This window comes from Mytilus californianus, unplaced genomic scaffold, assembly GCF_021869535.1.
Source record: "Mytilus californianus isolate M0D057914Y unplaced genomic scaffold, xbMytCali1.0.p SCAF_23, whole genome shotgun sequence".
NCBI classification, from domain to species: domain Eukaryota; kingdom Metazoa; phylum Mollusca; class Bivalvia; order Mytilida; family Mytilidae; genus Mytilus; species Mytilus californianus.
The window spans coordinates 925,612-997,700 of NW_026262672.1; the positions used below are offsets into that span (position 1 = coordinate 925,612).

The following is a 72,089-nucleotide window of genomic DNA, read 5'->3' on the forward strand; positions in this document are numbered from 1 at the left end:
CTCGTATAAAGAGACCCCCAAGGGTGACTGGGGAATAGAAGTATGGTCACCATTAGTCTTTCTACGACCGGCGGTAAAACCCTCGTCAAAGTGGGGCGTCTGTTTGGCTTTGCAGAATGTACAAATTTGCAGCCACGTCCGGTCAGAATGGGGACGTTAAATCCGACGCCATGCTCTTTGCACGTTAAGAACCCTTGCTACAACTCTTTGAGGGGTCCGTAGGTGACCTGTTGCAAGGCTAAATTTCTGTCCCTATCCAATATACCCTCATTTCCCGATCCCCAAGGGTGACTGGGGAATAGAAGTATGGTCACCATTGGTCTTCCTCCGACCGGCAGTAAAACCCGTGCTAAAGTGGGGCGTCCGTTTGGCTGTGCGGGATGTACAAATTTGCAGCCACGTCCGGTCAGAATGGGGACGTTAAATCCGATGCCTCGTGTAAAGAGAGTGCCATGCTCTTTGCACGTTAAGAACCCTTGCAACAACTCTTTGAGGGGTCCGTAGGTGACCTGTTGCAAGGCTAAATTTCTGTCCCTATCCAATATACCCTCATTTCCCGTGGCAGTCTAAATTTCTCCGACCTTAATCCCGGAAGCCCCTACTACAGAACCTACCTATTGTATTTATTGTGAACTTGTTCTCGTCCTGAATATGCATGAAATATTTGCCACTGGACGTTAAGCAACCAACAATCAATCAATCAATCCTCATTTCCCGTGGCAGTCTAAATTTCTCCGACCTTAATCCCGGACGCCCCCTTTACAGAACCTACCTATTGTATTAATTGGTAATTTGTTCTCGTCGTGAATATGCATGAAATATTTTCCACTGGACGTTAAGCAACCAACAATCAATCAATCAATCCGAACTCGAAAGTGGTACCTTAAAATGTCATATTGGACAAATTTTAGTCTTTTGTAAAACTCATACACAACTCTTATTTCCTCATTAAAATCGGGCTCAAAAGCTACCCCATGAGCCATCTTATCGGACACAGATACTGTAACCTCATCCAATTTGTCGATGTTGTGCCCATCATCAGTTGTTAGATCGTAAAGCACGTCGCTCCACGTGCACCTTTGAGAAAAGCTGTACAGACAATTAACCACGATCGGCAATACTTTTGAGGTGTCTTTGTACTTGATCCGCACAGTAGACGACAATGCGATCTTGTCGCCCATCTTTCAAGCAGACAATTTATTCTGAATGAGGTACGCACTGGCTTGCAGCTTTTGTTTCTTTCAGCCTTTCTGAGTTGGTTTTTCAATATTGTTAATAATTATTATTCACTTTTTTTATGCATATATACAGCTTTCTTTGGCTGTTTTCTGTTTTTTGGTCAGAATTGTTGTCTCTTTAACACATTCCTCTGTTCCTTTCTATTTTCTATACCAAATGATCTCCTGTCTCATGTCTTCGTTCCCTCTATTTTTCACATTTACGTTGAAAATAAGGTACTCTCAATAGTTGTCCCTAAGATTGCTCATTCGATTTATAACAGTAAGTTTTAAACGGATACAAACATTTTGATACGTCCGATGATTTCACATCCTTAAGAAGAAGTTCTCCACGTGGTCTTCGTCTCCCTATCTGATTAAGATTTGGAAATGCTATATTAGTACATGTCGCCGATTGCTTTTCGTCTTCAATGATTTTTACGCAGTCCTCATATTCATAGAGAGCGAAATATTTTCTACAAATGACATGTTTTGAAAAGTTATCTTTTTCAGTCATAGGTTTTTGTAGTCACGTCAGAAGGAAAACTACTGGTATAAGCAATCTGTGTCATCGATATCACATGACCATTCAGGTAAATGTAGAAGTGAGCACCATTGGTACTGGCGTAGATTGAAATTGATAGCATGTAAAGTCCCTCCTTCTTAACCACAAATTTCCCGGTACTTTTATACGCTGACAGATTATTGATTCCAACACTGAACTTGACGTCGTCAAACTTTATTATGCCTCTCTTCGTTCCATTCAATGAAGGATGAGCTGTCATTGGCACTGAAAAATATATTTGAATAGTATATATACAATTTTATTTCATCTTATAAAACTAATGATAAAAAAATAGTGTACAATATAGGTCGCATGTTTTTTTTTTCTTCATGAAAACCCAGTTAAACTTATCTACAACAGTAACTATTCGTACCAACTGACTATGTTTCTTTTGTCACTTAAGTAATTGCATTCAACAACAACAACTATTGTTTTTGTTTTGAGGACCGATAATGGTGCATCTTCTTCAGATGAGAAATCCAACTCTATTGCTGCCAAAGTAGAATAAGAATCATCTTTATACATTTTATTAGTGGTTGGTTTCTGTTGGAGATACTTTAGTTTGAGAAATTGTCTGTTTATTTCTGTTTAAGACGTGCATTCTCGCTGGTTCAGGGGTACCGATTCTCTCAAAAGTTTTGTAATTTGCTGTTTTAACATTTATTTGTTGTTCTACAAACTCTCTGTAGCGCTGGAGAATCTGTACTGGGTTTCACATCTGTAATTTACAGATATATGGTTATATGTTTGGAATAGCTAGAATGAAAAAAATGAATACAACGTGGAATTTTAAATGTCATACCAAAAATTATCAATGCATTCGGTTAAATTGTCAGTTAGAAACCAATGGTTATAAAACCTTGATTCGTCCAGTGAGAATAATGAATAAGGTATTCTTTTATACGTATTATACCTGATCAGATTCATGTGATGAAGAATTTCTTCAATAAACGTGGAGCTCAGGTAAAATACTGCGTTGATCATAGTGTATACACAGTCACTTGTTAAAGAAGCAATACTACATATTTGGTAAAATGCTGCTGTACAAAAGGTTTCCAGATCTTTTAAATTTTGTAGTGTATTTATGACAACGCACATATTATGACATAAATAAGTGGTGGGTCTTTTACAAACGTGTAAAATTCAGTAGATTGTGGCGGATGGTGAATAGCACAAATTCAATGAGCATCATATTCAACATGTAGGGTTTACACGTCATCAGAATGGGAAACAACTTTGACTACAAAGTTAGAGTTTTTTTTTTCTTTTTTGGAACACGAAATCTAGGCTCTTCTTAAGAAAACTGTTGTCAAGATAAAGATTATCATTCATACAAGTTCCAATAAAAATCAAATCCTTATTTCTACTGTTTTGTTTGCTGAGCCAAACACTTGGACACTGTTCCAGTCTGCTTTTCACAGGCTGAAACAATTCTGATTCTGTTTAGTGTTTTATTAATATGAATCAAATACATATAACTATTCCCCCCGGTGGATCGCTATCCTTGCCGTGGTCGAGGGGCTTGCGTGTCTCAGTGACCCCAAGAGCTATGCCAGCTGGAGCTTCGTCTCCTGGTAGGGTTACCCATGCTGGACAGGTCGAAGGGTAGAGACCAGACTAAAGTGATCCGAACTTCGTACGAGTTGCCCGATGTTTTGAATAAAATAGGCTCTCCAACCCGTTGGCCGTGGGTTGCTACCCGTGTCGGTGGTTGACGAGATCCTTGCGGATGAGGGTTGTAGCCAGACTCCTTACGATCTGAAAATACCCGGACGGACGAGACTATTGTTCAATAAGCTGCTTTGGCTCCAATATCACCTAAACGGGAGGTCGGATGGACCCGGTTCGATCAATCGGCTGGTCATGTCGAGCCCTTCAGTTAATCCTCAACAATAAGCTTTCTTGTAACAATTTTCATTATATACACATGTGTTTTAAATTAAGCTATATATATTTCGGAAAACTGAAGAAGGCGATGGCTCATGGGTCAATCAAGTGGTACGCTTTCTATTTCGCTTGATGGATACGCTCTGCTTGAGTAAAGTATTCTTGGAACATCTGGTGCTTTCCGCAGTGGATCTTGGGTGCTAATTTTGGGGACCAGCTACGTTATACATGTTATACTTGGAGCTCGTTTTCAGCATTAGCACGTGACCCCGGCTCGCCACGGAAACACAGCATCGCCCGTGTAGGCACTCCGAGGTGGGTGGATGACAAGAATGGTGAATCTTTCTCATTTCCTATGGCACAACAAAACCAACCCTCTAAATCAGCTTCAATACATAAAAAAAGAAAATGTGATGATTCAGTGCCCTGTCAGGAAGATGACAGTTGGCCCAGATTTATTGTAATAAAAGGAACAGATGAAAAACCAATTTCCAAAATATCTACCTTTGTGATTCACAAACAAATTCAAAGCGTTGCTGGTACTGTAAAAAAAGTTTCAAAAATGAGATCAGGCAATTTGTTGGTTGAATGTTCCAACAAAAGTCAATCAACAAATTTGCTTACAATGACAACAATTACAAACTTTCCTGTTTCTGCCTCTCCTCACAACAGTTTGAACAGCTGTAAGGGGATCATTCGAGAGAGAAGTCAATACCTTGGTGACCTTACCGTGGAAGAAATCTGTGAGGAACTTTCAAGCCAAGGTGTAACTGATGTTGTTAGATTTCAAATAAAAAAGAATGGAAATATAATCAAATTAAATACATATCTTTTGACCTTTAGAACTCCAACTCCTCCTCCATCTATTACTTTAGGTTGCTTCGAAATCAGAGTTGACAGGTTTATCCCTAACCCAATTCGATGCTTCACTTGTCAAAAGTTTGGTCATGGAAGCAAACAATGTCGTGGTACGCAGAGATGCTTCAAGTGTTCTGACGAAGGACACGAGGGAACAACCTGTCACTCTGAATCTTCTTAATGCGTAAACTGTGGTGAATCCCATTTTTCATCATCTAAGGACTGCCCTGTTTACCTTAAAGAAAAAAATATGATCAAAATTAAAACAGAAACAAACATCAGTTACCCAGAAGCTAAACAGATAGCTTCTGTTTCGAATGATCTCCTCGTTTCGAACAGACCATCGTACGCCAGCAAAGTTGTCCGTTCATTCAGTCACGAGCATACACAAACTCGCATGACCTGGCCAATTGATGCTGAGACATTTACAATGCTGCCTGTTGAAACAGAACCTAACGATAAAATATTAATTCCAAGAAAACCAACACCTTCTAAAACCAGTACTCAGTTAACTCAATCTTCCTTACAGAGCTCAATGTCATCATCTAAAAAAAATGAAAAAAAGAAATCAAATAAAAAAGATGCAGTTAAATCAGACAGTTGGGGCGGTGAATCTGTCTTAGATCTTCCCAGTGACATAGATGATTCTTCCATCTCCAATAGTCTTCCTTCATCTGCATCTAAAAAGTTATCTTCTACATCCAGTACAAAGTCTACTAGAGCCCCGTCTCCTCTTCGTTCTCCAGAAAAGAAGGATGTCCAAAAGATTGATTGATTGTTGGTTGCTTAACGTCCAGTGGCAAATAATTCATGCATATTCAGGACGAGAACAAGTTAACAATAAATATAATAGGTAGGTTCTGTAATAGGGGCTTCCGGGATTAAGGTCGGAGAAATTTAGACTGCCACGGAAAATGAGGGTATAATGGATAGGGACAGAAATTTAGCAATGCAACTGGTCACCTACGGACCCCTCAAAGAGTTGTTGCAAGGGTTCTTAGCGTAAAAAGAGCGTGGCATTCTTTTTTACACGAGGCATCGGATTTAACGTCCCTATTCTGACCGGACGTGGCTGCAAATTTGTACATCCCGCACAGCCAAACGGACGCCCCACTTTAGCAAGGGTTTTACTGCCGGTCGGAGGAAGACCAATGGTGACCATACTTCTATTCCCCAGTCACCCTTGGGGAAATGTCCAAAAGAAGCCAGTAAATACATCCTCTCAGAAGTCTTCTGATTCGAGGTCGCGGGGTAGGGGTCGAGGCGGAGTAAAAGCAGCCGCGTGTGGTCCTGGTGATCGACGACTCTCCTCACACAACAGATTTTCAACTTATCGACGAAACTGAAATGGAAATCGAAAGTGTTTCGCCACCCGAAAGAACACAATCGCAGGGTGAGCGAAATAATAATGCTGGCAAACTCGACAGCATTCGCCTTTCTATTATCAAATCATGACTAATATCATCCAATGGAATTGCCGCGGTCTTAAAATAAATCTTCTCGAGTTAACGCTTCTAGTTCAGTCATTTTTACCTACTGCATTTTGTCTTCAAGAAACTCATTTAAAAGAAAGTGACAATGTATCTTTAAAAGGATACAACATGTATAGCACATTTTCTAAGGTAGATGAACGTGCTGCAGTCGGATCATCCATTTTTGTGAAGGACAACGTCATTCATAGCACAGTCCAACTCACCACGGATCTGCAGGCAGTTGCAATTCGTTTATCATTAGATAAAACAATTACATTATGTTCTATATATATTCCACCCAATTCAATTATAGATAAAGCTAAACTAAAAAACCTCACTGATCAATTACCCTCACCATTTATACTTATGGGCGACTTCAATGCCCACAACCCCTTGTGGGGAAGCAAGTCTCATAATATCAAAGGTAAGATCATTGAGGACTTTGTCTCTCAAGAAGGATTATGCATTTTTAATGATGGATTTAATACTTATCTTCATCCTGGAAACAGGTCTTATTCTGCTATTGATATCACTATTTGCGATCCCTCTCTTCTTCTGGATTATTCATGGCGTGTTCATGATGATATATGTGGAAGTGATCACTTTCCAATAGTACTTGAACATCTTTTTACTTCTGCCCAACAGAGAGTACCACGTTGGAAACTTGACAAGGCGGACTGGTCCTTGTTTGAGAATCTCTGTCTAGCGGAACTTCAGTCAAAGATGTTTGAGACTGTACAAGATCCAATTTTAACTTTTAATACAGTTTTAACGTCAGTTGCTGACAGAACTATTCCTAAGACCTCGGCAAATCCGAAACATCCCAGCAAACCAAGGTTTGATGATGCTTGTGATCAAGCAATAGGTGACCGTAAAAAATCTGAAAGACGGTTCAATCAACAACCAACGACGGAAAACTTGAGTAATTTCCGTGTTTTTCGCTCTAAGGCACGGCGGACTTGCAGGCAAGCACGACGAACGTCTTGGAAGTAATTTGTCTCGGAGATAACATCTCGCACTCCGATGACAAAAGTATGGAACATGATACAAAAGATAAAAGGTAAAAATTCTAAAGCCACAGTTAAACATTTAAAAAATGGCAATGATTTATTAACATCTGAAAAGGATATTGCCAACAAGCTTGGTGAAACTTTTGCGAAATCTTCTTCTTCTAACAACTACAGGGAAAATTTTTAAAAAGTTAAAAAACAAATAGAGAAAAAATTAAATTAAACTTTAAATCAAAAAATGGTGAAAATTATAATAAACTCTTTTCTCTTGAAGAACTTAAAACATCTCTGTCAAAAGCCCATGATACAGCTTGTGGGCCTGATAATATTCACTAACAACTGTTAAAACACTTGCCAGATTCCTCGCTGGAAGTTCTTTTGCAGCTTATGAATAACATCTGGGAATCTGGTGATTTACCATCAATCTGGAAGCTTGCAACCGTCGTGCCTATTCCAAAACCAAGTAAAGATCACACGGATCCTATTAATTATCGGCCAATTGCTCTTACCAGTTGTGTCTGTAAAACACTAGAACGGATGGTCAATGATCGCCTTGTTTGGTTCCTGGAATCCAATGGGCTTTTAGCCAATATTCAGTGTGGATTCCGCCAAGGTCGCAGTACTCTTGACCATCTTGTTCGATTCGAATCATTTGTCCGTAATGGTTTTGCGAAAAATGAACATGTAGTGTCGGTCTTGTTCGATCTAGAAAAAGCCTATGATACTACATGGAAGTATGGTATTTTAAAAGATCTGTTTGATATGGGGTTGAAAGGCAATATGGCAAATTTTATTTCGAATTTTCTATCTAACAGACAATTTAATGTTAGAGTAAATTCAACCATGTCTGATCTGTATGATCAAGAGATGGGTGTCCCTCAGGGCAGTATTTTATCTGTTACATTATTTAGTCTTAAAATCAACAGCCTTGTTGAAGTTTTAAAAAGTAATATTGAAGGTTCATTGTATGTTGATGACTTTTTAATATGTTATAGAGTTTATGGTTTAAATTCACTGTACCCTCAAGGGTGACTGGGGAATAGAAGTATGGTCACCATTGGTCTTCCTCCGACCGGCAGTAAAACCCGTGCTAAAGTGGGGCGTCCGTTTGGCTGTGCGGGATGTACAAATTTGCAGCCACGTCCGGTCAGAATGGGGACGTTAAATCCGATGCCTCGTGTAAAGAGAGTGCCACGCTCTTTGCACGTTAAGAACCCTTGCAACAACTCTTTGAGGGGTCCGTAGGTGACCTGTTGCAAGGCTAAATTTCTGTCCTTATCCAATATACCCTCATTTCCCGTGGCAGTCTAAATTTCTCCGACCTTAATCCCTTAATTTATTACAGAACCTACCTATTGTATTTATTGTGAACTTGTTCTCGTCCTGAATATGCATGAAATATTTGCCACTGGACGTTAAGCAACCAACAATCAATCAATCAATCAGGGCAGTATTTTATCTGTTACATTATTTAGTCTTAAAATCAACAGCCTTGTTGAAGTTTTAAAAAGTAATATTGAAGGTTCCTTGTATGTTGATGACTTTTTAATATATTATAGAGGCAAAAATATGAATAACATAGAAAGACAATTATAGTTATGTCTTGGAAGAATTGAAAAATGGGCCTCGGAAAATGGGTTTAAATTTTCCACTTCAAAAACGGTCGGGATGCATTTTTGTAACAAAAGGAAATTGCATCTTGATCCAAAACTCACTTTGTACGGCAACCCAATTACAATGGTTGATGAAACCAAATTTCTTGGGTTAATTTTCGATAAAAAGTTAACCTTTCTACCCCATATCAAAATGTTAAAATCGAAATGTTTAAAAGCATTAGATATTTTAAAAGTTATCGGCAGCACCGACTGGTGTGCTGATCGCAACATTTTACTTAATTTATATAGATCTCTAGTTAGATCTAAACTAGATTATGGCTCTGCAAGGAAGTCCTACATACAGATTATCGATGCTGTGCATCATCAGGGTTTGCGTCTCTGTCTTGGCGCATTTAAAACCTCACCAGTTGAGAGTCTGTATGTAGAGGCTGATGAGCACTCACTCTCTAACAGACGTTTGAAGCTTGGACTTCAATATGCTGTCAAACTAAAAGCCTACTCAGATAATCCTGCCTACAGCTGTGTTTTTAATCCAATTTATGAAGACATTTTTGCCAAAACATGAAAATAAAATTCCTCCGTTAGGTATACGTTTAAAACCACATTTAGCTTCTTGTGATTTAAAATCTGTTGCTCAAGTTGAAACTTGCAAATGTCCTCCATGGGAACTTCCCAAACCAAAAATGATATTTGATCTCCGTGAACACAATAAAAATAAAACAAATCCTCTTTTAATTCAGCAACACCATGCTGAAATTAAAACCAATTATTTAGATTTTTCAACTGTCTATACTGATGGATCAAAAGATGGTGACATAGTTGCATCTGCTGCTGTCTTCAAGGACAGAGCTGCAACTCTCCGTTTGCCATCTGATGCATCGATCTTTACTGCTGAAGCAGAAGCAATAATTTTGGCTTTGAAATTTATTGCTTCTTCAGATAAATCCAACTTTATTATATGTTCTGATTCACTTTCATGCTTACAAGCTATACAAAATACTAAAATTAAAAACCCAACAATTCTCAAAATTTTATATGTAATGAGGAATTTAAAAATTCTTCTTAAAGAAATATTATTTCTATGAGTCATGTTGGAATCCTTGGAAACACAGCTGTAGACCTTGAGGCAAAGAATGCCCTGGGTGACCCTTTATCTAACTGTGATATACCGTATACCGATTTTAAATCTAATATTAGAGAATTTGTTTTTAATATATTGAAAAATGAATGGAGTAAAAAAGATGATAATAAATTACCTGATATTATACCTAATTTAGGTAAACCTTTCAATAATTTTATGTGCAGAAAAGATCAGTGTGTTATTTCTAGATGAATATCTTTTAAAAAATGAAGTAGAACCACAATGTATACCTTGTAACTGCAAGTATACTATTAAACATGTTTCAATCAATTGTATTGACTTTGCCGATATTCGTAAGAAGCATTTCAATGTCAATTAAAAACCAATTGTTCAAAGAACAATTGAAGGTCTTTCCACATCAATTTTCTAAATAATTGATAGGAAGCTACTTCTGGTTTACTCAGTTATAAATAGCGTCAAAGTATAGATTTCTTCATACTGATTCAATGTATAAATGGTTTCTATATACTTTTGCCTGAAATAAGGGAGATAATTGCCAACTTCCGGTTTAGAAAATGTCACTTCCGGTCTCATGTGATAGCTTTATTCACACTAATTCCAAAAATATATAGTTTGTATATACTTATACCTGTAATAAGGTAGATAATATGCTACTTCCGGTTTATAAAATGTCACTTCCGGTCTCAAATGATAGTTTAACCTATGATCATTCAAAAAATATATGGTTTCTAGGTACTTTTCCATGAAATAAGTGCAAAAAATACTACTTCCGGTTCACTCAAGGTCACTTCCGGTTTACTTTTTTCAAGGTCATATGTCAACCAACAGTTTGCAAAAGACCCTATGGCTTTATCATGTACCAAGTTGTAGTAATAATCAATTAACCTTAAATTGAATCATTTCAGGGACAATAACTCCTATAAGAAATCATTGGATTGTGTCAGACCAAATGTATAATATCTTAATCACAATTAAGCAAACATTTTGCACTAGTTCTTTAATTTGTAATTTTAAAAGTGACAGAGGAGATCAAATAACAAGGAAAAGTCAAAATTTAGAATATGACCTTGACATATGACCTTGGCCTCAATTTCATTTAAATGAACCAAGGAACTCAAATCAATATACCTTAGGTCTCTATCACTTACCATTCATGCTATACATTTATATATCCCTTATGTCAATTTCAAAGGCGCATAAACTGTTCGATATCATATACGAAACATCTAAGCGACATCTTGCGAAACAAAAATTTATCGCAAGAACAAAAATTGGCGGAAGAAAAAAAAAATTAAAAACAAATTGTTCAAAGAACAATTGAAGGTATTATCACATCAATTTTCTAAATAATTGATGAGAAGCTAATTCTGGTTTACTCAAAGCTACTATTGGCGTCCAATCATAGGTTTCTTCATACTGATTCAATAAACATATGGTTTCTATAGACTTTTACCTGAAATAAGGGAGATAATTGTCAACTTCCGGTTTAGACAATGTCACTTCCGGTCTCATATGATAGCTTCATTTACACTGATTTCAAAAATATATGGTTTATATATACTTTTGCCTGTAAAAAGGGAGATAATTGGCTACTTCCGGTTTAGAAAATGTCACTTCTGGTCTCATATGATAGATTTATTCACACTGATTCCAAAAATATATGGTTTATATATACTTTTGCCTGTAAAAAGGGAGATAATTGGCTACTTCCGGTTTAGAAAATGTCACTTTCAGTCTCATATGATAGCTTTATTTACACTGATTCCAAAAATATATGGTTTATATATACTTATGCCTGTAATAAGGGAGATAATATGCTACTTCCGGTTAATAAAATATCACTTCCAGTCTCAAATGATAGATTAATGTATGACCATTCAAAAAATATATGGTTTCTATGTACTTCTACATGAAATAAGTGCAAAAATGACTACTTCAAGTTCTCTCAAGGTCACTACCGGTTGACATTTATCAAGGTCATATGTCACCCAACATTTTGCAAAAGATCTTACCGCTTTATCATGTACCAAGTTGGAGTAATAATCAATTAACCTTAAATTGAATCATTTCAGGGACAATAACTCATATAAGATATCATTGGATTATTTCAGACCAAATGTATCATATCTTAATCACAATTAAGCAAACATTTTGCACTAGTTCTTTAATTTGTAATTTTAAAAGTGACAGAGATCAAATAACAAGGAAAAGTCAAAATTTTGAATATGACCTTGAAACTTTGACCTTGGCCTCAATTTCATTTAAATAAACCAAGGAACTCAAATCAATATACCTAAGGTCTCTATCACTTACCATTCATGCTATACATTTATATATCCCTTATGTCAAATACAGAAGGGGAAATAACTCTCATATGGAGTTTACGTATCGCTTCGGTCAAAATTTGACAAAACATCCTGAGGATATAACAAGCAATTTGGTAAAATAAATTTGTCGCTTTCTTTTACGGTTACGGAGGAGATGTGTGCACAAGGAAAACAGTGTTCGGGGAGATAACTCCTACAAAGAAAATTATTTAGTTTCGCAGGGTAAATTTCAAAGGCGCATAAACTGTTCGATATCATATACCAAATATCTAAGCGACATATTGCGAAACAAATATTTATCGCAAGAACAAAATTAGGCGGAAGAAAAAAAAAAAAAAAATCAGAAGAAAACAGAAAAGTGGAAAGACCTAATAATATGTATGATTTATTTAATAATGTTCCATTTACAAATATTGTTTCATTCTTAAAAGAAGTTGGAATATATTCTAAAATATAAAAATGTTATTATATTTAAAACGATTTTAAATTTTATCACGTTATCTTAATGTTCATTTTTATTTGTAAATAATCAATTTGCTTTAATCTAGAGTTTTAGTTTATTGAAGGGCCTTTTGTCTGATTTTAAGAATATGCTTTAAATTGTAAAAAATATTCGAATTAGCTCTCGCGGCGATATAGCTTTGTTGTGCTAATGCGGCGTAAAGCAACCAACAATCAATCAATCATATAACTATTTTTTACGACCGGCAGTAGAACCCTCTATAAAATGGATCGTCCGTTGGGCTGAGCGAGATATACAAGATTGCAGTCACGTCCTGTCAGAATAAGGATGTCAATCATATGTCTCGCTTAAATAGAGTGACACGCTCTTCGCACGTTAAGAACCATTCCAAGAACTCTTTGAGGGGTGCGTAGATGGCCTATTTCAAGGCTAAATTTATGTTCCTATCAAATATATCCTCATTTTGCCAGTGGCAATTTCCCCGACCTTCATCCGTGAGATGTTGAGGTAACTGTCATGAATGTAACACACTCCTGTCTCTAGCATAGAGAAAATAACATATAACATAAATCACATTGACACAGGATGAAAAGGGGTTTGGCCTCAACTTTGGTGGTTTGTTACACATTTACGAATTATGAACGTTAAACAACTGCACAACAAATTGAATAAACTCGGTTATTATTAAAAATAATGGAGAATAAAACAGCATCACCTGCACTTGATACAGAAGGCAATTTAGTATGCACCCAGGTGAATAAGACCACAAAAATGGAAGAATATGACACAGATTTCGCTTTACCTGGAATCTCCGTAGACACAAACAGAAATGGAGACGAAGATGTCATTGTTAAATGCACAGACGATACCGAGGAAAAGCTGAAAATTAGACACCCAATAGCTACACTGGCGTATAATATTACCAAAGAAGATGACCTACCCAGTTACGCTACAATAGACGTCAAGTTCAGCCCCAAATATAGCTCGGAGAGGGCAACGACTTTTATAAACAGTAAACATAAGGATATTTCGTCAACCTTAAGGAAGAAGTTCCGTGAAGAATTGGTTAAGGAATGCAATAGTTTCATAGCGGAACTAAATACGGAAAATTATGAGGTTGTGAATGACACAAAGAAGGAAATTGGCTATACTACCCAACAAAGTGCTATAGGAAGAGCCATGCTTAAAAGAAAAACAGATGAATTGAAAAAATTTTGAGAACTGAAATACAAAGAATCAATAAGTTCAAAGGACAAGGAAACTCTGGAAACAAGGGAACTCGATTCCGGGAAATTTCTTGATATTAATAGGAAGTTGGAAAATCTGGAAAAACTGATCAGCCATGGAAGAGGTGGCAGAGGCAGAGGAACTAGATACCGAGGAAATAGGAACGTTCCGTATTAGACTGTACTTTCCAGAGGCTTTAAGTTTATATAAAGTAAAACGTAGTGCTTTGGAATTAACGTACATCAGATTTCTCGAAAGGACTCCGAGTTCTAGTGTTAGGAATACTACCTCTTTGGATTTATTTACTTTAATAAATAGTAAGCCTTATCTCAACATTTCTTATACATGGTTTCAAAAATGTATTTGTTGTTAATGATGATCGACTTGTTTTAATAGTAAATATTAAAACCTCACCTTGTTTTCCAATTTAATTAGATTGACGAAAGATAGGTCAAATGTTTCGTTCATTCATAGATTGTGATTACATCTGTTCAGGGGTCATCAAGACTCGTATGCTTGATTGCTGTGAAATTACTTTATTCCACTCCTCATTACTGTAGATAATTATAGACAAGTCAAATCTCTCGAAGATTCCTTACCGTGGTTACATCGAATACTTGCATTAAAACAATGGTCTTATTCCATTATAATTAAGAATATTACATTAATGTGTGATGTCCGACATATATTTTATATTGGGTCTACGAATATTATATTCAATCATCATTATTTTTAGAGGTAAAAGGAGAGCCCTTCATATATCTTCTATCACTCTCTTTTATAAGATAATTTCAATGTAATGTACGGTCGGTGCGGAGTTGTAGCTCAGGTTAATGGCTGTAAGTGTTATGCAAGATGGGTGATTCATGCATTAATTTTTTAGGATAGTTGTCCAGTACTGAGTCGTCTACAGTGATTTAAATGCCATGATTTTAGGGAAAAGGTTAGTATGTTAAAAAAAACCTACCCACGGAACAAGGGATGGATTTTAAACAGTAAGTTTTATTATATTTGCTGGGTTAGATAACCCATTCGTCGGTTATGTAAATGATTAAGGGATTTGACTGTTACTCATAAGGGGAATCTTCAGTTGTAATGCATTAGTATTAGTCGGAAAGTTACAGTCCCTCATCCCGGGGTTCTCCCAGCTAAGAGATGACAACCAACACCAGTGGGTCTCTTCATGGATGAAGCTGAGATCGGAGTCTGCGCACACTTACAGTACCCTCTTGTATACCAGACGTTTTTAGAAGACATAGATTCTACGCCCGCATTTAGAGGTAATATTTATAGTGTAAAGCCTGTATAATGTCCAGGTCGGATCCATTCAGTGGACTATAGTCTTTCCACGAGACGAACACCACATTATCTGCTTGGCCACTATGTAAAAGTTTCAAAGTCAATGAACCATGAAGAGGGGGTGGGTCTATATAATCTCCATGGAAACGATACTTGCAAATGCCAATAAATTTGCATACCAAATATCATTGACTTAACATTAGCAGTTCATCTTAAACTGATCTAATCACAAACTAATAAATTCTAAGTCGATAGATCATGACTGAGGAGGCGGGGCCAAATATTCTCCATGGAAATTAGATGTACCAATGCTAATACAACTGCATACCAAATATGATTGACCTACCACTTGTGGTTCAACATAAACTAGACCTAATCACAAACTAATACATTGTTGACGACGCCGGAAACAGCATACCTATGTCTCGCTTTTTGACTCCGTCAAGGCGAGACAATAAAAATCAGGCAACTAAGACTAAAATATCAATCAATCCACAATGTTGAATGTTGATTAACAAATGCTGAATATTAAAATCGAATGTTAAATACAGAAAAGCAAATGTTGACTATTGAAATCGAATGTTGATTGAATGTTGAATGTTCAAATTCGAATAATGAATTCAAAATCGAATATTGAATATTAAAATTGAACGATGAATTTTGAAAAACGAATATTGAATGCTAAAAAATGAATGCTGAATATTTAAATCGAATGTTGAATGTTAAAAAAGAAATGTTTAATGTTAAATGCTCAAATGTTGAATGTCGAAAAAGTAATGCTGAATATTAAAATGAATTGTTCGATGTTCAAAAACGAATATTGAATGTCGAAACCGAATGTTGATAGTTGAAAATTGAATGTTAACATCGAAAAATTAAAAAAAAGGGAGAAAAATTTATTCAAAACTTGTATAGACTCGGGAAGATTTAAAGATTGACATATTATGTGGATGAATGTCTATTTTTAGTCTGTTTAAAGCCCTATAGATATCTTTTGTTTTCATTTTTGTCAGCCTGGATGGGGTCTTCATTTCTTTATTCATGTATTTTTTAAGCCAGCTTTTCTTTTATCAGTTGTTTTGTTCACTATAATATATTCTTTATATTTCAGCACCCTTATTCTTTCTTTTTTCTTTATTCTTTATTTCTTGGCATCCACTGTATGCATGTGTTGTCTCTTCTGTATACCCCAACCAAAACCTCGTATAATGTTGTCTCTTTTAGGAATTCCACACATCTCGTTTAATTTGTGCAGATAAAAGATGAAAGATTACAGATTGATAATTATTTAAGTACAAGAAACAAACGTTGGGTACACACAAAATATCTTATTGTCTTTTGCCATAATCACTAGTTGTGGTAGTTGGAGCAGTGGTAGCTGATGCAGCGGTGGTAGGTGCAGCAGTGGTAGCTGATGTAGCGGTGGTAGATGATGCAGCAGTGGTATCTGCTGCAGTAGCAGCTGAAATATAAAAAATGATAATCTATTTTACATCATTTCAATAATGACAGTGTATGAAAAAAAAAATAACAAAAATACAGAACTCCAATGAAAATTCAAAACGGAAAGTCCCTTATCAAATGACAAAATCAAAAGCTCTAACACATCAAACGAATGGAAAACGACTGTCATATTCTGACTTGGTACAGGTATTTTCTTATGTAGAAAATGGTGGATTAAACCTGGCTTTATAGCAAGCTAAACCTCTCACTTGTATGACAGTAGCATAGAATTCCGTTATACTGACAACAATGTGTGCGCAAAACAAATACACTTTGTAAGTGCCAAATATTGGGGTACAGCAGTCAACGTTGTGTTATAATCTTAAACACTACAAAAAACAAACAACTATGTCAACAAATAAAAAACAAAATGGCACATAGACACTCTATAGGCAAAGCACATAAGGAAACGATAAAGACAAGAACACACAACAATGTTCATAATGGCGGGATGTATAAATACGGAGTCACGCCAAAAGGATATTACCAAAACTTGAATACTTTTGATTTCAAAATTAAAGTCGTCTCGTTAGTTATGGATTCTGGTAATGAGATGACCGCTTATGTCAAATTGGTGATTCGTGGATTGTAGTGGATTCTTTATTCCCTTTAGTGTTTTAAAAATATGAGTGGACGACTATTTTATTTTCTAGAGGAGAAATAGACTTTTATAATGAATGTATTGACCAGGTAAGAACTGTAAATAAATATGAATACATATTTTCCCAAAAAAATCCAGGATATATTTGTGTTTATAAATAAATTTTCGAATGAAATGAACAAGTGTGACTAGTAACAGGTGAAATAGAAAATTCCGTCCACGAAAAAATCGTCATACTCTTTGCCCCACAAAATGAAACGAAGGTCACCTAATCGTGATACACATCGTGATACACATCGTTATGCATTACATTCAGTGTTACATAATGACAATGAAAGTAAAATGAATATTAACATAAATAGGATAAATATCAAAATGTTCCTTGGAACTAATTAAACAGAGAAACGAAGCATTTTAGATGACGACATTGTCGTTTAGATTTATTTCTAATATGCTTTTGTACGCTTTAAACCATTGCCGTGACGTCAGCTTCTTCATTTACCGTGGATTATTTTCCTAGAATCAATGGACTCACGTAATCATATTTAACTGTTTCCTTTGTGTGCCTAATTCCATTAAGTTTAAAATTGGCTAATTTACTGATTTCTGTTAACTAATGAAATTAATTTAAAAACGTACTTTTAACTTTTGTAATTTTTATATACCTTCACTGGGAAGCTAACCTTCCTTGAAATCTGTTGTGTGCGACTGAAATCAACACATCGACGAAACCTCGCGGCTACCGATGGGTTGCAATTTATATGTCTATTTTATATATATAATTCAAAATTCAAGAGTCTATCCTAAATTGAGGTAAATTATATGGCCTTCCAAATACCGTTTCGATTCCTAACAGCACTAAAAAGACTTAATTGTCGGAATCCGGATATATTGTACTAATTTATGCACCTTTTGTTTGCGGTATACCATCTTTTCGGCAGGTTTATTGTTTTCTGTTTGGTATTAAATTAATAGTTAAAATCCATGTTGTTACATCTGGTGATCGGTTTATTTGGCAATCGCTAATGGCAGTCAGCAGGGTTTAAGAACATCCGTTGTTCGACCTGCTAGTCAAATGCGTTTTGTTAAAATATTCTTTTTCACTTTTTTGGTCTTTTGGAAAATGTTGTTTGTGCTGTATTCAGACCCCTCTACCAAGAAATTTGTTTTCCATGCACTTGTATAAACATTTAGGTTTGAACGTTGTTTTCAATTTAGACTTATTTATAAATGAACATATGATATATATTGGTACAACGGACACACAGGGCTTGTCATTAATATATATATATATAATATACAATCGTATAGTATAAGTTGATAGCCATCAGGTTTGTTATAAATCATGTCAGTACCGAGGTACTCACTACTGAGCTGATGATTCCTTCGGGGGCTGTTTACAATTTATACTAAAAGAAATTTAAGATGAAAAACGTCATTGTATAGTTATAAGTTTATCCTATAACTAGTGACAAAGTGTAAAAATTTTGACATGTAAACTTACGTTGGTACTTTTTTATGATTATTTTTTTATTTTTAAAGTACCTCGATTACTCGTATATTTTGGTTTTTTTTTTCAAAAAGGCAAAAAAAAAAAACGTCATTCAGGTGAAATGTTTTCAATAAGAACTAAGGATTTGTTGAAGGCCTGGGGTTTATGAAGTTGAATTTTGTTCCATTTCTGTCAATTGGATGGATGTGATATGATCCTGGATTGTTCTGATTTTCTGAAATGATCCGTTAATATAAGATGTTACAAGGCGCTCCATAGTCTGATCGCGCACTTGGTAAAAAAATATGTCATTTTGATATACAAGTAAACATTTTTTCTTTATTATAATCAGAAATATGTTTGCCTACCTCTAGATCTTTTTAAGTGGTATAGTTGTATTTTTTGTATTGAATATCATGTTAAAAACTGAAAAACACACTTTATATGTTGCATGCGTCCGAGGCGCTTTTCTGGATTTGTCTTCATCAGGAACGCTCAAAGCCGACTAATTGAAAGACAATAATGTATAACATAAACAGTTGAAGAGCTATATGACAAAAAGGCACCTACAAAACCCCAAATTTATCCAAGGTAAACTTTTTCTGAGGGAGTTTAAACCTTAGTTTCTTATAATTCCAAAATTTTTTAACGGACAATTTTTGACAGGTTTGTTATAAATCATGTCAGTACCGAAGTACTCACTACTGAGTTGATGATTTTCTTGGGGCTGTTTACAATTTATACTAAAGACATTAAGATGAATAACGTCATTGTATGGTTATAAGTTTATTCTATAACTAGTGACATAGTGTTACAATTTGGACATGTAAACTAACAAGTTGGTCCTATTTTTATGATTAATTTTTAATTTTTAAAGTATCTCGATTACTGGTACAAAAAGGCAAAAAAATAAACGAAAACCATCATTCAGGTGAAATGTCTTCAATAAGAACTAAGGAATCGCTGAAGGCTGTATAGTGACCTCTAAATGCTGACTTATACATCATTGGTTTCTGGTGGAGAGTTGTCTTATTGGAAATCATCCCAAGTCAGGAACTTGCAATTCAGTGGTTGTCGTTTGTTGCTGTGTTATATATTTGTTTTTCGTTCATTGTTTTGTACATAAAGAAGGGCGTTAGTTTTCTCGTTTGAATTGTTTTATATTTGCCATTTCGGCGGCTTTTATAGCTGACTATGCAGTATGGACTTTGCTCATTATTGAAGGCCGTACGGTGACATATAGAGGTAGTTCGATCACCAACCATACTTTGGTTTTTTTTTATATTAGTGCGCATGTCTGGTTAAGTGAATGATCGAACTCACTTTGGTACCAGTTTAGTAAGTTAATATGGCGGCGTTTTTACGAAAAATGTGTATACTGGAAATGTTTGATGACGAAGACGAAGATTTTCATCGCTTGCTTGCCAAGAGATAAAAAAATACATTAAGTGTGATTAATATGACGACCAGAAGAAGTTTTATGCCAAAAGTGACGGATTACATGGCAGTAGTCGGATAAATGGCGGTCCCTCCGCACATAGATGATTTTAAAATGCATTACCGCATCAGCAGAGATGATTTTCATATCATATTGGAAAGTGTTCAAGACTTACTAATCCGTATAGGTAGGGGGCCACACGAGACTGTCTAGTATGTGTCAGCAATTTAGCGACAAACCAGTCTATGAGGGAGACTGCACATTTCTTTAATCTGTCGAAGTCGACAGTGCATCAGATCATTAAAGAAGTGTGCAGTATTCTGGTTGATCTGCGTGATAGGGTAAGACAAATGTCAGTCACATGTGGTATGGGAAGACTAACTCTGGACCAGATTATGTTTTCATGTACTATGCGCTAGAAAATTTTAATTGATCTTATTCTTAATTCTTGACATTGTGTTTATATTTTTTTCAAATTAAGATTTACAATTTTTAACCAATTTATGGATTTAGATGTTAGTTACGAGTTACCATAACATTTATGAATTGGTATCTACAATTAAAACAATACATTCAAATGCTAATATGTGTTTTTTTTAGATAATTCGTTGGCCATCACCATGACAACAAACAGAAATTGAAACTGAGGTAGAAGCAGTATGCTCTTTGCCTTGGGTGACAAGGTTCATGAACGGTACACACATTAGACTGTCGGCTGCTATTGGTGGTGAAAGGGACTACTATAATAGAAAAAGGTATCCATCTATTCAGTTGCAGGTAAAACATATCATAGATCTGTCATTAGTAGTTATAGAATTTCTACTAAAATTAACAGTTTCATCATGTACAAAAATGTCTGTTTAAGGGGTTTCTGATTTACATCCAAGTTGTAAAACTGTCGTATAGCAGAAATGAAATTCGATGAATTTTTCGCATAAACACACGTATACCAGTTATTTATTTAGTGGTTTATAAGCAATTTTACTAAGAAATAATGTAAAGATTGACAATTTGAACATACTTGGTAATCATTTTTAACAAACCGATGACAACTTCCATTAAGACTGTTGTCATGTTTTCCTTCAGATTCATTGGTTGGTCCCAAAGTTTTTATGCAATTAGCAAGCTGTGTGCATGATGTACGCGTTTTCAGAAACTCAAGTGTCTACACCAAAGCTGAAGCTGGAGAGCTATTTTCACAAAATTATCACATCTTCGGGGACAATGCATATCCTCTTCGTAATTGGCTAGTTTCGCCAATTAAGAACTTTGGAAATCTGACAAGGCAACAAATTAAATTCTTATATAGTTTTGTAATATCTATTTTTTTTACAGTGAGGTTTAAGATGCAGCCAATAAAATTTTACTGGGGAAAAAGTTTTAATGAATGTTTTAGGGATCTCAGATCTTTATTAAAGGACGAAAATGTAGAAGGTAATTTGTCTTTATATATTGATTTTTACTGTATATTTGCCATTTTCAATTTAAACCAAAGATTGACTAAAGCAAATAAATTATCATTTAAATGTAGAATAATTGAAGTAGCCATAAATATTCTAATCTTACTATTCAGTAAGTAATACAGTGCCCAAAACACAGAAATAGATCAAGATTCAGTTCTCAAATTTGAAAGTGTATCGAGGGTAAATCATTGCAAACAGTTTTCTTGAGAAAATTATTTAGTCGAAGGTAGTTATGTTAACAATACCGATTTCTCTAGATTGAACACTAACTATGTTATTATATATTTATAGATAAATGCTAGTTTATTTCAATTCTCTAAAAATACAAACCAACACAAACAAATTCGAAAATCTCAAAATGTTCTGCATTAGATATTATGCAGGTGTCTTATTTTTCTTATTTTGTTTAAATAAATCAGTATAATCTACCATGTGTAAAAATATAGCGAAATTACTAATGTTGTTACTGCATATTTTAAATCAGCAATATTCTCATTTTTGCACATGCCTTTTCCCTAGTAATGAAAACTTACACTAGTATTTATAAAAGACATAGGTTTTGTAACACAACTACGTTTTCGTTTCTTGCGAGTACGTACATCAGTTTAACAGTCTGCTAATTATACTACAAAATTGAACATATCTTTACACTTATCTAGAATAAGGTTATAACATCATCTTTTGCATAATTTATGTAAATATGTAAATACAAAACGGGATTATAATTATAATATTTAATTATTATTTATGTAGGAAGACATAAGATTCGTGTACAGATCATCTTTCAGAACGTGGATGATATCGAGAGAAATGTTGATATCCTTAATTCTTTTAAAGAAGAGATCAACAAAGGTTTAAGAGGAATAGAGCTCATTGTTGCCACACACGGGAGTGTAGTTCTGAGTGTAGATATACTGCAGGAAATGTTAGAAACAGATGACAAATTACAAACTACCCTGGCTTTATTTCTAAAAAAGATTTTGGAACGCATTCCCACCTTCATTACTGAGACTATTGACACTGTTGTGTTACCTGAAGAAGGTTTGTCATTAATGTTCTATAAATATCTTATCAACGATTTGTATAGCTTTTCATATAATATACTCGAAAGATCTAAAAGATTGTTCACTGCGGTCCTACTAGTGTGGGACTTTACTGAATGATACATAATTTATTTTATTTGCCGGCCGAAACGCACAGGTATAAGTGCAGGTACATCGACTGCAATAAAAGTCGGAAATTTGGAGTGCCATCGGAAAATGTAGATTTGCAGGATAGAGGAAGAAATGTTGCCTTGGCGCAAGCTTAAACTGATTTACACGTCCAACATATCCAAACAATGCTCTTTTTGTCAAGGTTTTTACTTCCGGAAAGGAATAAGGTCAGGGATGCTCATATGTGTATACCCAGTCCACCGTAATGATGTTCATTCTACAAGTTACTCATACCAACAACTTTCTGTCAGCATTCGATTATTTTTAACTTTTAAAAAAAAGCAGTTCTTAATGATTCACGTAATGACACAAAAAAAAAGGAAGGGCAAAAACTGTATCTGCAGTGATGATCATATCACTATATCTACCACAGCATTATAAATTCAACATTTTCGTACCACTTGTATCTTTCGAAACGTTACAATGGATTGATTGGTTGCTTAAAGTCCAGTTGAAAATATTTCATGGACGTTCAGAACGAGAGAAAAAAAAACAATAAATACAATAGGTAGATTCTCTAATTGAGACCGACTGGGATGAAGGTCGGGGAAATTTAGACTTGCACTGGAAAATGAGGATATATTGGAGAGGGACAAAAATTTGGCTTGTCAACAGGACACCCACAGACCCCTCAAAGAGTTGTTACACAGGTTCGAAGCGTGCAAAAACCATGGCACTTTGGATTTAATGTCCCAATTTTGGTCGGATCAGGCTGCATACTTGTACATCTCGCACAGCCCAATGGACGCCCCACTTTGGCAAAGGATTTACTGCCGGTCTACAGAAGATCTGTAGTGACCATTTTTATATTCCCCAGTCACCCTTGGGGTCGTTGCAGTGGAGAATGCGTAGTCCTTTACTTGCTTTTTTTGCATCTGTTCCCTTTATAAATCTTTTGTTGTAAATAATTGAATGAAAAGGCTTTTAAAGGTATGTCCACTCAACCTCAGCTACATTGTGTATTTTAAAGGACATGTTGGGTAACCGTTAAAAGATGACGATCACAAAGTAATAAAAAAGAAAAGACTGTAGGGATTTTTATATCCTAACAATATGCTTATCTTATTATTGTGATCATTTGATACGTTGCAATGAAGAGAGTACCTTTGAATACATTACATTTATTTGTTTAATTTTTAAGATATTGCTATAAAGAAGAATATAAACAAAAATGCACATTGAAGGAAATCATCAGTATTTCGCCTGTTTTGTAACTTTTAAAATAATTATTATTCTAGAATCGTCACATTGATATACACAGTTTAAGGCAACAGTAGTTAACCGATTTTTCATTAATATATTCATAAAAAGATATATAATAACTTTATGGCAAAATGTAAAACCCTGACGGGTTAAAATGCAAGCATAATATGCACAACAAACATACAATACATGAAAAAAAGTCCAAACAAGTCAAGCTAATATTAATAATATATATATTATTCTACCAAGAAATTTGTTTTGCATGCACACGTATAAAAATTGCGTTTTTTTTCCAACGCAATCATAGGTTTGAACGTTGTTTTCAATTTAGACTTGTTTATATATTTATAGTAGTATATAGATAATTGAACATATAATATATAAATCAATCGCAAGATCTGTAAATAGAAGGAGACCGGCTTCGTCGATAGGGTATTTGTCTCCTGTTATGCGTGCATCACCCAACATGCAAATCAACATTTAAGTCAATATGCGACAGACGGAAATAGGACACTTCGGGAAAAATGTCCGTTCAGAAGACGCTTCTAATATTTGAAGATCATATAAGACGTTTCAATTTGAAACAATCGGTAGAAAGTAAAATAACAAAAATACCGAATTCCAAGGAAAATTCAAAACGGAAAGTCCCTTATCAAGTGGCAAATCAAAAGCTCAAACACATCAAACGAATGGAAAACAACTGTCATATTTTTGACTTGGTACATGCAATGCATTTCTTTAAGTAGAAAATGGTGGATTAAACCCTGTTTTATACCTAGCTAAACCTCTCACTGGTATGACAGTCGCATAAAATTCCATTAAATTGACAACAATGTGTGAACAAAACACAGACATAATAGGTGAACATGTCAAAAATTGGGGTACAGCAGTCAACATTATGTTATAATCTTAATCACTAAAAAAACGAATACGTCAACAAAGAAAAAGAAATGTAGACAAAGCACATAAGCAAAAATGAGGGACAAGACTACAACCAAGAGGCTCATGAGAGCCTGATATCGCCCACCTGTAATTTCAGTTTCAGGCATTTGATTTATTTGCAGATCTTACTTTGCTGAACATTTTTGTCATTTATACTTTCTCTCTTTCTGTAATAATATTAAAGATAATACATAACCCAAAACTGTAAAATTTCCTAAAAATTAACTATTTCTGGACAGTCACCCAACAATAAGTTGTCCTATTGGTCTGAGGATTACTTGACAGGTAGATATAAACCTGTTTAACACTTTCATTTATGTCAGTATTGCTCTTACTGCTTTAGTTTTTGAGATGAAAGCCAAAAACTTCATTTGACCCCTATATTCTATTTTTAGAAACTGCCACCATGTTTTTGAATGAATCAAATCCCCGACTACAATCTATAAACTAAATACCCTAAGGAACATTCAATTAAAGTTTTTAAGTATTTGGCCAAGTATTTTCAGCGAAGAAGTTTTGATAAAGAAGACTTTCACAAAAAATGTAAAAAAAAAAAACGTTTTAAGGGCAATAACTCCTTAAGGGGTCAATTGACTATTTTGATCATGATGACTTATATGTAGATCATACTTAGCTGAACATTTATTGCCATTTATACTTTCTCTCTATCTATTATCATATTGAAAAACAAACACAAAATCAGTAAAATTTAATAAATATAAACTATATCCAACAGTCACCCAACAATGGGTTGTCGAACTTGTCTGAAAATTTCATAACAGATAGATCATAACCCATTTATCACTTTAACTCCCTTTCACTTTTGCTCTAACTATCTTCAATAATTTTCAAGATAATAACCAAAAAACTGCAAAATTTCCTTAAAATTACCAATTTAGTGGCAGCAACCCAACAATGGGTTGTTCGGTTCGTCTCAGGCCTGATAGATCTTGACCTGTTGAACCTTTTTACCTTTGTCAGATTTGCTCTAAATGCTTTAGTTTTTGAGATACAAGCCAAAAACTGCATTTGACCCCTATGTTCTATTTTAAGCCATGACGGCCATGTTTGTTGATGGATCAAAACTTTGATTGATTGATTGATTGTTGGTTGCTTAACGTCCAGTGGCAAATATTTCATGCATATTCAGGACGAGAACAAATTAACAATAAATACAATAGGTAGGTTCTGTAATAGGGGCGTCCGGGATTAAGGTCGGAGAAATTTAGACTACCACGGGAAATGAGGGTATATTGGATAGGGACAGAAATTTAGCCTTGCAACAGGTCACCTACGGACCCCTCAAAGAGTTGTTGCAAGGGTTCTTAACGTGCAAAGAGCGTGGCACTCTCTTTACACGAGGCATCGGATTTAACGTCCCCATTCTGACCGGACGTGGCTGCAAATTTGTACATCCCGCACAGCCAAACGGACGCCCCACTTTAGCACGGGTTTTACTGCCGGTCGGAGGAAGACCAATGGTGACCATACTTCTATTCCCCAGTCACCCTTGGGGGGTCAAAACTTTGGATACAACTTATAAACTAGATACCTTAAGGAACATTCAGTTAAAGTTTAGAAGTATTAGGCTCAGTGGTTTTAGAGGAGAAGATTTTTAAATGTTAGCAAACAAATTGTGTAAAATAGTCGTTGAAGGGCAATAAATCCTTAAGGGGTCAATTGACACTTTTCGTCCTGTTTACTTTTTTTGTAGATCTTACTTTGCTGAACATTATTGCTGTTTACAGTTTATCTCTATCTATAATATAATTTAAGATAATAACCAAAAACTGCAAAATGTCCTTAAAATTACCACTTCAGGGACAGCAACCCAACAACAGGTTGTCTGATTCGTCTGAAAATTTCAGGGCAGATAGATCTTAATCAAATGAACATTTTTATCCATTGTTAGATTTGTTCTAAATGCTTTAGTTTCAGAGATATATGCCAAAAACTGCATTTGACCCCTATGTTGTATTTTTAGCCATGGCGGCCATGTTTTTTGATGGATCAAAACTTCGGATACAATTTATAAATTAGATACCCTAAGAAACATATAGGTAAAGTTTGAAGGTATTTGGCCCAGTAGTTTCAGAGGAGAAGATTCTTGAAATAGTTTACGACGACGACGGACGACGACGACAACAGACGACGGACGTCAAGTGATGTCATAAGCTCACACTGGCTCCGGTGAACTAGAAATGACCAAAGCACAACAACACATTGGCGGGATGCATAGTCAAGAGGTTTTGTCGACGATGTCCTTTATGTCAGTTACACACTACAGACATCAAGGGTGGAGTAAGATTACAATTGACTGCAAATCAAAATTGCTAAAATCAAAAGGGTACTTTTCATTGATTGGTTGTTGATTGCCTTACGTACAGTGGCAACTATTGTATTCATGTTCAGGACCAGAACAAGTCAATAAAAAATACAAAAGGTATGTCCTGTTAAAGTAGATGTCCGATGAATGATGGGAAATTTGGATTGCAACTGGAAAATGAGGGTATATTCGATAGGTACAGTAATTTTGCTTTGCAACAGACCATTCAAAGAGTTGTTCAAGGGTTCTTTTATCGTGCTGAGATCGCCAATGGGGTATGGTAACTGTTTAAACCAATTCCATATGTGACCAGAAATAAGTAAATTAGTCTTTTTAAACATCATGCAATAAAGCAAATCAATCCGAAAAACGTTGATTCTAGAACAATACAGAAACCACATTTTTTGAATATCACATCAATGCAGTAGCCTTTTTTTTATTTTAACCTTACAGAGTACACACAATGGAATGTATTGAAGAAGAATCTAGAACCAGTTTACCTAGAGTTTGCTATAGAAGCTGAGTTATTTGTAACCGACGAGAAAATGAAAGAGGAATTAGGAAAAATATCTTACGCGATCTTGACAAATTGCAAAGGAAGCGGAACAAATAATGCTATTACTGCTACACTCCTACCTATTTGTCTTGGTAACTACTTTATTATTATGATTTTATTATCTGTAAATATTTATAAATCAGATAAAAAAAAGCAAACCTAGTTCACTCATTGCAGTTAATTAAGACAGATAACTTCGCATGTAAAATAAGTCTGACAATTCTACTCCTCAGCCATCTTGAAACAATTGGTGCTGGCCTTATTGATGAATAAAAAACTTTAAAACGTTGCATCAAAAAGAAAAGAAGACTCGTAACGAAGAAATAAATCCTTGCATTTTCTTTTTTCTCCATTTAAAAGTCCATGGTCAATGTAATAAATAGAATTATTCATCCTATAATTCAAATATCGAAAAATATCTTATCTCGTGACCGAACAACACTGATAATAATTATTGGGCTATGCTAATTCGTAAATAAGGTGTAGTTTTGTCAATCCCTCTGAATTCTTGGATTATTTATTCTATAATTAATTATAGATTATCTTTAATTCGATTTTTTTTTTAAAGTGAACTAGTTATTATTCATGTGATACCAATTTTGCATGATATTTTCCAGGAGTGTGACACAATCTCGTTCTTCAGCCCACTCTATGAATATTCGCGTATAATTACAGCTTTTTGCCACTGTATGCTGTTCCCGCGTATCGATAAACCTGACGATCATAAACGGCACTTTCTGAAAATTAAATAAGGTAACAGAGGTATTGATTTCATCCCTATTTTGATAACGCAGAAACACCTATTATTTCGTATGCAAACAAAAAACAACTAAGCAGAAGATTGATTTTAATTTTACGTCAGTTATATCAGACGTCAATGTAGAAAATAATACTCCTCTAACTAGATTGATTGATTGATTGTTGGTTGCTTAACGTCCAGTGGCAAATATTTCATGCATATTCAGGACGAGAACAAGTTCACAATAAATACAATAGGTAGGTTCTGTAATAGATTAAGGGATTAAGGTCGGACTGCCACGGGAAATGAGGGTATATAGGATAGGGACAGAAATTTAGCCTTGCAACAGGTCACCTACGGACCCCTCAAAGAGTTGTTGCAAGGGTTCTTAACGTGCAAAGAGCGTGGCACTCTCTTTACACGAGGCATCGGATTTAACGTCCCCATTCTGACCGGACGTGGCTGCAAATTTGTACATCCCGCACAGCCAAACGGACGCCCCACTTTAGCACGGGTTTTACTGCCGGTCGGAGGAAGACCAATGGTGACCATACTTCTATTCCCCAGTCACCCTTGGGGGTCTTCTAACTAGAAGACTGCCAATCGTCGAATTTGAGATATGATCCCTATGGCCATGCTATAACGGGGACCTCAATATGGTTAAAGACCGAGAGGTTAAAAACCTTTTGAAAAAAGGACCAAAATATCGTCCTCCATCTAAAATTGATTTGAAATTAGTGTCGTCGGGTCACAAAAGACGCTCTTTTATCGTATTGCTATCTCGCGTTAACGAGAAAAATCTGATAAAAATCTCTTGATTCTTATTTTAATAAATGTATGAGTGTTGTGGATATTCGAATATAACATTTTTAAAGTAATACAGAAATAACTAAAACAGTACATAATACGCCTCTTTATAGAATAAGAAACAAGTATTTTCAAAGCGGTTTGTGTTTGTACCGTCCGACAAAGCAGCCAACAATGTGGTGTTGGTATGCCGTTAATACTACACGGACATTCTTATAAATGAAATTTCAAATTCTTCTACATTCAAGTGTGTGCGCTCCAAAGAGAGTTACATAGTGAACAAACATATCAACACTACATCATAACTTTAGGCCTCTTCTGAACATTTGAAGGTCGCTACTTTGTATTGGTTACCTAAACTACATAAAAAAAACAGTAAAATATCGTTTAATATCGGCCTGTATTAAGTATTCTACAATATTTCAGTGATTTTAACTAGTTCCTTACTATTACCTGTTGTTAGTAGTATTAAGTGTGTCACTGGTAACGTTTAAATTCGCAAAAGAATATCGGCAATAAACTTTTAAAATTATTATATGTAAAATGACTTGACAAGAAACGGACCAGGAAACTTCGGAATTGGAAAGCAGATATGAATGAATAGGTCCGTGAACCAATACTTTTCAATGTCACAAAAAAGAACATAATGCTTTCAAATTTTATGTTCTTCTACAGTATACATTTAAATTTTTGGATCTCATTCATGTTGAGAACGCATACCAAATTAATATATTGTATAATAAAAGATTCAATATTTATCAACTATATTGACTTAGATAATTTAATTATTTTCTGCTACATATGCCGGCGACCAATATCATATGAATGATGTAAAAGAAAAAGATTTGGGAATAATATAGTATTATTGAGGGTTTTTGAATAAATAGAAACAAGAAAGTGTTATATACAATGTTCTCATCAAAAGAATACATGAGGAAAAAGCGCTTTACGAACATTTCGGGTTTTTTTTATATTTTAGTAGGAAGTAAAACATGCAAAAGTTGACTTTATATATAGCATAGGAAATAAACTCGCGTGTCATAATACACAATTGATGTAACGATTAGAGTTGACGAAACGGTTCTTACAATGACGTTTTACTTTTATAACCCTTGAAATGTTATGGTAGGTAACATATATGAATGATTTATAGATTTTTGTTTGCCTGACATCTAAAAAGAAGAAATAAATGATAGAGGTCATACATTGCAACAGTCCCTTCTGAGTTGTATTGTGTATTCTTACAACGATTATAATATACAAGAAAAATTGTTGGTTGCTCAATTGTTTCTTGCTAAACGTTCAGTGGCCAATTATTGCATTCATATTCAGAACAAGGCGCTATTAAAAATTTATACAATAGGTAGGTTCTGTAAGGAATAAAGGATTGCATTAAGAAAGCCACTGGAAATGAGGGTATGTTGGATATTGGGCAGAAAGTAGCCTTGTAAAACTACGGATACCTCCAGGAGTTGTTGCAAAGGTTCTTAACGAGATGAGAATTCGTGTGCATGAGAAATCGGATTTAACGTTCCCTTTCATACTGGACGGAGTGCGTAGTAAGACACACCACAGCGCCCCAGTCTAGCGAGGGTGCTACTGACGGTTGGAAAAAAAATGATCATGTCCCATTGCAGCCTCGTGGTTCGTTATAAATCAGTGATATTACATCGTACCTATACGTAACCAAATAACATAAGGTGTGCCAATAAGGCTTGATTGCTTTCAATAACAAGATCAACGGCATATTCTGAGAGCATACATTAAAAACAAATTCAAGTCAACGCTGAATACGGTAAGAAAGGCGGATATTTAAAATTTTGACAGCCACAAAATGAAGGCATGTTGCATATGTTAAAACATTTAGCTTCGCAATAGGCAACCTTTTGATCGCTAAAAGCGCTGTGGTACAGATTTATCTACAAAAAGTTAATCATTATTTATTCGAAGGACATCAGATTGTTTATGATTTCATTGTCTTCTATGGAAGAAAGGATAACCCGTTGCAGCCTTGTCGACGAATATAACCAATTCTCGAAAATTTGGATGAATCATGGTTACTTCTCCACTATGACATTCCTCTCTGTCACGAAGTACAGGTATCGGAAACGTTAGCGGAACTGTTGGAACTCCAGCCATATGCAGCCACCGTTCATGTGCGATATAATCTATGTCCGCTATTAATACAGGAAATTTCCGTCAGGGGTTAAACCAAGAATGTTATTTACTGCACTCCAAACACAGCAATTGTAATATCTTTGCCACTATTTAAACGACCCTGCAACCAAAGTTTCAAACGCCTGACACTACTGACAGTCTTCTCCCCGATGGCTATTTTTAGGTAACATTTGATTGATTGATTGTTGGTTGCTTAACGTCCATTGGCAAATATTTCATGCATATTCAGGACGAGAACAAATTAATAATAAATACAAAAGATAGGTTCTGTAATAGGGGCGTCCGGGGTTAAGGTCGGCGAAATTCAGACTACCACGGGAAAATGAGGGTATATTGGATAGGGACAGAAATTTGGCCTTGCAACAGGTCACATACGGACCCCTCAAAGAGTTGTTGCAAGGGTTCTTAACGTGCAAAGAGCGTGGCACTCTCTTTACACGAGGCATCGGATTTAACGTCCCTATTCTGACCGGACGTGGCTGCAAATTTGTACATCCCGCACAGCCAAACGGACGCCCCACTTTAGCAAGGGTTTTACTGCCGGTCGGAGGAAGACCAATGGTGACCATACTTCTCTACCCCAGTCACCCTTTGGGTTAGATAACATTTAATGCTTAGTCCATGTAAGGAACATAAACTACATACACCTTTTGTAAACCTAGGTCCTATCATGCATTAAAACTTCCTAGATGCATCGGTAGATTTTGTGGTGTACATACGGCCATTAATTACTATTTCTTTTGATGAATTTTAAATAAACAATGTTCTAGAATTTGACATAAAAAAGAGATGAATTAAGCTTCCAAATTGTGAACCTTCTGTTTCTATGTCACAACATTCATGCAGCGCCTGGATACGGAGTATATATCTCCAAATTGATACAATTCATAGAGGGTTGCTGCTCACAAGGAAGCTATTAAATCAATAGTTCCAAATATTGAAGTTGAAATCTTCCCTTCGTTAATTTTACGGACGCCATCACGAGTTGGTTTACTGTTATGGAATATCCGTTTCACAGGTGATATCGGATTTGATTTTTGATTTTTGGTGATTTAACGCCACTTTTGGTCTATTTCGTGGCGGCCAGTTTTTATTGGTGGAGGAAGCCGGAGAAAACCACAGACCTTCGATAGGAAAACTGACAATCCTAGTCAATTAAGATTGGAGTCGAGTGCACCCGCACGAGCGGGGTTCGAACTCACAACCTCAGTGTTGACTGGCTAGTGATTACAGTACTAACTACTTAGACCACTTGGCCACCGATGCCCCCAGGTAATATCGGATATGTTCCTTATGTCGCAACTACAATCCCGTTCCCTTTTCACGAATGTGACCTACCGAAATAGACTATTTACCGGGTTTGTAATAACATGAGCAACACGACGGGTGCCACATGTGGAGCAGGATCTGCTTACCCTTCCGGAGCACTGGAGATAACCCCTAGTTTTTGTTGGGGTGCTTGTTGTCTAGTTTTTTATGTTGTTTCTTGTGTACTATTATTTGTCTGTTTGTCTCTTTCTTTTTTAGCAATGGCGTTGTCAGTTTATTTTCGATCATTATTTGATTAAATCTAAAATCAGTATATGGTATATCACAGTTAAATAATGGGTCATCCAGGGCATTTTTTGCTTCCTGCTTTACAACCAAGTGTCCATGGACATGTATCGGCGAGCGTTATCCAGTTACGTATGGCAGTAGCTCAAATACCCCTGAAACATGAGAGGTTTTAGACAGTGGAGACTACTAACTAATGAAGAGCAGAGAAACAGAGCTTGCGCAAACACCTGAATCACTACCAAAGTCGCATACATCAACAAATTAAAAAAAAAAAAATATAATAATATCTGTGTCCTCTTCCGTCATCATTTGTGTCTGCAATTAATTTAAATCACAGTTAAGGTAAACAAAAATCAGTGAAGCGTTAGGTCATGTAGCACAGATAAAGATCAAGGGACAATTTTATCACCGGTCACACCTGGATCTGAAGAAAATAGTCGGAATTGTTCATTTCCGTCAAACCGGAATCCGGCATATCTATTGTTATGCCCGACTACGTACTGTAGCTTTAACACATTTCGGTAAAGCATTTAAGCATAACGACTAATTCGAAGGCAACTGACAGAGACAACTTTAGCACTACAATCTTTGAAGCGGCTCAATGTTGCATTGTTCAGACAGCTCTCAATCTCATCTTTTTGAGAAGATTTCAACATGGTTAGATCTTTTCTAATATTTTCTAAGCTTGGTCATTAGTTTTGTTATACATGTCAATGTCATTCTTGATTTTTTTCAGAGCAAAGTTGTATGTTGCGATGGTAACACCTAACAAGGCTATTTCATTCTGGTTCTGAGATTCATTTTGGTTTTCATCAACATCCGTGTCCATGTCCTTCTCTATTTCTGTCTTTATTGTGTTAATCTCACTTTGTAATTCTAGTTGATTTCTTTCCCACTCTTTGTTTTTGTTTTTCAAGTTCACCACTTCCGTTATTATTTTTTCATTGTCGTTAATTAGCCCTGAAAGGGCGCTTCTGTTTTCCTTGAGAATTTCTTCTTTGAATTTGTCAAACTTCCGTTGAACTATCAGTTCTAAGTTTGAAAGTGATATACATTCTAAAAAAAAGAAAGAGGTGACGGATCAATATGAACTATCAGCTGACAAGAGTGATTTTAATGTTTTGCTTTGTTTTTCTTGAGCATCGACTATCTGTTCGTAATAAGTGATTAATAACTTTTCAATCATACAATTACTTCGTAAATAGAAAACACGATCTTATCCAAAACCATAGAGTGATCATTTGCGTTTGCCGGATGCGTTTACTTGAATTATCTGCCTAACCATGATACCATCACTTAACCTCATCTCTAAACTTATTCTTATCTGCATTTTACCCCCCTGTCCTTATTACCACTTGTCTCTTTATCTTCTCCTTATCCTCAAACGTAACGTTCTCTTAACCTTAAACTAAAATGAAATCTTATCGTATCCTTAGACATGACCTTATATTCAACCTTATCCTTATGGGTTAGGGTTAGGGTTAGATCTAATCTTATTCAAATCTTCACAAACATAACCCTAGCTCTAACCCTTATAATTTACCTCACCCTCAACCTCAGACTTTATAATTAGATTTTAGTTCGCATTTTACAGCTTTACCTTATTAGCACTATAACATTTTATTCAACCTTATCCCTATCATTCTCCTTAAACTTAGATATAACCTTCAACCAAAAATAATCCCCATCATTACCCTACCCTAAAAATTAACCTAATATCCTTTGATATATCTTTATACTAACCCGTAATGTAAAATTTATCCTAATTGTTTTCCTTAACCTTAAACTTAACCTAATCTTTATCCATAGACAACAACTTATACTATTCATTAACCATACCCTTATCCTCGAACTACTTTAATATCAAATTCTATTTCGTACATGTCGTTACTAAACGCCAGTCTAAGCCCAATCTTTTTTGTGATCGTCAATTATCCACCTCAACCTCAAAAGAGGAATGGTCGGTGGCCTATAGATGTTAGAATTGAATCAATAATAATTGAACTGTAGTGAATCACCCGATATGTGCCTTTTTTAGAGACAAAATGAAATAACGACATAACAGCACCCACATTTTTGGTGGGTTTCGTGTTCCTCAATCTTTATGTTGTGTTTGGTGAACAATTTTTTGCTTGTCTTTTTCTTTTTTAGCCATGGCGTTGTCAGTTTATTTTCGACTTGTGAGTTTGAATGTCCCTTTGATATCTTTTGCTTCTCTTTTATGAGAACATAAGATTCGTTTTAGTCGTATAAAATTATATGTATCGTTCTTTCTTAGGATGATACAGTACGTCATTTTCCATTATAGGAAAGGAGGAGGAGGTATTCGATATTATGAATGCAATTATTTTTTACAAGACTATTGAAACTCAAAAACTTCAGGTTTAGGGTTGAGGTAAAAGCGAAGATTCAACTTTCTGTTCAATATACTTATAAAGGCAATAAATGTATCTCATGTCTCATTGATATGTTTTGACTTTAAAACTTCGATAGCTTACCACTTTCTGATTCATCATCAGAACTTTTGTAGTTTTCTGTTGATTGTGTTTCAGTTGGGTTTGCCATGACTCAATCTGAAAAAATTAGAAAAACGTTGGTTTGCCTTGTGATAACTCTTGTTTTGAAAACTCCAACTTTCAATTTACATTGCTTTTAGCCAGCAAGTTACCGCTGTTTTAAACCCTAACTTAAGCGACTAATTCGTCATTTAAAACTAAGACTTATCCTTAAACTCTGTATTCATTCTTAAATTTATCCTGGATCACATCTTGCAGTACAACGTATCCCCAGTCATACCATCACTCCTTCCTGTAACATTGCGATGACTCATCTTTACCAATGAAGTTTGTGTTGTTCAATCTCAGTTTTCTATGTAGGCTGTTATTTATTTTTCGGTCGTTCTTCATTTTGCTATTGTATGATATTATCAGTTCATTTTCGACTAATGAGCTTGACTAGCCAATATTTTCCAATTTTTTATTTACCCCAAGCTCTATTCCTAATTTAAGGATTGACAGTAAGCTCAATGTCCTCAATAAAAAAGTAGAATATGAATATCGTTAAAGTATGTGTATTCAAAATGATACCCGAATGTTATGCTAAACGTTTGAACTTGATAATAATGTGAATTAAATAGTAAAACTAGAAAACCGGCAGGTAAATTGGCAGTCATAACTGCTTTTCAGTATTGGTTAAAGCTGACGTCATTAATAATCATTACCGTTTTTAACATTTCTTATCCACAATCTTATTGTTTACGTTGTCCTGATCCACACGCAATTGTTCTATGAAAAATGGTTTTTAATTAACTTATTTTTTCTTTCAATTTATTCTTGTTCCTTTACCCTAAACTTGACCTTATTTATATCATTACTCTAATCCTTGTCCTCAGATAAACTCTTGGTAACAATTTCATTTTGTTCATATCGTATCATATTCCTTACCTTCATCGTAACCTACTTCTCTACGTATGCTTAAGAACATTTGTGCTTCTTGAAAATTGTTATCAATTGCAAACAAATGGCATCCTGGTTGACTTGAAATTATTTAGTTTTAAATTCTTTATATTTAGCCTTTTATGATTTACTGTTAATCTTTAAGTGGTTATCGGTTTTGCCATGGTTTTGTCAATTTGTTTAGGACTTATGTGTTTCTGTCTCTTATCTTAACACCAGAAGATATACATATTTACCTTGTTCTTAGTCCATTCAAATTGTATGTGAAGAATATTTCTACTTAATTGTCGTCGTCAAAAACAAAATAAACAAAATCAAGACTGTGCAATTGGCAGTAAACTATTAAATCATCAAAGCCGACCTCACAAAAAATAGCTATGTATTCTACTCCGTTTAACATAAAGTCCAGGACATCTAGGTTTTCATTTTGACAAAAAATGATAGCTTGTCTAAATTCGATATGAGATTCGAATCCAACGAATGCATAAGGATAGTTCAAATATTCCATTATGCAGAGCTCCATCATATCCACCTGATCAATTATACATTTTGTGGAAAAAAAAAGTTCTGTCTAACCCTTACCCTAACCCTTACCCTCAAATATTCCTACGTCAGCCATATCACAACCTTAATATACCCTTCTGTCTAAGTCTACACCCCGATATTGTCTATAGACCTAACCCTAATCCTTTGGACTTATCCGATACTATATTATTATCTTACGTTTATCAACAATCATTCCTCAATCATATCTTTATTCTCAATTTTTTTTTATGCTTAACCTTACCCTCAGACATAATCTTATACTTAACATTATTCCTATCATTACCCTTAACATTATACCTTTCCTTGTCTTCTCCTTTTAGACCTAACATTGTACTTAACCTTATCCTTAAACTAATTATTAAACTTATCCTTATCCTTAGGTGATTTATAATATTGGATTTTATTTCGTACATATCGTTTCTACACTGCAATCTTAACCCACTCAAACGTTTACACAATACAGAAATGCATTGCTTCCATGATAAATGAATATGTATTACAAGTAGAAAGCATCTAATTTTATATGACTTTTATTTAAAAATAATGCAAAGTTTTTGTAAACGGAATACAAGATATTATCCAAAAATGTGGAGTGATCATACATTTCTTTCTGTGATCCTGATCCATTTGTCTGAAATACTATTTCAACCGTATACAATGACTTATATTCAACTTTGGACTTCTACTATATTATAATCTTAAGTTTATCAACACTCACTGCTTAATCTTTTCTTTATCCTCAAAAGTAATTTTATACTTCACCTTATCGTCAGACGAAATGTTATAATTATCAATCATTAACCTTAACCTTATAATCATCATAATTTTTGTCCTTAGACGTAATCTTATCCTTAACCTTGTCCTCAGACATAATCGTGTACTTAACCTTAACCATCTCATTACCCTTAACTTCATCTTCATCCTTAGACGTAACCTTATTCTTAACCTTATCCTGATCATCAGACTACTTTAATATTGGATTTTGTTATGTACATGATTACATGTCCAACTTGCAGATTTATAATAGATCTGGTTCTATTCTCTTTTCACTAAACCCATAAGGATACTGCTATTGATTTGTTTATGCATTCAAACCTTATTTATTCTACCTTCATGGACAATGCCTTTTTGATTTTAGTATAATGAAAAAATATTACTTACCAATCTCTCTTGAAGCTACAACCTCGGTACTACTCGGAAAATGACCTGAAAAAAGATAACTTTAATATTGGATTTGGTTTTGTACATGAGTACATGTTCAACTTGCAGATTTATAATAGATCTGGTGTTCTATTCTCTTTTCACTGAACCAATTAGGATACTTCTATTGATTTGTTTATTCATTCAAACCGTATTGCTTCTACCTTTATGGATAATGTCTTTTTAATTTTTCGTATAATGAGAAAACATTACTCACTGATCTCTCTTGAAGCTACAACCTTGGTACTACTCTGAAAATACTAGAAATGACCTGAAAGGAATGACAAAGTTATTGAAATCAAACCCTAACCCTAACTTTTTACATTATATTAAACCTTATACTTAACATTATCCCTACCCTTATACTTATCTTTAACCTTATCTTTATCCTCAGATGACTTTAATATTGGATTTGGTTTTGTACATGATTACATATGAAATTGAGTATGAAAACTTGTAGTTTTATAATAAATCTCGTGTTCTATTCTCTTTTCACTGAACCCATAAAGATACTTCTATTGATTTGTTTTTTCATTCAAACCTTATTTATTCTACCTTCATGGATAATGTTTTTTCAATTATCGTATAATGAAAAAGTTACTTACTAATCTCTCTTGAGGCTACAGCCTTGGTACTACTCGCAAAATACTGGAAATTACCTGAAAAAGGGAATAATAAAAAGTAAAATCACAAAAATAATGAACTCCGAGGAAAATTCAATCGGAAAGTCCCTAATCACATGGCAAAATCAAATGACAAAACACATCAAACGAATGGACAACAACTGTCATATTCCTGACTTGGTACAGGCATTTTCAAATGTAGAAAATGGTGGATTGAACCTGGTTTTATAGCGCTAAACCTCTCACTTGTACGACAGTCTTATCAAATTCTGTTATATTTACAACGATGCGTGAACAAAACAGACATTATAAATAAAATAGTCAAAATATGGGTACAGCATTCATCACTGTGTTACAATATCAAAACAAACAATTATTTACAAAAAAAGCACAAAAGCATCTATCAAATTAAAAAACCACATTCATTGCTTCGCGTGTCTGACGTCAGAAAATGTAAACGTCATATAAGAAAAAAGTTTGTCATTCAATGTTTATTCAAAACAATTTTATAATTTCACATGGGGAATGTTGGTATACAGGGTTAAAAAATCAAAAGTTATGTTAGAATTAATTTCAGAAATAGACCGAGATTTAAAATTGTCAAGAAGTTCTTTAAAACTTTTAAGAATCCACATATGGTAAATACCACTATGCGAGTAAAATAAATTTGTCGTTTGTCGTTCAAAGTATTTTCAAATTTATAATAGAACAATAACATAATGACATATAATAGAACAATAACATAATGACGGGATCTTTTAAAGTACAGAGTCACGTTATAAGAACCACAGAAACACAAAAAGTCGCATATACAAAACACACCAGCAAAAATGAAAGATAATACAAACACATTGACGGGATGTATAAGTACCTAGCCACGTCAAATGGATATCACAGAAAACAAACCAAACAGTAAAAGTAATATTAATAATAGAACAAAGACAAATGAAAGAACAATATTACACGTTGTTAAGATGATAAACAACGTCAGTATGCGGTAAGCGGTATTATATATCAAACAAAGTTTAAATACATTGAGGAGCATGTGTATATAAACAGTACACTAGCCAGAGTTTTGGACAAACGTACATTCAGGCACACGAAAAGTGTCAGGCAATTTGTTGAAAAGTGTCATCAACAAATCAATAATATAACACATGGTTTGCTGTTTAAAAGGTTTTAAAAAGGTGGAAATCAAAAGATAGGAGATAGAATAAAATCGGTCATTGTGTTTAAAACTTGCATAGAATCAAAATTGTTAATCATTGTTTTACGTTTGGAATCGTAAAAAATCACCTTAAATTATGGTTAGGGTGAAGGTTAACATAATACTTAACCCTGAATTTAACCGTAGACGTATTTTTTTTTACTTAACCGTATCGTCATCTTTACCCTTATTTGCATTATTAACCTAATCCGTATTCTGTGACGACTTCTCATATTGTATTTATTTTGTACATATCGTTTCTACACCGAATGCTTAATCCAATCATTTTTACATCGTTTACACAATACAGAAATGCATGGCTTCCAAGAGAAATGGATTGTATTGCAAGTCAAAACCATTTTATTTTACTTGACTTAAATTTAGCAATAATGCACAGATTTTGTAAAATGAATACAAGATCTTACCCAAAGGTGAGGAGTAATCAAACTCTTCTCTGAGTGTTCCTTGTCCGTTTGTCTGATCTACTATCTCAACATTACACAATGACTTATAATCTATAGACTTATTTGCTATTATATTCTAATCTTAAGTTTATCAACACCCATTGCATAATCCTATTGTTAATCTCAAAAGTAATTTTATTCTTAACCTAACCCTAACCTCGTTTCAACACTGCAATCTAAACCCAATCATGTTTAACCGTATAGGGGTCGAGGCGGAGTAAAACCAGCTGCGCATGGTCCTGGAGATCGACGACTCTCCTCACACAACAGATTTTCAACACTTAACGACGAATCAGAAATGGAAATCGAAAGTGTTCCGCCACCCGAAAGATTACAATCTCAGGGTGAGCGAAATAAGAATGCTGGCAAACTCGATAGCATTCGCCCGTCTATTAACAAAACATGACTAATATCATCCAATGGAATTGCCGAGGTCTTAAAATAAATCTTCTCGAGTTGACGCTTCTAGTTCAGTCTTTTTTACCTACTGCATTTTGTCTTCAAGAAACTCATTTAAAAGAAAGTGACAATGTATCTTTAAAAGGATACAACATGTATAGCACATTTTCTAAGGTAGATGAACGTGCTGCAGGCGGATCATCCATTTTCGTGAAGGACAACGTCATTCATAGCACAGTCCAACTCACCACGGATCTGCAGGCAGTTGCAATTCGTTTATCATTAGATAAAACAATTACATTATGTTCTATATATATTCCACCCAATTCAATTATAGATAAAGCTAAACTCAAAAACCTCACTGATCAATTACCCTCACCATTTATACTTATGGGCGACTTCAATGCACACAACCCCTTGTGGGGAAGCAAGTCTCATAATATCAAAGGTAAGATCATTGAGGACTTTGTCTCTCAAGAAGGATTATGCATTTTTAATAATGGATCTAATACTTATCTTCATCCTGGAAACGGGTCTTATTCTGCTATTGATATCACTATTTGCGATCCCTCTCTTCTTCTGGATTATTCATGGCGTGTTCATGATGATCTATGTGGAAGTGATCACTTTCCAATAGTACTTGAACATCTTTTTACTTCTGCCCAACAGAGAGTACCACGTTGGAAACTTGACAAGGCGGACTGGTCCTTGTTTGAGAATCTCTGTCAAGCGGAACTTCAGTCAAAGATGTTTGAGACTGTACAAGATCCAATTTTAACTTTTAATACAGTTTTAACGTCAATTGCTGACAGAACTATTCCTAAGACCTCGGCAAATCCGAAACATCCCAGCAAACCATGGTTTGATGATGCTTGTGATCAAGCAATGGGTGACCGTAAAAAATCTGAAAGACGGTTCAATCAACAACCAACGACAGAAAACTTGAGTAATTTCCGTGTTTTTCGCGCTAAGGCACGGCGGACTTGCAGGCAAGCACGACGAACGTCTTGGAAGAAATTTGTCTCGGAGATAACATCTCGCACTCCGATGACAAAAGTATGGAACATGATACAAAAGATAAAAGGTAAAAATTCTAAAGCCACAGTTAAACATTTAAAAAATGGCAATGATTTATTAACATCTGAAAAGGATATTGCCAACAAGCTTGGTGAAACTTTTGCGAAATCTTCTTCTTCTAACAACTACAGGGAAGATTTTAAAAAAGTTAAAAAACAAAAAGAAAAAATTAAATTAAACTTTAAATCAAAAAATGGTGAAAATTATAATAAACTCTTTTCCCTTGAAGAACTTAAAACATCTCTGTCAAAAGCCCATGATACAGCTTGTGGGCCTGATAATATTCACTACCAACTGTTAAAACACTTGCCAGATTCCTCGCTGGAAGCTCTTTTGCAGCTTATGAATTACATCTGGGAATCTGGTGATTTACCATCAATCTGGAAGCTTGCAACCGTCGTGCCTATTCCAAAACCAAGTAAAGATCACACGGATCCTATTAATTATCGGCCAATTGCTCTTACCAGTTGTGTCTGTAAAACACTAGAACGGATGGTCAATGATCGCCTTGTTTGGTTCCTGGAATCCAATGGGCTTTTAGCCAATATCCAGTGTGGATTCCGCCAAGGTCGCAGTACTCTTGACCATCTTGTTCGATTCGAATCATTTGTCCGTAATGGTTTTGCGAAAAATGAACATGTAGTGTCGGTCTTTTTCGATCTAGAAAAAGCCTATGATACTACATGGAAGTATGGTATTTTAAAAGATCTGTTTGATATGGGGTTGAAAGGCAATATGCCAAATTTTATTTCGAATTTTCTATCTAACAGACAATTTAATGTTAGAGTAAATTCAACCATGTCTGATCTGTATGATCAAGAGATGGGTGTCCCTCAGGGCAGTATTTTATCTGTTACATTATTTAGTCTTAAAATCAACAGCCTTGTTGAAGTTTTAAAAAGTAATATTGAAGGTTCATTGTATGTTGATGACTTTTTAATATGTTATAGAGCCAAAAATATGAATAACATAGAAAGACAATTACAGTTATGTCTTGGAAGAATTGAAAAATGGGCCTCGGAAAATGGGTTTAAATTTTCCACTTCAAAAACGGTCGGGATGCATTTTTGTAACAAAAGGAAATTGCATCTTGATCCAGAACTCACTTTGTACGGCAACCCAATTAAAATGGTTGATGAAACCAAATTTCTTGGGTTAATTTTCGATAAAAAGTTAACCTTTCTAACCCATATCAAAATGTTAAAATCGAAATGTTTAAAAGCACTAGATATTTTAAAAGTTGTCGGCAGCACCGACTGGGGTGCTGATCGCAACATTTTACTTAATTTATATAGATCTCTAGTTAGATCTAAACTAGATTATGGCTCTATAGTGTATGGCTCTGCAAGGAAGTCCTACATACAGATTCTCGATGCTGTGCATCATCAGGGTTTGCGTCTCTGTCTTGGCGCATTTAAAACCTCACCAGTTGAGAGTCTGTATGTAGAGGCTGATGAGCACTCACTCTCTAACAGACGTTTGAAGCTTGCACTTCAATATGCTGTCAAACTAAAAGCCTACTCAGATAATCCTGCCTACAGCTGTGTTTTTAATCCAATTTATGAAGATATTTTTGCAAAACATGAAAATAAAATTCCTCCGTTAGGTATACGTTTAAAACCACATTTAGCTTCTTTTGATTTAAAATCTGTTGCTCAAGTTGAAACTTGCAAATGTCCTCCATGGGAACTTCCCAAACCAAAAATGATATTTGATCTCCGTGAACACAATAAAAATAAAACAAATCCTCTTTTAATTCAGCAACACTATGCTGAAATCAAAGCCAATTATTCAGATTTTTCAACTGTCTATACTGATGGATCAAAAGATGGTGACAGAGTTGCATCTGCTGCTGTCTTCAGGGACAGAGCTGCAACTCTCCGTTTGCCATCTGATGCATCGATCTTTACTGCTGAAGCAGAAGCAATAATTTTGGCTTTGAAATTTATTGCTTCTTCAGATAAATCCAAATTTATTATATGTTCTGATTCACTTTCATGCTTACAAGCTATACAAAATACTAAAATTAAAAACCAAACAATTCTCAAAATTTTATATGTAATGAGGAATTTAAAAATTCTTCTTAAAGAAATAATATTTCTATGGGTGCCGAGTCATGTTGGAATCCTTGGAAACACAGCTGTAGACCTTGAGGCAAAGAATGCCCTGGGTGACCCTTTATCTAACTGTGATATACCATATACCGATTTTAAATCTAATATTAGAGAATATGTTTTTAATATATTGAAAAATGAATGGAGTAAAAAAGATGGTAATAAATTACATGAAATTAAACCTAATTTATGTAAACCTTTCAATAATTTTATGTGCAGAAAAGATCAGTGTGTTATTTCTAGATGTCGTATTGGTCATACTAGAATAACACACGAATATCTTTTAAAAAATGAAGTAGAACCACAATGTATACCTTGTAACTGCAAGTATACTATTAAACATGTTTTAATCAATTGTATTGACTTTGCTGATATTCGTAAGAAGCATTTCAATGTCAATAATATGTATGATTTATTTAATAATGTTTCATTTACAAATATTGTTTCATTTTTAAAAGAAGTTGGAATATATTCTAAAATATAAAAATGTTATTATATTTAAAACGATTTTAAATTTTATCACGTTATCTTAATGTTCATTTTTATTTGTAAATAATCAATTTGCTTTAATCTAGAATTTTAGTTTATTGAAGGACCTTTTGTCTGATTTTAAGAATATGCTTTAAATTGTAAAAAATATTCGAATTAGCTCTCGCCGCGATATAGCCTTGTTGTGCTAATGCGGCGTAAAGCAACCAACAATCAATCAATCAATGTTTAACCGTATACTTAACCTTATCCTTATCATTACCCTTAACCTTATACGTAACCTAATCCTTAGATGTTACCTTGTACTTAACCTCATCCTTACCGTTAAACTTATCATTAACCTTGACCTTATCATCAGACGACTGTATTATTGTATTTTACTTCGTACATATCGTGTCTACATAGTAATCTCAACCCAATTATTTTTGTCCTCGTTACACAATACAGATATGCATTGCTTCCCAACAAAATGAATATGTTTTGCAAGTAGAAAGCATCTTATTTTACACGACTAAATTTTAAAATAATGCAATGGTTTTGTAAATGGAATATTAAAGAGTGATCATACTCGTCCTTGTGTATTTATGATTTGTTTGTCTGAAATACTATCTGACCCTCATACAATGACTTATACTAATCTATAGACTTATCCGCTACTATATTAATATCTATAATCTTAAGTTTATCAACACTCACTCTTTACACCTCTCTTTATCTTCAAAACTAATTTTATACTTATCCTTATCCTCAGACGTAACTTATACTTATCCTTATCCTCATCCTCAGACACAACCTTATACCTAACCTTATCCTTGTCAATCCCTTTAAACTTTTACTTAACCTCATCCTTATCATTACCCTTAATCTTATACTTAACCTTATCCTTATCATTACCCTCAACCTTATACCTAACCTTATCCTTATCATTATCCTTAACCTTATACTTAACCTTATCCTTATCATTACCCTTAACCTTATACGTAACCTAATCCTTAGATGTTACCTTGTACTTAACCTCATCCTTACCGTTAAACTTATCATTAACCTTGACCTTATCATCAGACGACTGTATTATTGTATTTTACTTCGTACATATCGTGTATACATAGTAATCTCAACCTCAATCATTTTTGTCCTCGTTACATAATACAGATATGCATTGCTTCCCAACAAAATGAATATGTTTTGCAAGTAGAAAGCGTCTTATTTTACACGACTAAATTTTAAAATAATGCAATGGTTTTGTAAATGGAATATTAAAGAGTGATCATACTCGTCCTTGTGTATTTATGATTTGTTTGTCTGAAATACTATCTGAATCTCATACAATGACTTATACTAATCTATAGACTTATCTGCTACTATATTAATATCTATAATCTTAAGTTTATCAACACTCACTCTTTACACCTCTCTTTATCTTCAAATCTAATTTTATACTTATCCTTGTCCTCAGACGTAACTTATACTTATCCTTATCCTCATCCTCAGACGCAACCTTATACCTAACCTTATCCTTGTCAATCCCTTTAACCTTTTACTTAACCTCATCCTTATCATTACTCTTAATCTTATACTTAACCTTATCCTTATAATTACCCTCAACCTTATACCTAACCTTATCCTTATCATTACCCTTAACCTTATACTTAAACTTATCCGTATCATTACCCTCAACCTTATACTTAAACTTATCCTTATCAATACCCTTAATCTTATACTTAACCTTATACGTAACCTTATCCTTAGACGTTACCTTGTACTTAACCTCATCTTTACCGTTAAACTTATCATTAACCTTAATCTTATCATCAGATGACTGTATTATTGTATTTATCTTCGTACATATCGTTTCTACATAATAGTCTCAACCCAATCATTTTTGTCCTCGTTACACAATACAGATATGCATTGCTTCCCAACAAAATGAATGTTTTTGTAAGTAGAAAGCATCTTATTTTACACGACTATATTTTAAGATAATGCAAAGGAATTGTAAATGGAATATAAAAGAGTTATCAAACTCGTCCTTGTGTATTTATGATTTGTTTGTCTGAAATACTATCTTAACCTCATGCAATGACTTATACTAATCTATAGACTTATCCGCTACTATATTAATATATATAATCTTAAGTTTATCAACACTCACTCTTTACACCTCTCTTTATCTTCAAAACTAATTGTATACTTACCCTTGTCCTCAGACGTAACTTATACTTAACCTTATCCTCTGACGCAACCTTATACTTATCTTTACCCTCAACCTTATACCTAACCTTATCCTTATCATTACCCTCAAACTTATACTTAACCTTATCCTGATCATTACCCTCAACCTTATACTTAAACTTATCCTTATCATTACCCTCAACCTTATATCTAACCTTATCCTTATTTTTAACCTCAACCTTATACCTAACCTTATCCTTATCATTACCCTCAAACTTATACTTAACCTTATCCTTATCATTACCCTCAACCTTATACCTAACCTTATCCTTATCATTACCCTCAACCTTATACTTAACCTTATCCTGATCATTACCCTCAACCTAATACTTAAACTTATCCTTATCATTACCCTCAACCTTATACCTAACCTTATCCTTATCATTACCCTCAACATTATACTTAACCTTATCCTTATCATTACCCTCAACCTTATACTTAAACTTATCCTGATCATTACCCTCAACCTTATACCTAACCTTATCCTTATCATTACCCTCAACTTTATACATAACCTTATCCTTATCATTACCCTCAACCTTATACCTTACCTTATCCTTACACGTTATCTTGTACTTAACATGATCCCTGTCGTTAAACTTATCACTAACCTTAACATTCTCATCAGACCACTTTATTTTTTTATTTTACTTCGTACATATTGTTTCTACACTTCAATCTAATCCTGGTATCTATGATGAGTTTATCTAAACCACTCATTTTTTTAAACGTTTAGTAGTCAGCACTTCGGTGCTGACATTAATATCAATTATTTGGTCATTCTTATAAATTTCTTGTTTACAAAAGTATGAATTTTCGAAATACTAAGGATTTTCTTATCCGAGGCAACATGACCTTAGCCGTATTTGGTCCTACTTTTTTAAATTTTGGATTCTAAATGCTCTAAACTTTGTACTTGCTAGGTTTTATAACTATTTTGATCTGAGCGTCACTGATACACATTTGACGGTACCAGAAGTTCGTCCTTTTTTCTGTGACATCACCGACTACAATTTTTAATAATATTTTAGAATAAGACATGCTACATGTACCAATCTGATATCAGGTGTTTTATCACTATTTGTACGATTTTAAGCTTGTCCTACACTACAAACTGATTTTACTTGACAAAACTCGATATAATCTCGACAGTAATTAACTGTACTCGACTTTGGTCTCGACTTGACTTAATAAGTCATTACAGAGCTTCGCCACGATATAGCCTTTTTGTGCTGATGTCACGCAAAGCAATCATCAACCAATCAATCCTTACAGAGTTAATTAAATACCTTTCCTTTTGTATCTGTGTTGTTGTAAATATAGAAAATTATGTGTTTTATCATATTTACGGCTGTTATTTCTAAAAAAAACACCATATTTGTGTTTGATTCATTTTTTTTTCAACTTTGCCAAATAAGGGGAGATAACTCAGATAGTAGGGGAGATAACTCAGATAAAGTAATTTTAAAATAGAAAGTGTTGTGAATTTACCTACTTTAATATGTAGCAAGAAAACAAGTTCGGTGACCCCATTTTTTTTTCTTATCTGAAAGCATGTTATTAGAGCTATCTTCTCACATTTTATCTTAAAATTCTATCATGTAGTTTTCTTTTTAAAACACAAAATTGGATTTTCCATGCATAATCACCCCCAAGGGTGACTGGGGAATAAAAGTATGGTCACCATTGGTCTTCCTCCGACCGGCAGTAAAACCCTCGCAAAAGTGTGGCGTCCGTTTTGGCTGTGCGGGATGTACAAATTTGCAGCCACGTCCAGTCAGAATGGGGACGTTAAATCCGATGCCTCGTGTAAAGAGAGTGCCACGCTTTTTGCACGTTAAGAACCCTTGCAACAACTCTTTGAGGGGTCCGTAGGTGACCTGTTGCAGGGCTAAATTTCTGGCCCTATCCAATATACCCTCATTTCCCGTGGCAGTCTAAATTTCTCCGACCTTAATCCCGGACGCCTCTATTACAGAACCTACCAATTGTATTTATTGTTAATTTGTTCTCGTCCTGAATATGCATGAAATATTTCCCACTGGACGTTAAGCAACCAACAATCAATCAATCAAGCAATCAATCCATGGATGCATTATCTATACAAAATCTGACAATTTTGCACAATCTGTAGCGTGAAAAATAGTCCGGTGACCCATCCTTTTTTATTATATTTTTGAAAAAAGCATGATAAAAACTTCGTTTTGATAAATTATAAAAAATTTCTATGGATTTTAATTAAGACGCACAAGCCATCTTAACTGTTGTTTTAAATGCTATATGTTTCTTTTGTTTTAAAAAGAAAATAAGATTTGAAGTTAATATGTATTGTGATTAAGCAAAACCGTTAAAGTCAAATGAAACAAAGGAAATTAATGAAGGGAAAATGTATTTAAACAATGAAATCAATAAATGATAGACTTTCAAAGAATAAAACAAAGAGATCTTTGTTATCTCCATAAAAAAAGTGATTTAATAATCGTCCAGTGAAGCATCGTGTGTACCTTTCAAGTAAAACAAACATATTCTTTCAATATTTACATACAACAGAAAGATTTCAAATTGTAACATTGTTAAGGGACATTTGTAAGGCTCTGTGAAATAAAACAAGTTGTAAAGGGTTTCAAGTAATTGCTGTTATCAGCTAAAACTGAAATGATGACTGTAAAAAGTGTTTCGATTGATAATTTGTCTATGCTGACTTATTTATCAATCTTCTCTATTATGGGTTTCAAAATAATAGGCAGCAACGCACAAAGTTGGTAAAATCTTCATTAAAGAGCATTAACTCCAATAAGGAATCGAATAACAGTTTTGGTCATGTTGACTTATTTGTAGATCATGTCTTGTTGATCATTTGTGTTATTTAATGTTTGTATCTATGTATTATAGTTTGGAAAGATATAAGGCAAACACGCAAATATAATAATCGTCATTAAAGGGCAATAACTCCAAAAATGAGTCATGTGATTTTTTCGACAAAGTTGGCTTACATGTAAATATTGTCCTGCTGGTAATTTTTCCTTTTAACGTTTCCCTCTATCTATTACAATTTTAAAGATAATAGGCAAAAAATGGAGAAAAAAATTGTTAAAATCCATCATTAATGGGCAATTACTCCTAAAAAAGTCGTCTCACAGTTTGAAAGAAAATGAACGGTAGCTATATCGCAACATTTTGAGCATTTCTGTTCCTGTCAGATTTTCTATATATACCGGTTTTCGAGATAATAGACAAAACTGGCAATTTACCCCTATGTTCTGTTTACAGACATGTAGTGCCAGTCGGGGTCATCGGACACATTTTTTTTATCTAGATTAGAAGGTCGGGTAATTTTGGACTGCCACGAGAAAAAGAGGGTAAAATTGGATAGGAACAGAAGTTTTGCCTAGCAACCGGCCACCTACGAACCATTTAAAGATCTTAACGTGCAGTCAGCGTGGCACTCTTTACACGAGGCATCGGATTTGACGTCCCCATTCTGACTTCTTCATCCCGCACAACCAAACAGACGCCCCACTTTCGCAAGGGTTTTACTGCCGGTCGGAAGAAAACCTGTAGTGACCATATTTTTATATCCCAGTCACCCTTGGGAGGTTTAAAAATACACCTCAACAATATTTGTGACCAGGTTTGGTTAAATTTGGCCCAGTAGTTTCAGGGGAAAAGATTTTGGTAAAAGTTAACGGACGACGACAAGTATTTGGGACTGAGGAAGACAATCTCCGGACTCAACTGAGAGCCAAGATATACCTGGGATGGTATTACTCATATCTGATATGAAACACAAATTGGTTACATGCATATCGTTTTATTATGTTAAGTTATTTATTTTATTTGCTTATATATGCCTGGAATATAGAAAAGTTATTCTCTAAAGTAAATTTATTAAATAGATTCGTTCAAAACTATTTTTTTATATATTTTTTTCAATGTGGATATTTTAATGTACTTTAACATGTTTAAATCGACAAAAAATTGAAATAACATAGTTTACGTTAATCAAACAATATAACGGGTTTAAATACACTACAAACCAGTAAAAGTCTGAAATGGCCTATATTTGTACTCGACTGTACTGATTTTTACTCGACCAGTCTGAATTGGTCTGAAATTTACTTGATAATACTCGACTGTAGTCTGAACCATACTTAACAATCTAAACTTGTACTCGACCTTTACTCGACCAGTACTTAACCATTTTATTTTCGTCTGAACCATGCTCGACCTAGTCTGAACCATGCTCGATCTAGTCTGAACCATACTCGACCTAGTCTGAACCATACTCGACCTAGTCTGAACCATACTCGACTAAGTCTTAACCAATCTAGACCTAATTTTTGTATCTATCTATTGTATTTCATCAATTTAGGAACTGTTTTTAACAGCTATTTCCCCTGGCTAGAAATTTGAACAACAATTTGAAATTTAAAATGTATTCAATATGGCATTGAAACCAAAATTTCACAATAAACATAATATAAATTCAACACCATATTTATTAACACTTACATATATATATCACCATTAAAATAAAAATAAAACAAGCTGATCAAATAATCTCAAAACTGAATTGCGACTAATATTTTCAATGTTATTCAAATTTTTTTTAATGTTTCAGATATATTTTATGGTTACTGGACAATTTTCACCATTTACTTAAGCCTTGTATAGATTTATGGTGTCAGTTGAGTTTAGTTAATAATGCAGTGAACATTTTTTTTATTAAAATATATTTAAAATAGTATATAAAGCAACTTAAGAAATTTTAAAAATCACACTTTGTTTTGTAAAATCAAGAATTTAATATAATCATGATAATAGAACTTCCATAGCAATCCTTGATAACCATTTAAAAAAGGAAATGTGTTCCAAAGTTGCAGAAAAAATTTAATTCAATTAAATTTAAATAATTTTTTTCAAAATTAGAGACATGGCACTTTAATAAGGTTTATTTACCTCAGTACATGTGTGTTTTACAGGTAAAAAGAAAGCCCTTTTTTCTTAAACTCGTCTATTACTTATCTAGTGAATTCAAAAGGCCTTGCGATTTAAGTTTTACAGGATGTTGCAATTTTTAATGAATGTTAAATAGAAATTAATACTCTCTGACCAGGTGTGATCTTTTTAATGAGTTTGCCCCAAGCAGGAGGTATTACTCTATACTTTACTACTAATCAGAAGAAAAATTTTATCTATTTCTTTAATTTTTTTTATTCCTTTTTGATATATATTATATATAATATATCCCAAATTATAATAAGAATAGATATATTTCTAATATAAGGTTAAACAATTTCAGTGATTTTTTGGCTGTTGTTACCTCATTAAAAAGATAATTATATAACTATGGTATGCAACCATGAAACCTATATAGTTTTTCTTAAGGAATTTAGGAAAATTAAGTTTAAAAAAAAACACATGCCAAACAAGAAGCACCTTAATAAGGTTTTATTACCCTCAGTAAAGGTGTGGTTTTTAGTTAAAATAAAATCTTTTTTTTAACAAAACTCTTAAACTTTAAAATTAATATAATTAAATTATTATATAAGATAATTTAATTTAACTATCTCTATTTGATAAATCTGAGAATCATGTAAGGATGTAAAAATATGTTTTTATATATATCTTTATTTTATTATGGCTGTTGTTAGAGACATATAATACAATTGTAGTATATGTCTCTACTGTTGTCATGTCAGAAAAAAAACAATTAATTTTAACAGCTAAAATTTAAAAAAAAGTATAGGGTTTTTTGGTCAAGTATGGTTCAGACTGGTCGAGTATTGTTCAGCAATTGGTCGAGTATGGTTTAGACTGAAAAAATTGGTCGAGTACAGGTCGAGAATGGGTTATAACTGTTTCAGAATGGTCGAGTAATAGTTCAGGCTATTTTCAATGGCAAAGATAAGGGTCAAGTACAAATCAGTACGGTCGAGTATGGTTAAGACTGGGGTCGAGTAATGTCGAGTAAAATTCAGACCAATTCAGACTGGTCGAGTAAAAATCAGTACATTCGAGTACAAATATAGGCCATTTCAGACTTTTACTGGTTTGTAGTGATATCGACTAAAAAAAATGTAAAGAATAATCAAATTCCGATATTCACTGTAAAATATGATAAATATATATATATAATGTGGTCAAATTGTTTTATATATTTAGCTTTTAAAACTAATGATTAAAACTCACCTCACTGAAGTTTGATATGTATTTCACTATTCAGCCTTTCTTACCAATCTATTGTTTGAAAAAAAATCCATTTACTCTTTCTTTCTTTAGATATTGATGTCTTTAAATTACATTGATACCTCCGCAATTATAATTGTTTCAAATTTGTTGTTAACCTTTTTTTTTTAAAACTTTTACTTGTAAAACAATGTGAAAATTAACAATTACTTGTAAACCAGTGTATCACACAAGTTAAATGTCCGGTGAGAAGTATAAAACTGATCTAGTACACCGAAGTATGTAATATGATATGATTCAGTTTGGTTATAACTTATTGGTGTTTTAATGCAATGTATTTCTTTTGTTTTAAAAAGAAAAGATAAGAAGCCAATATGTATTGCAATTCAACAAAACCAACACCGTATATCATATAAAACAAAAGGAAATTAATGAAGGGAAATTGAATTTAAATAATGAAATCAAACGAGAAAGACATACCTTGTCAGAAAGACAGATTTTAAAAGAATACTAAACAGAGACACCTATTTTTTTTTCTCCATAAATAAAATAGGATCGATTTTAAAATCATTAAGTGAATTAAAAAATCGTCAAGACAAAACATTAACATTTTTACAATAGTTACATACAAAAGATAATCTTTTTCTGACCTAAAAAATAAAGAAAACAGAAATGAAGGATCCCCCATCCAGACCCTCATACCACACTGTGATATAAAATGTACGTCTACTCAGATTGACCGAATTGCACAACGCTATAACTCGCCTATTTTACGTGGACCTGCGCTGAAGGAAGTCTATTTTTTTTTTGCTAATATACTTAACTAAAAAAGTCCTGATTAAAACTCCAACCCTTGGACATGTTGAACGTAAAACGTGGTGAATATTTGAACTGATAATCTAGTTAGGCAAAAACCAGCTAATGCCGTTTAGTTGTGTGTTGTCGGGTTGCTATTTTATTGATGTAAACCTTGCCTCTTCTTTTATTCATATTTTATGTTTTATATGTCAAAAAATTGTTACCTATTTACTGAACATTGAAATCTAGATGTCTGTCGGTTTTTTTTGTAGTTGGGTTTCTGTCTGACTGACGTATATCTCACATCTCCTTTTATGAATGCAGCACTAAATTATCCATGTGCACATATGGCTGAAAAAAAAATAATATGATAGCATTTGTATGACGTATTTTTAGGACACCTGTCCATTGTTGAAGACACGTCTCCCTCGATTAATTTTGTTTATTTCAATTTATTTTAATTATCTTTCGGTCGTGACCTTGTACACAATATGGACATTAATAACTATGATTATATATCATATTGTATCTGTTATAGAGCACACATGTGCCTATCATTAAACGTAGGTAAATATACTAAGCAAAGTACGCATTATTTTTTATACTATGTTATTTATTTCAATTAATCCAACACTGACTATAAAAAAGTTGAACAGCTTTTTCCAAAAAAGGACAAACCGTTAGTAAATATCTGCTAACACCAAAATAAAACCCCAACAAATAGTTGCATTCCTATCTTTATTTTAAGCACATTAAATGTTGAACCCCGGAAACAGAATTCCCATCAAAAGGCTACTAACCTCTTACGGTAGATATGCCTCTTTTTGTACTGATGAGTCTTTCTATCAATCCAGACTTTCGTATAATGCTATCTCTAACATATATTTGTATTTGTTTCCGTTAAGCAAACACTATTCAAATAATCTATCAATCAACATTTTGTTTCTGAAACAAGTACACGCATACCAATAAATGAGGACACGTCAGCCATTTTCCCTGCGACATTTAAGAATCTATGCCATGTAAAAGTCAACATTCAGTTTTCAACTATTTACAAACGTCCATTTAATATGTCAACGTCTAAATCGCTAGGGATCTAGGGTAGTGCATACATTTGACGTAAAAAACTCTTCGAGGTCAAGATAGACAAACTTCAATACAATATGATCAGCTCTGTGGAGACATGTGAAAAAAGGTAGGGATTTCTCGCACACCAAGTTCATTATCATTGGAAAGCTAAATTTACAGTTTACTAGCAACCGCCATGTGTGAACCTCGAGGTTTTTAAAATGTCAAAAGATGGCCTAAATTGCCTTTTTATAGATTTCGGCAAAATTTTGATAATTATCGCAAAATTTCAACAACAAAAAAATAACAAAATATTTGTTATCAGAACAAAACTTCTGTTTCTCAATTGAAGTAAAACTATTCTTTCAATTCAATGCATGTAGAATTTGCGATATTGTATCAGCATTTTTTTGTTTGTCGAGTCTGAAGAAAAACATAATGTTTGGCGAATTTAAAGGTTTAAAAATAAAGGTTTGCTTGTTTGGTAGTGTTTAAGGCATCTTTTAGTCTTGGCCCGATAACACAGTTATGTCGAAGTGCATTTCTTTTAGACAACAGATGAAAATTTAAAAAATCCTTTCTCAATAATAATGTACAGTGAGTTGTACTACTCTTTGTTATCGATTCTGTAAACACGAACCACATCCAGACCCTTAAACATGCAGTTATATCACGACGTCTATATCCGTTAGAACGGATGTACTTAAACACATATCTCTTAATTGATAAAGCTCAATCGGTACGTTTTTCCAAAGGCTAAAAATACCTTGGGATATACTGACGTATGCGTGGTATATAAAGGTAAACATACAAAAGCTGTCAATACATTTATTAAAAGTCAAAATGAACAGACGGGAAATTATGTTCGATACAGAACAGAAAGATTTCGATTTGGAGAAAGTTTTAGAATTATTGAAGAAATGATGATGGTACTGTAACGTTTGTCGGTCACTTTATTTGGTTCGTTTATCTATTTCATTATTAGTGTTTGTTAATTGTTTTCTCAGAAAGATTGATTATTATTATTTTATTACTTTCTGATTGTTTCATTCATTAAATTTTAGTGACGTAACAAACCTCGCATTAGCATTAAAAATAGTTTTCCCTTCTCGATCAATCAGAGAACTCGATTAAGTTCCTGGGGAAATTTAACTCGTGCAGCGATTGTCTTCTGGAAATCATTCCTAGCTCAGATTTACGGGTGTGTAGACTTATAGGTAAAAAGGGAAATTTCCACCATGTGCGCGATTTTTTTTAAGTGGTCTCGGTGAGGAATGTCGCACTATTTTTGTGCTATATTTAGTGTATTATATAAATTGTGTATTTTGGCGTTTTCATGGTAAGAAGTCCCCCCTACCATTTGTTAAAACTGGCTAGTTTTTGGGTCAAGGTGGTTTGCATTGAATATTTAAGCGGAAACTTTGATTAATTACGTATTGAAACGTAGTTTTTTTAGAAAGCAGTTCGCGGGTTAAATAAGTTAAATTATGAGCTGAGTTTTTGAACAGTTCTTTGAACTGAATAAACGTTGTCAGTTTGCGAATATAGAAATTCGATTAACAGCTTGTCAGTTGTTTAGGTTAAAGTTATTTATACATGTAGATAGCTGGAGAAAAAGATTAAAGTTCGGGGTCATTATTTGTTGACATTTTCGTATGTGTCTCAAATCTAAGACTTGAACTTAAAGACAGAAATTTAAATTATTAAAACGTAAACAAGCGAGTTTTAAATGCAAATCCTTGCCAGAACGGCAGAGTGAGTCTTTAGAGAAAATTACAGTTTTAAAAACATTTACCTGTGTTCTAAGAAATATAGAGACTGCTGACTAAGAGACTATTGGGATTACAAAATCGTCAATTTACTTTGAGACGCAGCTGAATAAGGTTACTAATAACAATTGTGTGTTGTTTAATAAAAATTGTGCTTTACTGAATTATTTTATTACAGATAAACGCCTTGTCTCTTGGTTAGGTTAAGTTTAATTATTAATATTTATTCGTGTTACCCCTCTTTGTACAGGAATTAACCTAGACATCAGTCATTCCCTTTGAGCATGTGTTTCAGTATTTCCTGACTACAGACCGTTTGTATGAAAGCATTTTCAGGACAGAACGAGTCTTATTTTGCTTCAACTTCCCTTCAGTGATTTACACGCTGGTTCTAATAATTTGAATATTTGGTATACTTGTTAAATTAATGGCCTTGAAATTGAGAACTAGTTTTCAATAAGGTCTGACTTTACGTTTGTTGTCCCGTGCTTGAAACGACAACTATCATCATGTCGGGCTAGTATATTTTGTCCGTCGGTCTGTTCCACCTTTATTCATTGTTTAATCCCAAACTTGTTCACATGTAGTAACTTTACTCTGAGACTTACTTTGAAGATAGATTGGGATTGTTCTTCATATTAGAATTAGATATACCGAGAGATATTCCATTCGAGATGCAGCTTGATGGTTGTGGTATGAAACAGATGAGACAACTAATATACTGAACTTCTACGAGAACATTTGAGTTTGTGAGTTCTATAAATTCATTGAATATCCTCTTGTTGAATGTTCTGTCTTATGACGAACCAGATTGTTTCACCTGTTGATATAGATAGTCCGATACTAGGACAGTCTGACTGCGGTCAAGGTAAAACAATTAGCATCTGGTTAGTCGTAAGATCAGACTAGTCACTCTTGGTCATCACTTCCAGAAAGAGTCTATCAGCTATTTATGACTGGATGTCTGGGTATTATTACCATTAGATATATAGGTCATCAGTTCGAGAAAGAGGCTAGAAGCTATTTATTACTTGATGTCTGGTATTATTACCATCAGATATATGGGTCATCAGTTCGAGAAAGAGGCTAGAAGCTATTTATTACTTGATGTCTGGTATTATTACCATCAGATATATAGGTCATCAGTTCGAGAAAGAGTCTAGAAGCTATTTATGACTGGATATCTGGGTATCATTACCATCAGATATATGGGTCATCAGTTCGAGAAAGAGTCTAGAAGCTATTTATGACTGGATATCTGGGTATTATTACCATCAGATATATGGGTCATCAGTTCGAGAAAGAGTCTAGAAGCTATTTATGACTGGATCTCTGGGTATTATTACCATCAGATATATAGTTCTTGACAACACAGGTTTAGACCATTTATAAACTGGTGGCATAAACCGGTAAATAATATACCTAATAAAACTTTTAAATATTCTAAAGACAGGCATAACTATAATTATTTATAGAAGTAGATTTTTAGACTAAAATAAAAGATGTTGGGTTGCTGTCTAATAGATACAAAGTCATGTTAAGGGTCAATAGACAGTACCCCGGCTTCGTTTTAATACTATTTTATTGGAATATTACATAAACTGGTGGCATAAACCGGAAAATAATATACCTAATAAAACTTTAAAATATTCTAAAGACAGGCATAATATAATTATTTATAGAAATCCGTGAGCGAAAGCATAGGCCGAACCCTACCCTAGATTTAGACTAAAAGAAAAGTTGTTGGGTTGCTGTCTAATAGATAAAAGTCCTGTTAAGGGTCCATAGACAGTATCCTGGCTTCGTTTCAATACTGTTTTATTGGAATATTATATAAAAGCTTACAAAGAACTATACAGGTAAACAAAATCACGTGTTACTACACAATGATTTACATAAAGACAGAGGATTTAATTTAAGATAACTATATTTAAAATTTTGATTTGAAATAGATATGTTATTGGGTTTCTTAAGACTTTCAGTTTGGAGAAGTATGTTTGTCAGTTAGTTTTGTGTCTTGTATCGATTATGAGTTAGGCCCATTGTAATTAATTTTACAGTTTGTTCTTATGTTGAGTTGTACCATCACTGTCTGATGGTAGGAGAGTGTTGAGCGCTTACAAATATGTTAAACACCGTTATATTCTTTGTGTGTCTGTCCCAAGTCAGTAGCCTGTAGTTGGATTATGCCTTTTATTTATTTTTTTTTCTCGTAAATTGTTTGTTATAGATTGCGCCGTTAATTTTCTCTATTGAATTGTTTTACATTTTTCATGTCGGGGCCTTTTATATCGGACTACACGGTTTGGGTTTTTCTCATTGTTGAAGGCCGTACGGTTGGCTATAATTGCTTACATCCACATCATTTGAAATTTGATAGTTGTCTGATTGGCAATCATATCACATCTCCTTATTTTATATTTATTAGGAATATTGACATAATTAAACAATATTAAATATAAACAGAATACTTATTTGGTTTCATAAAATATTCACTTTGAAACAGCATGTTTATTATGAATAAAATGTTGGTACCATGAATTGTAATGAAATATTTACATGATGTAGGGATTTGTGTCAAACGGGGTACATACTTTTAAGACATTAATAACAAGTCTCTTAAGAAAGTTTCAGTTGACAAATAAAATTAATCTGTTATTGTTTCATCTAGTAGCTCCTTTTTCAATAGGTGAGCTAAGAGGATTATAACTTTAATATAAAAATAAGGGGATGTGGTATGATTACTAATGAGACATCTACCATTAAAAGACAAAAAAGACAACTATAGGTGTATATGTACGTCACAGGTACTAAAGTAACTGTACGGCGGTTAACAATGAGCAGAACGTATACATTATAGTAGGTTAAAAGAGCATGTGAAACATTCTGAAGACAAAATTCAATAATGATAAACGAAAAACAGTTCTGACTGACAGCAACCAACAACTATATCTGGAGTAAAGGCTACTCAAAACAAACACTAAAAGAATATAGCAGTTTACACACCTTGGTGATTGCTTAACACTCCCCCTAAAACTAGTACCGGTGTTTAACAATTTGCTCTCAGGCTTTATTTTCATCCTTTCATTATTTTTCTATGCGCGTTAAAATAATTTTAAAAATTTCGATTTTGAGAAAAACAAAGATAGACTGATGTTTTTTTTTTTTTTTTTTAAGTCAATTATTATAGAGATTATCCCTTAGTGTTAATAATTATATATTATTCAAGAGATTAGAATAAATAAATAGCATTTAATCCATTGACATCGAGCTTTTTGTTGTTGTAAAAACTAAAGAAAAAAAAACCATCCTATTGAATTGGAAGAATTATTGATCATGGTCTGTCCTCATTGGTGAGAGTGAGGATGAGGGTTTACAGAATAGAGAATAATGGGCAGAAAATTTAAAGAATATAGAAAAAAATGGACCGAAAAATAAAAAATAGAAAATAATGAGGTGCTAATATATAAAGAATAGAGGATAATGGGCAAAAAGTATAAAGAATAGCGAAAAATGGACTAAAAATTAAAGAATAGAGAAATGAAGCACCCCATTGGTAAAGACACTCATTGGTAAAAATCATTGTACATGAATGTGCGTCACAAGTACTACTAATTACCTTTTACTAATCATGATATTTTATTTACGCAATTGGTAGATTAGTTAAATTAACTTGAATGACAAAGTGAATCATTTACTTCACGCATTATAATAATGATAAATCATGATGTAAGTCTGAACAAAAACAACGCAACACAGATTGTGACATCTTTTTTTATAAGCAAACCCGGAAAACGCTTTGGACTCGCCAAATTTTGGAAAAAAGTAAAATAACAAAAAAACCGAACTCCATGGGAAATTCAAAACGGAAAGTCCTTTATAAATGGACAATATCAAAAGCTTAAACACATCTAACGAATAGAAAACAACTGTCATATTCCTGACTTGGCACAGGCATTTCCTTATGTGTTACTTTACTTTTCTATGAAGATGCGGATCTAGGATTTTAAAAAGGTTGGGGAACCGGAAGGGGGGGGGGGGGGGGACATGTAAAAAAGTGTTATGCACTATACAGGAGCCATATATATGTAGCTCCGTAAGGGGGGCTGCTCAGTAGTCAGTTCTTCGATAGTAACTTAATTTATAAACGTTTTTATCTTTCCCCTCTCTTTCTTAAGTTATCCGTTGATTACATATAGGACAAATAAAGAAAACAAAATTTATAAAGTGTTATTTTCATTTTTACTTACATGTTTTGCGGGGTAATTTCTATAATTTTATGGAATTTTTACTAGATTATATTTTGCCTTGAGTGTATCTGATGAAATATCAAGAAAATAATATGGAAAGGAACTAAACGTATGAGGGTCTGGATGGTGGTTAGAGAATAGAGAATAGTGTGGAAAATGTACGGAATAAATGGCCAAATATATATAGAATAGGGGCAAATAGGCCATGAAGATAAAGAATGGAAAATAATGGTGTGCTGAAATATGAAGAATAGAGAAAAAGTGCAAGATTAAATAAAGGATAGAAAAAAATGGTTTAAAATAATTAAAGAATAAAGCAACGAAGAACCCCCTATCCAGACCCTCGTGTAGTTTATGTTTATTTGTTGGTTGTCCCCCTATCGAGACACTCGTGTATTTTATGTTTATTTGTTGGTTGTCCCCCTATCCAGACCCTCGTGTATTTTATGTTTATTTGTTGGTTGTCCCCCTATCCAGACCCTCGTGTATTTTATGTTTATTTGTTGGTTGTCCCCCTATCCAGACCCTCGTGTATTTTATGTTTATTTGTTGGTTGTTCCCCTATCCAGAACCTCGTGTAGTTTATGTTTATTTGTTGGTTGTTTTACGTTTCACTAAATATATAACATATTATTTGATTTTTACAAAAACATAAGATTTGAAAAAAAAAAATAATATCTCCTTCTTTTTTTAGGTTTTTTCCGACTTCAAGGAAGATTTTTTGGCTTTGTAGCAACAGATTTAGAAAGAAAAGTTGGTATTCTTGATACATGGCGTCGTCGTGATACTGACAATTACAGATCCGTTCAGTCAATGATCAAATACGAATAACGACTTTCAGAGGTCGTGTGCCGTCAGGTTCAAGGACATTACTTAGATTACAAAGAGCGTTGGAATTTATATTAAGATTTATAGACGAAATTAGTATAAGTGAGGACGAAGATAAAAGTTCACATGTTGCTCACACAGTATACAAAAGAACACTAGCCAATCATCATCCGTGGATCGTTAAAAAAATGGCGGGATTTGTCTCGTTCATGTTGCCAAGCAGAAAAGAACTTATAGAAACCAAGTGTTAACAAAAATATGACCAAGTACTTATATTAATGCACGAAGTGACTCAGGAAGGGAACACACTATATGACAATAGACAAAGTTTATATAAAAAACACAATTTATTAAACCTGAAATAAATTTGCCTATGTACAATTTTATGTTTGCTTTAAACCAGATTTACGAAGTAAAAATCGGTTATTGATTTAGGGATGTACGGCGGGCAGGCGGCTGTTAAACAGTGTCCGTGCATTTACTCATGAACCGTTCAACCACAGCTTTTCAAATTTGTATATGTTGTTACTGATGACAAAATAGAGGTCAAGTTTAATATTGACGATTTTCATTTCACCGTTCAGGAGGTATGGTTCTTGAAAGATTAAAAATGGTGTTTCCAGTCATGTCCGTGCTGTAACTCACGAACCGTTTAACCAAAGCTTTTCAAATTAATAGTATGCCTATAAATGCTTACACCCACTTCATTTGAATTTTGGTGGATAGTTGTGGCCTTCAACAAGAAGCAAAAGCCATGCCCGAAATGACATATATAAAATCTTCCAAACGAGAAAATTAAAATGTACTCCCTTTTAATGACCATATCCAAAAATAACATTTTATATGGCTATATATTATCAAATAAAGTATTTTCCCTTGAAGTCACATCCATCTACTTGTTCCGTCAATGTTCCTCCCACACTCTTCTCTGTACCGTCGTTTTGATTCTTTCTTCCTTTTCTATTTCATTTTGATCTACGTAACGGGTGAAGTTAGTCATCATTTTTCGTCAGTCACCATATGGTCGTTTCTTTTCAATTTTATGTTTTCTTTTCAAAATTGTTTGAATAAAAGTTAACATAGAACACTCTTTCAACTGCTTTGTCAAAAAAAAAAAAAAAACATCTGCCGAACTGAAAAGCTGAAAAGTTAAAGATCTTGTAGATTGTCTACTTTGAAAAAAGAAGCGTCGTTTGGTTCTTTGTCAGACTTATTTGTGTACACTTCTACAATCAAACTAACAATTGCAAGCTAACTTGACAAGGTGGATGATTGGAATGACTCAGAAGGTTAATGCTGATTGGATATTCATAATCATTCACGTAACTAATGATTTTTTTCTCTCATCAAAATAATTGCGAACAAAGAGTATGCATTACAATTCACTCGACAGCTATAAAAAAAAAAGTTTCCTGATCAAAAACGATTTGAAACAATTTGAAATTATTCAATTAAAAATACTTATTATATCCTCCAAAACTATATACAATTGGGGAAAAGTTGCTTTAAAATAAAAAAAAAATAAAAGAAATACAAAAAAAAAAAAACAATAGTTTATTCAATTCCCTCTAAATAATTCATCAGTTAGGAAAGGACCATTTAATTTGATTTTTTTTCTTCTTTGGAATAGTTAGAACATACACCAGTGAAGGCGATACACGGCTGAAAACACATATTATATTCATAATTACTCTAAATATCAGCACAACGATGTTAAATTTCCGCAAATTTTTGTTTTTCCCTCGCCGGGATTCATGCTATTGAGATATCGGACACCACCGCCTGCACAATACATATAAAATGATTTTTTCCAATTATATTATATTTAGTTGTCACTCTCTATTAACATTTTTTTTTTCAATTCTTATACAATGTTTATATAAACCGTAGCTATATTTTTTTCAGTAAAGTTTAAATTTTCTCTTAAAGATGAAAAACAGGAAGACAGAGTAAAGAAGTGCTAATGATGTTTCCCGCCATGGAAGCGTCTGTCATTCATAGTTGTTAATATTATTCATTAATGTTGTCATCTTTTTGAAGCATTTACCGTCGTGTGAGAACAAAAATCTATCAGAACAATTAAATTTATAACAGGGATGCTTACTATGCAGTAATGGTTTTGCTCATTGTTGAAGGCAGTACGGTGACCTATAGGTGTTAATTTCTACGTCATTTTGTCTCTGGTGGAGAGTTCTCTAATTGGCAATCATAACACATCTTCTTATGTGTATGTTAGTACTTCTAAACTTACTAAGTACTACAGGACGTTATTTACACTAAATAATACATGACCACGTGTATTTGTTTATAAACAATGCACTTGTTGAATGTAAACAATAGGTTAAATGGTTACATGTAAATGTTTTTCATTGGTTGAGTTAGAACTGATCATGATATTTGAATAAGGCCAGTAATGTTTCGTTAGATATTTTAGTTGTGTTTTTTAAGGAATTTTCATTTGAGTTTCGTCTTCGGTGGTGCATAGTTTCCTACCCTTCAACACGACAACATGTATTTGTCTTATGTTATGTTTTATTAATAATGTGGGTAATTTTGATTCATAATTTGTATTTGCGTGCATAATGAATTTTTTTTTATACTTATAGATTTGTTTTTGTGTTTGTTACCTGCAGCAGGCTAAAGAAAGCCTCGTTAAACAATTCAAAACAGAAAACGTCTTGATTTAAGCTAATGATATTGTACTTTTGTCTAGGTGGCACACTTTCTCCCTTGTGTGGTAGGGACGAACAGCTGATACATCTAGTATTTCACTCTCTTCACATATTTTATTATTTTGAATGACAAGAATAAATATCCTATTATGTGTTTTTTGTCAAAAAATGTACCTGTAGCTATCGTGACTATGCCATCTCGTGGATAGATTGACACTATCTGATGCATTTATATGCATCTATGAATTACATGGGTCACAATGTTTTATTTAAATTGCACGTGTATCCATTTGTTTTGAACTCTGGTGGATAGTTGTCTCATTGGAAATCATACCACATCTCCTTGTTTTTACAATGGTTCAGTCTGATGAAAAAAAACAAGAGAAATAACATGCACAGACTATCTAAATGTGTGGAAGAATAGGGACGTCAGATGTGAGCAGATAAAAGTGGCGAAAAGAGGCGGAAGATACCGAAGGAATATTCAAACTCTTTAAGTATATACAAAACCGACGCCATTGCAAAAATCCAAAAAGAAACAAAAGAAAAACAGCGGTCTTCAAAACACAACATAGAGAACTAGTCACAGAGCAACAGGAACGAACGGAGCAATAAATAATATAAACAGTAATTAGATAAACTGTTATCTATATTGGTGCAAATGAAATATTTAGTATGTTATTTTAGCGGAAATGAAATATGTGTTGTGGTACAAATGTAAAGCGACACAGTTTTACCAGCTGTAATTACTAGATAGTGTTTCAGCAGAACATCTTTAAATACATTGTATGTACGGACAACGGCACCAACTATGAAAAAACGGGCCGATAACAAAGGACAATCAAAAAACATAATCACAATAAAAAAAAACAAAAACAGATAACACCATAGCATTATACAAACCCAAACAAAACAGGGGCCACACTCTGTAAGGGGTCCAGTTCCTGCACACCTTGTAACAAGAGTTTTTTTTTCTCGTGTAAGTTCCATTGAATTGTTTAACTTTTTTGTCGTGCCAGGGCCTTTTATAGCTACTATACGGTATCGGATATGGTCATTGTTGAAGGCCATACAGTGACCTTTTTAATTTAATAATATCTTATTGCATTAATAAAAAAGTCTTCTTATATATATGACGACATCAAGCACATTCATAATATAACTTCAAATTATAGAAAACAAAGGAAAGAGTCCCACATTGCCATTTGCATGGCAACAACTTTAAAAATAATAAAAAAACAAATCGGGCAGAAAAGGAAAAAAGACAAAGCGAAAACTGCTGACTTGGAATGTTAAAGTCTTTTTGGCTGTTTAATGAAAAAAAAAACGAACTTCTTCAAACATTTTACAGTTAGTTTCGTAATTATATGCATCTTTCTAAACAATGGAGTTTCAAAAGTGACCGTTAGGAATAAAACCACTAATTCATAGCCACATTGCTTTCTATGTTAAATTCTGCAATTTCAAGCGCTCATTGAAATTTTTGTCTTTAAAAACAAATGACAGTCATTTCATGTCAAAACTATAAACCTTATTCTGATCTGAGCAACAGGGCAAATATGCCCTCTTATTTTAATATAACTTTTTTTTTGTTATTCAAAAGAAACTTTCTACAAAGGTTTAATAGTGATCTAAAGTCATTAAGCTTCCATTTGATACCGAAATATACCAAAATATTCTACCTATGATAAAGCTATGCACAAGAACTACTTTGATCTGGTTGGGTTTGATACATGTAGTTGTCACGTTTAGTAACACATACACCCCAACATCTGTTTATTCTTAAATTGCAGCTTTGTATCATTTTCTGCTATTTTCGACATATGCTGAACTCTTAGTGATATTTTAGTGAGACTTAATTTTCAATGGTATTTTTGCGTCGTCTGTAAATCTAAAGTTTTGTTATTCACAACTAAATATTGAAGAAACAAATTATTGTTCTCGCAATGAAGCAGTTTTAGATGTTTGCAGTTTGCCTTGAGTCATGGATAACAGCTAAGTATGTAGTAATCATTTTCTAAGGATAGAAACTGGAAGACGTGAGAGAAAATACAACTCTCTTGGAAAACTACAACCATTACTCAGATGTGAACAGCTTTGTAAGTTCTGTGAATTAAACAAAGTAGAGGACGAGGTACATTTTTTACTTCAATGTCCTAAATATAACCATAGGAGAAAAACTTTACTATCTCAGGTTGATAACCAATTCCACTATGTAAAATATGTAAGTACAAATAACTTACATGGATATGGATAATGATAAATGAAGACAAAACATTTTTATCTATATTGTGTGAGTTTTTAAAGCTTAACATTGCAGAAAGAAAACAGCATGGTAAAAAGAAATGTTTTTTTATAACAACCAGAGTTATCTCTTTTTATTCACAAAATGGACTTTTATGAATTATACTTTATATGCTGACTTTTATGTATGTTCTAATGTTCTGTATCTAATTAACATAATCAGAGTGAGCGGAGTGAGAAAGATTGGTATTTTAAAAAGTGTGAATGATCGTTTTAAATTTTGTAATGACGGAAAGGGCCCTGTGATTAGGAAATAAAAAATTTGAATTTTGAATTTGAATTTGTAGATGTGAGATAAACTTGTTGATGCTAATTATAAACAACTAAAGATAATTAAGATAATTACCACATTTTTCGATGTGTTGTCCCAGCAAACACACGACGTACTCCCGACGTCGGTTAATGGTTGTCTGAACGTCATGTCTTGAGTTTACGTCGTACCAACGTTGTGGGAACGTAAAAACCCAACGTTGGATGCAGACGTACAGACGACGTTTTAAAATTACGTCGAATTTACATAAAATTTAGTACCCTGTCAGGACGTAACATTTTATTACGTTGCGACAACGTGCTTATAACTGTCATAATCCGACGTAATATTTTGTTTCGTCGTATCAACATTATAATAACGTAGTGAACAAACCCTGTGAATACCAGTGACACATTTAAATCTGGTTTTATTGGACGAATTTTGTGGGTATAAGTCTTCCTGGATATATTATTCACCTTCACTAGAGTATATTCGCGATTTTTTCGATTTTCAAACCCCCCCCCCCCCCTTTTTTCCCGCACAGACATAATTAATTTGCACCAAAATGTCCAAGAAAATATTACAAATCCAATTTTAATGTTCTAATATATATATTTTATATGAATATTTATTGTTTAATATATCATTAAAGTTTTGTCATCATTTATTATTTTAATTTCATAATCGTTTTTTACGATTGGTTATAATAGTGGAACGTTCAGCAGTACTCGGGTTTTACCGCTGCATACTATGAAAAGTCTGAGCATGCGCACTTTCACCGCTTGATTTTTAAAAACAGTGATAAAACTTGCAGTGAAATTTAGCTCGATCAAGAATCCAGAACAAAGAAAAAGGTAATATAATAATTGCTCATTCCCCAAAAAAGGTTCTCCATGATAAAAACAAGTATGATTGAAGAAAATAAAACATCTGTTGCCGTGTTGGGCGCCTCTTTCAAGTCTGTTATCCGTGACCGTGTTGAAATATGATACTTCTTCTTTTACTGTCAATATATTGCACTGATGCAAGATATTTTAGCCAAAATTTGTGTTATTTGAATCCATTTTTCAAATTGCCCGATTAACTTCTGTTGTTTTTTAAGATATATGCAATTAACTGTAGAAAGAAAAAAAAAGGGGGGGGGGGGGGGGTTGCAAGCCACATGCACTTGTTTTCTATCCATGACAAGAGCTACTATCCCTATATATTAAGGCAGCAAGTGTCTTTTGCACTGTGATTTTTTGATAATGTTGGAAGCATAAACGTCTGATCAATATCACAAATGCGAAGCTAGACATCTGGGCACATTACAAACTCGGCCCATTACAAACTCGGCACATTACAAACTTGGCAAATTACAAACTCGGCCTATTAATGATAATACTACATGTATCACTGGGGGTCATCCTGAACATGCATGAAAAATTTGCCACTGGACGTTAAGCAACCAACAATCAATCAATGTGTCACTGGGTCTGACATGGGAATAGACAATTGTGCCAATAAAGACTGTCGTAGATAGGCGTCACAGAAAAATAATAAAATAGCCTTCCAAGACGTCATAATTATTTGGGACTAGGTCGTCGTAGGAAGGCGTCACAGAAAAAAATTAAAATAGCCTTCAAAGACGTCATAATTATTTAGACTAGGATCCAGTCTGGAAAAGTTGAGTAAAATTTCCCTGTTTTTATGGTAAAACCCAGTTTACTGGTGTTAAAAAAACCAGTATATATATAGGGACGTCTTTTTGCTGTTCAATTTATGGTATGAAATCTACATGTTTACCAATGACGAGCTATAATCAACACTCACTAAATATGTGATCAGAAACAATGTCGTAATCAATCATAAAACTTATGAATTTTGGAATGCATGTTTATTTGTCACTTACCTAGTTCTCCAAAAGATTTGTTGGACTGACACGCATGTAAACAGACGTAAGAATATAGAAGATAATTGAATGTATTTATATTTTTTTTCCAGAGTCTTGTATAAAAATACACATATCCAATGTGTCTGAGGTTGATGAATGCATTGCAGTAACACTTAAGCATGCACCAGCTAGCTCAAAAAGATAGACCAAGTTATAAAAAGGTAAACATCAGTTGATCAGCTCTTTTTATGCCCTCCTTCACTGAGTGATATAGTTTTACTCTTGTACTGTACGTACATACATTGAACTCAACATTGGTTTCTGTTCTCTAACTTTAGTTTGCCTGAACGACATGTTATGAAATTTATACACAATGCTTATTATCATAAAACGCAGAGTTTGAATTTGGAGAGCATCTGTTTTACTGTTCTTTAGTTATGTCCTTTAATAACATCATTTGTGGCTCATGGACATATTCTTCTTTTATTAATTTTATTTTTTATTTATCAAATTATAATTTGTTGATTTTATAGATTGCGTTCATTGGTATATGATATAAGGTCTTGCTGTTTTGATGTAAGTTAAAATCCTATTAATATCTTAAATTAATTGATAAATGACAATTTTGAGAAACCAAACTTCCTTTTTTAATATGGATTCATTTTTATTTGTAAATTAACTACTGGTTGTTCCAGAAAATACTATGTCCCCCCAGGGAAGGCTCTTTTTTTTAAATTTTATGTGGGGGTGGTTGTATTTGAAATACCAAAATGCAAAAGGAGTGTTGTTCTTATTTATTTTTAAATCTGTCGGTGCTGGGGGTTAAAAAAAGGGCCGTCCCTAGGGGGCGGACATAGTATTTTCTGGAACAGCCATAATTTCATTAACACATGTTCAATTTAGCAACAAATTTATTTTTTAAATAAGAACAAAGGTTAACCAAAAGTTATAAATTATTATATACTGTTGAAATTATGTTAAAATTTCGAACATACATTATCAAAATGTGTATAATTGGCAAAGATACAAACATCTCAGTAACAACACAACATAATTATGGATCTGCAAGATTTATTATACGACCAGCAATAGAAAAAATATTGATTATGTTTACACACAGGATATTTTTTAAGAACTGCTGTAATTCATAAGTTGGGATCAACTTTTTTTTTGTATTTTATAATTTATGATTATTTTTTTTTTCAGAGACCTGAAACCAACAAAGGCCAGCTGATCAGAGGGCAGAAAACCAAAATTTGTAATGACATGTATACAACCAACACAAGACTAAAATTTGGAATAAAAATTCAGAAACATATTATTTTTTTATTGGTTCATGTAGCTAAGAAAAAAGAAGTCTTAACTTTTGGATAGGTCTATCTCTAGTTGGTCAATGGAAAAAAAGCAATAGTTAGTTTGATTGAATTTCAGGTATTTTCTTCATTTGGGATATTTTTAGAAGTGTGTATAAGTTGTGTAGAATATATATTTGTAAATTAGACAGTCAGCTTTTGGGCCTTTTTCCAAACTTTTTTCCTAGCTTGTCATTGTGTAGTGAATCCAGCTGAATGAATCTACAGTATATATTAAGGTATATGTGGTAGTTTCACTTTGTTGTATTTCTGAATAATTCATTAAAAAATGTTTTCCTTCGTCAAAGTGAAATCTATATTCTAGAATTTCCACCATCATAGTGAAATCTATATTCTAGAATTTCCACCATCATAGTGAAATCTATATTCTAGAACACTGAAACCCTAAACATTAAGAAGTTGCAGCATGTACCAAGATGTCATGTTGAAGGCTGCACAGTTACCTATAATTGCTAACATCATCAATATTTGATTTTAGGATAGAGGGTTGTCTCATTGGCCATCATACAAAATCTTCTTTTTTCGAATAGTATTATGTGTTAAACTTTTTAAAGAAAAGTTGCTTTTGTTAAATGGAAATGTGTAAACTTGTATTTCAGTATTGCAAAAGTTAAAAACTAAGACTTTAACCTTAAACAACTGTGTGAAACATGAATTGGATACAACTACAGGTTTAATGTAAAACATAATGCAAAGTTTTTGGGAAAACGAGATATTTATACATTTGACATTGAAACCTGGCAAAAAGGTAAAAAAAAACTTTGTGACTATATTATACACAGCTGGCAGTTTGGAAATAGAGTACATATCGACATTGTGTCCATCTTTCCTACATAGACAAATTTACAACTTGAAACAGGTCAATAGAATAAAATATAGGCCCTGTTTACTTCTTCAATGGAATCATATTGCTCCTATCAATCAAATGAGGACAAGGGACATTTACAGTTGTGTTGCGACGTTGTCACAACGTCTTATGATGGTTATAAATTACGTCACAAATTACGTTGTGCCAACGTTGTGTGGATGGTTGTCAGCACGTGCCTTGGAGTCCACAAAATTACGTTGTACCAACGATAGTATTACGTTGTCACAACGTAATATCAACGTTGGATTGTTTACTGGGGTATGACAATTTCATTTTATGAACATCTAATGCCGTGTACATTATAGATTTTTTTTTCAATATACGTTGCGGTGTATCTTTTCGTGTATTTTTATTGCTTTTGTGTACTTGTATTATAGCGATGAAAAAAATATGAAAGAGAAAACAGCAGCATTCAACAAACTTTGAAACGTTCATTACTAATCGAGCAAAACGAACCAAATTAATGCATTTTGTCCTTTCTTTGAGTGTTTCTTTATTATTTACTTATTTGTATATTTTCTAAATTTTCACTTGCTAAATAAATCTGGGGTACATACGCCAATAAGGTCGCAACCCAACAGACAACAGTTGTAAGGGTTATTTTCAGGTTTTCTATGGGTGTGCTTTGGATCGATCTGATGTATAAAACTCTTATGTAGTTGTTACACCACTGCCCAAGAAAAGACGATGTTTGAGAGCCCGCAAATATGTTTATCCCTACCAATTTATGTATGTATAAAAAAAGATGATGTGGTATGATTGCCAATGAGACAACTCTCCACAAGAGACAAACTGACACAGAAAATAACAAATTACGGTCACCGTACGGCCTTCAACAATTCCATACCGTATAGCCAGCCATTAATGGTCCCGAAATGACAAATGTAAAACAATTCAAACGAAAAAAAACTAATGCCTATCCTAGGTCAGGAGCTTGTAATTCAATGATTGTCGGTTGTTGCTGTAAATCATCATATTT

The 72,089-nt window shown here is 33.7% G+C and overlaps 1 protein-coding gene and 1 long non-coding RNA gene across 2 annotated transcripts; one reads left to right on the top strand and one right to left on the bottom strand.

The window, feature by feature from the left end:
* Positions 1-20,764: 20,764 nt before the first annotated feature.
* Positions 20,765-25,315, top strand: LOC127732254 (uncharacterized). The gene is made up of 3 exons (XM_052241334.1): positions 20,765-20,931; positions 21,231-21,390; positions 25,295-25,315. Exons 1-3 carry the CDS (start codon positions 20,765-20,767, stop codon positions 25,313-25,315), a joined length of 348 nt encoding a protein of 115 aa, XP_052097294.1.
* Positions 25,316-28,611: 3,296 nt separating this feature from the next.
* LOC127732303 (uncharacterized) lies at positions 28,612-53,285 on the bottom strand. Its single transcript, XR_007996170.1, has 6 exons — positions 53,061-53,285; positions 38,869-38,922; positions 38,481-38,534; positions 38,225-38,269; positions 35,561-35,635; positions 28,612-34,118 (listed from the first exon to the last, which is right to left on the bottom strand). It is a non-coding gene; the product is annotated as an uncharacterized LOC127732303 (long non-coding RNA).
* Between the last annotated feature and the right edge of the window lie 18,804 nt (positions 53,286-72,089).

Excerpts from the sequence above, each read along its gene's own strand:
- LOC127732254 (XM_052241334.1), top strand. The coding sequence starts at position 20,765 with ATGAACGGTACACACATTAGACTGTCGGCTGCTATTGGTGGTGAAAGG. Across the intron at positions 20,932-21,230 it reads GTTTCATCATGTACAAAAAT|AAACTCAAGTGTCTACACCA; the intron begins GTCTGTTTAAGG and ends ACGCGTTTTCAG. Across the intron at positions 21,391-25,294 it reads TTAAATTCTTATATAGTTTT|AAACTGCCACCATGTTTTTG; the intron begins GTAATATCTATT and ends TTCTATTTTTAG.